The sequence below is a fragment of the Cheilinus undulatus genome, linkage group 3 (genome assembly GCF_018320785.1).
Source record: "Cheilinus undulatus linkage group 3, ASM1832078v1, whole genome shotgun sequence".
Classification (NCBI taxonomy): Eukaryota; Metazoa; Chordata; class Actinopteri; order Labriformes; family Labridae; genus Cheilinus; species Cheilinus undulatus.
Genome location: NC_054867.1, coordinates 1,183,271 through 1,254,104, shown reverse-complemented (window position 1 = coordinate 1,254,104; position 70,834 = coordinate 1,183,271). Strand labels below are relative to the sequence as shown.

General features: G+C 41.4%; 3 protein-coding genes across 7 annotated transcripts in view; 2 read left to right on the top strand and 1 right to left on the bottom strand.

The window, feature by feature from the left end:
* The window catches only part of LOC121505433 (E3 ubiquitin-protein ligase RNF123), a 252,243-nt gene extending 242,156 nt beyond the window's left edge, over positions 1 to 10,087 (bottom strand). For 3 of the 5 annotated variants that reach the window (XR_005991562.1, XM_041780775.1, XM_041780797.1), the window contains exons 1-6: positions 9,931 to 10,087; positions 5,982 to 6,097; positions 5,255 to 5,339; positions 1,861 to 1,940; positions 1,682 to 1,779; positions 1,292 to 1,346 (exon numbers count right to left, since the gene is read on the bottom strand). Coding sequence is in view for 3 of the 5 variants with exons in the window: in XM_041780775.1 (XP_041636709.1) it covers positions 1,292 to 1,346; positions 1,682 to 1,779; positions 1,861 to 1,940; positions 5,255 to 5,339; positions 5,982 to 6,063 (400 nt within the window). In the remaining 2 variants the exon portion in view is untranslated. Of the gene's footprint in view, positions 1 to 1,291; positions 1,347 to 1,681; positions 1,780 to 1,860; positions 1,941 to 3,660; positions 3,786 to 5,254; positions 5,340 to 5,981; positions 6,098 to 9,930 lie in introns of those variants that run through there. The other 2 variants (XM_041780784.1, XM_041780805.1) reach the window with 2 other exon arrangements.
* A 24,427-nt stretch (positions 10,088 to 34,514) lies between these two features.
* On the top strand, positions 34,515 to 41,411 carry LOC121507176 (nuclear factor 7, brain-like). Its single transcript, XM_041783372.1, has 2 exons — positions 34,515 to 34,710; positions 37,408 to 41,411. Exon 2 carries the CDS (start codon positions 37,423 to 37,425, stop codon positions 38,707 to 38,709), a length of 1,287 nt encoding a protein of 428 aa, XP_041639306.1. The 5' UTR covers positions 34,515 to 34,710; positions 37,408 to 37,422; the 3' UTR covers positions 38,710 to 41,411.
* A 1,155-nt stretch (positions 41,412 to 42,566) lies between these two features.
* aldh4a1 (aldehyde dehydrogenase 4 family, member A1) lies at positions 42,567 to 70,497 on the top strand. Its single transcript, XM_041783452.1, has 15 exons — positions 42,567 to 42,758; positions 49,980 to 50,073; positions 50,170 to 50,262; positions 52,748 to 52,795; positions 56,851 to 57,006; positions 57,131 to 57,280; positions 59,333 to 59,407; positions 63,413 to 63,600; positions 63,798 to 63,871; positions 64,030 to 64,226; positions 64,829 to 64,876; positions 64,958 to 65,110; positions 66,493 to 66,614; positions 66,956 to 67,074; positions 69,566 to 70,497. Exons 1-15 carry the CDS (start codon positions 42,718 to 42,720, stop codon positions 69,676 to 69,678), a joined length of 1,671 nt encoding a protein of 556 aa, XP_041639386.1. The 5' UTR covers positions 42,567 to 42,717; the 3' UTR covers positions 69,679 to 70,497.
* Positions 70,498 to 70,834: the final 337 nt, after the last annotated feature.

The following is a 70,834-nucleotide window of genomic DNA, read 5'->3' as shown; positions in this document are numbered from 1 at the left end:
TGAATCTTTTGGTGATTTTCATTTGAAGTTTTAGGGGAAAATTTTTATTATTATTTCTTTGGAATTTAGTTAATTTATCTGTATTTTTGTGACATTGATTACAACTGGGGGTTTAGCTTTAAAGGGGACATATTATGCAAAAATCCCTTTTTCAGGCTTTTCTTTTTTTTTTTTTCTAAGATTTGTTTTTGGGCCTTTTCGTGCCTTTTTTGGACAGAGGAGGACAGTGGATGGACTCAGAAACAGGGGCGAGAGTGGGGGAGAGACACGTGGCAAAGAGCCTCAGGTCGGATCCGAACCCGAGCTGCCCACGTACATGGTTCGCGCCTCAAACACTCCACTACCGGCGCACCCCTTTTCAGGCTTTTCTAACAAAATATGTGCCTCTGGTCTGTCCACAACCCCCCAAGAATTAAAAAAAAGAATCCCCCCTTCCTTCTCCACCTTCAAGAAAATGTGTACTGAAACAAGCGGTCCACAGATTTTCCCCTCATGTTGTCATGTGGGGAATTAGCCCCGCCCCAAGGTTCGATTGGCTAGCACCACTTAGGAGAAAGTTCCGCCCTCCTCTCCTGATCCTCCTCTCAGCTGGGAGGAAGATCAGGAGAGCCACATCCATTTCCTGAGAGGGGCGTGGTCAGGGGTGGAGTCAGGCAGCTCGTTAACATTTAAAGCCACAGACACAGAAACAGCTGGTTCTGAGCAGGGCTGAAACAGAGGGGTTTTAGACATGCAGAAATCAATACTGGAGTGTTTTTACACCAACAAACTCCACAGACATGTTTTGGGGACCTCTGAGACTGATGTAAACTTGTCTTAAAGGGATACTTTAACATTTTGGCAAATCTGCCCATTGCCATAATCCCTATAGTCTTAGTAATAGGTTAGTTACCTTTAGTTGTCCGTGCAAGCTATTTAGATCGGTGCTGCCCAGTTCGGAGCTGCAGTGCCAACTCAATGGAGACAAACGGTATTTCCAGCTTTCCCTCATCAAACTCATCAAATACACAATCCAACAACTCCAAAACACTCTCACGGACAAGTTGTGACCTGCACATTCACCACGCTATGAAATAATAACTTATAATTATGTAACATTACGACACAAGAAGCAAATATTCAGAACTACTTTGCGAGTAAACCACTAGGCGGAGTGACACAATGCGCACCTGGGGAAGTGCCGTAGTTACTTGGTAGTTCTGGCTTTGCATTTAGCTTTAAAACATCACCGTCACAACAGGTTGTGTTGTGTTGGACTGGACTCATGAGATCATGTATGCTTGAGGTTTACCTTTATAAACACACGTGGTGGCTCTGATGGAGCTGAAGTTGCTGTGTCCGATCACCTGAAAGAAGAAAAGATAAACGTCAGCATGACAAAAACACAAAATAAACATAAAAAGGAATGACATGTAAACACATACAGCACTGCATACATATATAAATACATATATAAATTTATATATACATGGAATCTGTAGAAACAAACATACAACCAATCTCCTAGCTATGTGTTTACATGCTTTTCTGTCCATTTTCATTTCTTTAATGAAATATTTACAGCATTTACTTATTTGGTTTTCTTCCTCTTCTTTAGATCCTGATTTTTTTAGAGATACATTGCCATATTCGTTTTTCGTGCCTCTCTTTTGGGCTGAAATCATGACCATAAACCTCTCACCCCCAGCAGGTCGTCATCCACAAACAGAAGTCCTTCGAAGCCGCTGGTGTGATCCAAGACGACGGGCTGAGGGCCGAGACGACCTTCAACGGGCTGATCTGTAGAAACAAAGATGGGTTTAACAGCTTTACGGACGTTTATGAGGGGCTATTTCTCCGTTTAAAGGTTAGATGCGTTACCTCTGCTCTCCTCTGCAGGTTCTCCCTCAGATAGAAGTCTCTCCAGGTGAGCACCGAGATCCTGGAAACCCAGAGGCTTCCTGTGCAAGAGAAGGAGAAGGAAAGGGAATGACAGGAGACAGATTTGCACAAACGTACAATATTATCAACATTTAAGAAAGATGAAGGTTATTTTAAAAAATGTCAGTCATTATAAAGGTTTATAAATGGTGAGATCACAGAGTAGACTGCAGTGGGTCACAAATGTTTGCCTGGATAAAAACTGTGGCACAAAGTCTACTAAGCCAGTGGTTCTCAACCTGTTCAGCCCACAACCCCCAAAATAAAGGTGCCAGAGACCGAGGACAAATGCAGTGCAAATCCCCTTGGTTAAAAAAAAATAATTAAAATGGTTTAAAAAATGTTACAATGGGTCAGTAACAGCAAAAAATGGTGGAAAGGTGGTGAAATTGGATTTTAAAAGTATCAGAAATGGGTTGGAAGTGGCAAAAAATAGATAAAGATGGCAAAAAAATGGCAAAAATGTGTAAAAGTGGCGAAAATGGGCATTAATAGTGGTAAAAGGGAGTTAAAAAGGGGCTGAAATGGCTTTGGATTGGCAAAAATGGGTGGAAATTTGGTGAAATGGGGTGAAAAATTAATATAAACCGGCAAAAAAGGGTTAACTGTGACAGACAAAATAGGCAGATACTGGCAGAAATTGGTTACACTAGCAAAAATGGGCAAATAGTGAAATGTGGTTAAAATGGGAATAACTGGGTATAAAAAGAGGTAAAAAGGGGTTAATAGTAGCATTAATGGGTCAGCAGAGGTAACAATTAGCTTAAGTGGCAAGAATTAGTCCAGAGGTGGCAAAAACAGGCAGAAAAAAGTGGTGGAAAGAGATTAAACTGACAAAAATAGGTGTTAAATGGAAAAAAAATGTTAAAATTGATGGGAAAAAACAGACGAAAAGGGGTTAAAATTTGACATAATTGTAGTAAAGTGGCAACAGTGTAATTTAAAAAACATTCTTAGTGTTTTAGGACATCTGGACCCCCTCTCAGTGTCTCACGACCCCTTAAGTGGTCATGACCCCAAGGTTGAGAACCCGTGTGCTAAGCTAACATGTCCACATATTTAATTTAACTCCAGTTTGCTGTAAAAAGCAGGTAAATTAGGTAGTTTTCTCAGGACAGTGACCTGTTGATCTCATTATCCCTGGATAGCAGAGCTGGTTTTCCAAAGATGATGTATTTTTTTCTTGTGATCATAAATTTGCATTAATCATAAATCCTCCCAGAGCTTGGGTGTTTTTTAAACAGGTTTGTTTTGTCCTGTCTCTTTGACTGGATGAATGTTGGATCATGGATTTCTCATTGAGGAGGAGCTGGCGGGTTTTGAGGACTGACCATCTGAGAGCTTTCACTCTTTTCAGCGCCCATTCTGGTCAAAGTTGGCGATGTCTGGTCAGCAAATCTGTTCAGAATGTTTCAGGGAGTAAATAAGAATCTGGTGACTGGCTCCTGTTTTGTTGTTCTGATGCGCTGAAGTCCTGTTAACTCTAAAGACCGGGTCCCAGCTGGGCAGGCTCTGACTGTGTTTGGAGAGTATGTGTTGTGCCCTGACTTGTGTTACAGTGGCCTCTTTGCTTAAGCCAGACAGATTCATGTTACCTCCACCAGCTCTATACATAGACAAGCAAACACACCCTCAGTTAACCCTTTATACTTGATATGTACTTCAGAATCTACAGCAGAGCCCTGAACTTCTGCAGAACCCTACATACTTAGCCTGATGTGCACCTTCTCAAAAACGTACCTACATGCTGGAAAGTTAGCTCTGTGATTGGCCAGCTCGGTAGCCTCAGGTGACAGCCAGCCTCTGAGAAATGTCTACAGACATTTAGTGTCTACTCTGCTGTGTGATGAATGTCTGCAGACGACGAGACAGCTAGTCAGATCTACTCGCCTACATATGAAAATATCAGACCAACATTTCTTCATCCACGTCTCTTTCCAAACATTCCTCCGCCCTCTCCCTTGGCTGATTTGTACTCTCCATCTCCTCTGATGTCTCTTCTCTTTTCATCCTTCCTATTAGTGCAGTAGTTTCAACTGATGATCAATATTTATCCGCTCCATCTCCAACAGAATATGTTGGCTTTCAGTAGCCTGCTTCCTGTACACAGACAAGCAGAAGATGTGGCAGCAGGACCAGGAACGAAGCAAACAAAAGTACACAGTCAGGTAGCAGTCAGGCAGTGCACTGCAGAGCAGCATGGACGCACTAATGCATGAGTAAGCTGTGCTCATGTTGGAGGTTTCTACAGCCTGGCTGAGTACGATCGAGGAGTAAAAAACAGGCATTAGGCCCGATTCCACCTGCATCAAGGCCAAAATACATGGCCTGATGTTCACCACCACATCAGACGTGCATTTCCTCCTCCACGTCTCTTTCACCAGCCTACAACCTAAAAAATCCTCCGTCCTCCGCCTCAGCTGATTCAGCGACAATAGAGGGTATAAACGGGACGTCCCAGTCAGCAGGAGTCTCTGCTGCTCCTGCCGCTGAGTGTCAGAAAGTTCAGACTGGCAGAAATCAGAAGGGAGCAAACAGCTTCAGCTGAATGTGCTGTTTTTGATCAGCACTGGAGTAATGTGCTGATATTTACTCGCTCTGGTCAGAACACGAGCTGCTGCATCCTTGACCATCCGCAGACCTCAGAGACTCTTTTATGGCAAACCTGACAGAAGGACATTACAACATCTAAACGTGAAACAGAAGCATGAAAAAGGCCCTCAGCATCCTGAACGACAGAACTGGTGTAATCTTAGAGATATTTCTGAGGTAAAAAAAGGCCACTGTGGTCACCTCTTTTACATGAAAATCAAAACAAATAACAAAAACAAGTTTTTACAGTACTGCTTTCAAAATAACTTTAACTTTAAAGACTATATACTTTTTTCCCCTTGAAAATAAAGGGACTTCCACCAAGTGCAATAGTGGCACTGTTTAACCTGAAAGCCTTTCTATGGGCGTTTTTTTAAACCTATACGGTACTACTAAATACTGAAATAATCGCAGCCTGTTGATGATTATGTGATTGGACAGCCTGACAGTGCATTTAGAATAACTGTGAAGCACTACGACGATGTACCTAATACAAGCTGATCAGTCTCAAAATGAGTAAATATGAAAATACAAGCAAAAGAAGATCCCCACATTGACTTTTAAACATTGCTTCTCATTTGCAATTATCATCATGGACTAAAAGACTGAACAGTAAAGTTTAACATGCAGTATAAATAGAGATAAGGAACTCCTGAAGCTCAGTGATCATCATGAATGAGAGATGGTGTGACAGCCCTACGTTAGGGACAGGAGGAGCAGCAGGGAGGACTAATGATGCTACCTGAGGGAGGCCACAGCAGGTCCCTGTTTGTTTGGAGGAAACACCTGGTGCAGGTAGTCGCTCAGGAGCTTCTCATTGACGATACCTAACGGGGAGAGACAGTCAAACACGGAAATATAAAAATAAAAGAGTCTACAGGCTGAAACAGATGGATGTGAACCGGGGCTTTTTAGGGTGACCATCCCACTGGAATTAAAAGTGTTCATATGATCCCGGTTATAAAGCTGATTTACTTTTGTCAGTAGACAATTAAAACAAACCAGCCACGGTGGGATGGAGAGAGGATCATTAGCAGGATCAAAAATGTCAATTTTAAGCAAAAATAACATTTCTTGTGTTTTTATTACCCATCCTTTCCTACCTGCCCGTCTACGAGTCAGGTCACATTACACCCAGTAGTAAAACCACCAATTCTTTCAAAATAAAAGCGTCAATAAATGATTGAATATTCTAAATAATAACAGTATTGTCATCAGAGTTAACCCTTAAATACGTTCCTTTAACAAAATTTAAGAAAAAGATAACAATAACATTAAATGTAAAACATGATATAAAGCAATATTGAAATGTGTTTTAATACCAAAAGAGATTCCTGGACACCCAATATTGGTTAATTTCTTGTTTAACAACCAAACTGCAGGCAAACTCCTGCAGCACAAAGTCTAACTTTGACTAATATGTCGTTCACTCAAGTGTACGTAAATACTCTATAATACTAAAACCAGACCTGTGGCTTTGGGTTTGTCTGTGTCTGATGACAGCCTGTAGTTACGGCGAGTCAACGCCGTTCCGCCTCCTTTAGAGCTCATCCTGTTGGTCTGGAGTCTCCTCGCCCATAAACTGCTGAGAAACAAACGATTGAATAATTAATCATGGATCAATGAAGCTCAGAGGGAGAACAGTCGTAGTCTGTGCCTGACTCAGGCTACCTGATCTGGACCTGATCACCACAGTCTCCAAGGTAAGACTAAGTGAGGATTCTGGTCTACATGAACGCATTATTCCACTGACACTAATATGAGACAGGGTGTTTTTCCCTACACATCAGTGATTCTCAACATCTGGCTCTTTTATTTCTTAATTTTAAATATTATTCCCCGAGAAAACCTTAAAAAAGTAAACTTTTTTGCAGCTGTTTACAATTTTTTTTGCCACTTTTCACCCATTTAAGCTACCTTTTGTCATTAAATACCCTTTTTTTTCCTATTTTTTCCCCATTTTTGAAACTTCTTTTTGCCACTTTTTCCCAACTTTTGCCACATTTCGCCCAACGGAGCTACCTTTTGCCATTAAATACCACTAGTTTCCTATGTTTTTTGCCCATTTTAGCCACTTCTTCTACCCACTTTCATCCCAATTTTTTGCCCATTTAAGCATCCTTTTGCCATTAAATACTGCTTGTTTCCTATTGAATTCCTCTTTTTGTCCACTGTTGACTGCTTTTTGCTCATTTTAGACACTTTTCACTCATTTTTTTGCCTTGTTTTTGCCATTTTTGGACAATTTTTTGCCACCTCTAACATTTTTTCTGGTAACTACTCACCCATTTCTGCAACTTTTTGACTCTTTTTCCACATTTCCTCTCCATTTTTGCCCCTTTCCATCCATTTTTGCTGCTTTTCAACCATTTTTGCCATCTTTCACTTATTTTAATTGCTACTTTAAGCCGTTTTTGCCACTTTTCACCACTTAGATTGTGGCTCTTGCAAAAGATTTTTTTCAATAATTTGGCTTTTTGGTTGAGCAGGGTTGAGTAACACTGTTATAGACACACATCTTATATACGATGTCTTATGTTCAGAGGAAAGGTTATTTAAAATACCACACACAGGCTAACCTCAGGAACTTTCAGTTTCTAATCACTTAATATTGAGATCTGGTAAAGAAATGCTTCTACTATTTATTTCAAATCAAACGTTTACTTTTATATTTGTTTTTTTAATAAATATGTTGCGAATAGTTGTACACTTTGACTGTATTTTGACTCAGATTTCAAAAAAGTTGGGTCACTGTTTAAACTGTGAGTAAAACCAGAAGTCCAAATCTCCTAAACCCATATTTGATTCTCAGTAGAACAGAAACAACAGATCAGATGTTAAACTGACACATTTTATCATTTCAGGAAAATATTATCTTATTTCAAATTTAAAGGTGACAACACATCTCAAAAAAGTAGGGATGGGGAAACAAAAGGCTGGAGGAGTGAGTGTTACTAATGTAAAACAGCCAGAGGAGCATTTGAACACTAATGTGGTTAATCAAAAACAGGTCAGTATCATGACTGGGTATAAAAGGAGCATTTTAGAGAGGCAGAGTCTAGATGTAAAACAGCTCAGACTTTGAATCTCCCTCCATCTACAGTCCATAATATCATCAACAGATTCAGAGAATCTGGAGAAATCTCTGAGAGCAAGGGACAAGGCTGAAGGGGCCCTCGGGGGCCCTCAGGGGCCACTGCATTAAAAACAGCCATGATTCTGTAGTGAAATCACTGCATGGGCTCAGGAACATTCCAGAAATCATCGTCTGTCAACACAGTTGGTCGTGCCATCCACCAATGACAGTTAAAGCTGGATCATGGAGAGAAGAAGCCATATGTGACCAGGATCCAGAAACACAGAGGTCCATCTTCTCTGGACCAAAGCTCATTTAACATGGACTGAGGAAACATGGAAAACTGTTCTGTGGTCAGAGGAAACCACAGACGCCGTGTTCTGTGGACTAAAGAGGAGAGGGAGCATCCAGCTGGTTCTCCTGGCTCAGGTCTAAAGCCTGCATCTCTGATGGTATGGGGTTGCATTAGTGCCTATGGCGTGGGCAGCTCTAACATCTGGAAAGGAACTATCAATGCTGGAAAGTAGAGAGAGCTTTTAGAGACACATATGCTGCCATCCAGACAACGTCTCTGTCAGGGAAGGCTGCCACTATTTCAGCAAGACCATGCTGAACCACAGACCACGTCCATCACAACAGCATAGCTTCACAGGAGGAGAGTCCAGGTCCTGAACTGGTCTGCCTGCAGTCCAGACCTTTCACCAACAGAAAACATTTGGAGCAAAGAAGACCCAGATAAAATCCTACACCAGACAAGAATGGGACAACATTCCTCTCCATCAGCTGGTCTCCTTCTTCAGACTGTTGTTGAAGAAGAGGAGATGCTAATATTTCCCTGAAATGTTAAAATGTCTCAGTTTAACATCTGATCTGTTGTTTCCATCCTATCGTGGATAAATAAAGGTAATGAGATTTAACAATCATGTCCGTCTGTTTTATTAACGTTGTACACGGTGACCCACCGTGTTTGGAGCTGGTCCTGTATTATGTCAGAATATTATCGATGACTGATTTATTGATTCTTTGACAACAGGAGGCTGATCATCCCGGCTTACTTTAGTTTAGCCTGTATTCAATGTTCTCTCCTCTTGTTCCTTCTTCTCTAAATCAGTGGTTCTCAACCTTGGGGTCGGGACCCCATTGAGGGTCGCGAGACACTGACAGGGGGTCTCCAGATGCTTCAAAAAACTAAGAATACTTTTTAAATAACACTGTTGCCACTTTACTACAATTATGTCAAATTTTAACCCCTTTTCGTCTGTTTTTTCCCACCAATTTTAACAGTTTTTGTTCCATTTAACACCTATTTTTGTCAGTTTTAATCTCTTTCCACCACTTTTTCCTGCCTGTTTTTGCCACCTCTGGACTAATTCTTGCCACTTTAGCTAATTGTTGCCTCTGATTTTAACACAAATTTGCCACTTAAAGCCCATTTGTGTCAATTTTAAACCCTTTCCACCACTGTTTTCTGCCTGTTAAACCAATTCTTGCCACTTTTTGCCTCATTATTTCCACTATTAAACACTTTTTACATTCCTTTTTGCCCATTTTAACCACAGCTATCCAATTTTTGCCAGTTTATATCAATTTTTCATCCCAGTCCACTTAATTTCCCTCATTTTTTTTGCATTTAAAAGCCATTTCAGCCACTTTGTAATCCATTTTTACCACTTTTTGTGCCTATTCTTGCCAATTTATTCCATTTTTGGTTGTTTTTTGCTAAGCTAATTTTTGCCCTTTTTAACCCATTTTTGTTCTTTAAAAATCCAATTTCGACATATTTTCCTCCATTTTTTGCCATTATTCACTAACGTAGGCCATTTTTCACCCATTTTTAATGTTTTTTAACAAAAGTTATTTTCATTTATATTAGGCTATTTACTGCACACATGAACAGAAAGAGATATAGATAACCTCCCCTTCATCCCTCCTTAGGCAGCCTCGTCTCCAGGGGGGTCCGCGGTCTCTGGCACCTGTATTTTGGGGGTCCCGGGCTGAAAAGGCTGAGAACCACTGCTCTGTCCTGTTTCTTCTTCCATCTCCGTCCTGATCAAACTTTCCGGGGTCAGTATTGATCAGGACACTTAGAGTATTGGGAATCAGCCAGTTCAGACCTAAATACCAGCATGGTCCCGTTAACTACCAGTCTACCGGTCTCCTGTTTTAAACCCACTGTAACTGACCCGACTTAGCCCTGCAGACCTCCTATCATCACCATCAGCCCTCCTGTGATAGCTGTCAGCTATCGGAGCTAGCTCGCCGGCTAACGGCTCAGTGACAGCAGCAGCAGCTAACAGCAGCTAGCGGCTAACTGCTGACGGAGAGCTGACAGCAGCACCTACCGCTCCGCTCTGATCCTCCGAGCCTCTCTCCCAGCTCTAGTCCGCTCCTGTAGGCGGGAAATCCACGGAAATACAGATAAACGGGGACAGAAAGGCTGCTGTCGTGAGTAAAAGGCAAATTTCCACCACAACACTTCTGTCTGCTTGTCAACGCCTCTCGCGCTACGGACAGCCGAGTGGGACAAACTTAACCAACTGTCATGTCGTTGCTAGGCAAAACGCGAAAGGAAAACCGGAGGGCGAAATCAGAGATACTGGGACAGTCTGGATCAGTGTGACTCAACCAAAGAGGCAAACTGTTGAAAAATACATTTGCAAGAGCCACAATCTAAGAGGTGGAGGGTGGCAGTTAAAAAGTTAAAGATGGCAAAAGTGGTCAAAAAAAGAAAGAAAGCGGCAAACACTGGGAGAAAAGTGGCCAAAATGGGCTTAAAGCGGCAAACGCTGGGAGAAAAGTGGCAAACACTGGGAAAAAAGTGGCGAAAATGGGCTTAAAGTGGCAAACGCTGGGAGAAAAGTGGCCAAAATGGGCTTAAAGCGGCAAACGCTGGGAGAAAAGTGGCCAAAATGGGCTTAAAGCGGCAAACGCTGGGAGAAAAGTTGCGAAAATGGGCTTAAAGCGGCAAACGCTGGGAGAAAAGTGACAAAAATGGGCTTAAAGCAGCAAACGCTGAGAGAAAAGTGGCAAAAATGGGCTTAAAGTGGCAAAAATGGGCTAAAAGCGGCAAACGCTGGGAGAAAAGTGGCAAACACTGGGAGAAAAGTGGCCAAAATGGGCTTAAAGCAGCAAACGCTGAGAGAAAAGTGGCAAAAATGGGCTTAAAGTGGCAAAAATGGGCTAAAAGCGGCAAACGCTGGGAGAAAAGTGGCAAACACTGGGAGAAAAGTGGCCAAAATGGGCTTAAAGCAGCAAACGCTGAGAGAAAAGTGGCAAAAATGGGCTTAAAGCAGCAAACGCTGAGAGAAAAGTGGCAAAAATGGGCTTAAAGCGGCAAACGCTGGGAGAAAGGTGGCCAAAATGGGCTTGAAGCAGCAAACGCTGGGAGAAAAGTGACAAAAATGGGCTTAAAGCAGCAAACGCTGAGAGAAAAGTGGCAAAAATGGGCTTAAAGTGGCAAAAATGGGCTTAAAGCGGCAAACGCTGGGAGAAAAGTGGCAAACACTGGGAGAAAAGTGGCCAAAATGGGCTTAAAGCAGCAAACGCTGAGAGAAAAGTGGCAAAAATGGGCTTAAAGCAGCAAACGCTGAGAGAAAAGTGGCAAAAATGGGCTTAAAGCGGCAAACGCTGGGAGAAAGGTGGCCAGAATGGGCTTGAAGCGGCAAACGCTGGGAGAAAAGTGGCAAACACTGGGAGAAAAGTGGCAAACACTGGGAGAAAAGTGGCCAAAATGGGCTTAAAGCAGCAAACGCTGAGAGAAAAATTGGCAAAAATGGGCTTAAAGCAGCAAACGCTGGGAGAAAGGTGGCCAAAATGGGCTTGAAGCGGCAAACGCTGGGAGAAAGGTGGCCAAAATGGGCTTGAAGCGGCAAACGCTGGGAGAAAAGTGGCAAACACTGGGAGAAAAGTGGCAAACACTGGGAGAAAAGTGGCCAAAATGGGCTTAAAGCAGCAAACGCTGAGAGAAAAGTGGCAAACACTGGGAAAAAAGTGGCGAAAATGGGCTTAAAGTGGCAAACGCTGGGAGAAAAGTGGCCAAAATGGGCTTAAAGCGGCAAACGCTGGGAGAAAAGTGGCCAAAATGGGCTTAAAGCGGCAAACGCTGGGAGAAAAGTTGCGAAAATGGGCTTAAAGCGGCAAACGCTGGGAGAAAAGTGACAAAAATGGGCTTAAAGCAGCAAACGCTGAGAGAAAAGTGGCAAAAATGGGCTTAAAGTGGCAAAAATGGGCTAAAAGCGGCAAACGCTGGGAGAAAAGTGGCAAACACTGGGAGAAAAGTGGCCAAAATGGGCTTAAAGCAGCAAACGCTGAGGGAATAGTGGCAAAAATGGGCTTAAAGCAGCAAACGCTGAGAGAAAAGTGGCAAAAATGGGCTTAAAGCGGCAAACGCTGGGAGAAAGGTGGCCAAAATGGGCTTGAAGCGGCAAACGCTGGGAGAAAAGTGACAAAAATGGGCTTAAAGCAGCAAACGCTGAGAGAAAAGTGGCAAAAATGGGCTTAAAGTGGCAAAAATGGGCTAAAAGCGGCAAACGCTGGGAGAAAAGTGGCCAAAATGGGCTTAAAGCAGCAAACGCTGAGAGAAAAGTGGCAAAAATGGGCTTAAAGCAGCAAACGCTGAGAGAAAAGTGGCAAAAATGGGCTTAAAGCGGCAAACGCTGGGAGAAAGGTGGCCAGAATGGGCTTGAAGCGGCAAACGCTGGGAGAAAAGTGGCAAACACTGGGAGAAAAGTGGCAAACACTGGGAGAAAAGTGGCCAAAATGGGCTTAAAGCAGCAAACGCTGAGAGAAAAGTGGCAAAAATGGGCTTAAAGCAGCAAACGCTGGGAGAAAGGTGGCCAAAATGGGCTTGAAGCGGCAAACGCTGGGAGAAAGGTGGCCAAAATGGGCTTGAAGCGGCAAACGCTGGGAGAAAAGTGGCAAACACTGGGAGAAAAGTGGCAAACACTGGGAGAAAAGTGGCCAAAATGGGCTTAAAGCAGCAAACGCTGAGAGAAAAGTGGCAAAAATGGGCTTAAAGCAGCAAACGCTGAGAGAAAAGTGGCAAAAATGGGCTTAAAGCGGCAAACGCTGGGAGAAAGGTGGCCAAAATGGGCTTGAAGCGGCAAACGCTGAGAGAAAAGTGGCAAAAATGGGCTTAAAGCGGCAAACGCTGAGAGAAAAGTGGCAAAAATGGGCTTAAAGCGGCAAACGCTGGGAGAAAGGTGGCAAAAATGGGCTTAAAGCGGCAAACGCTGGGAGAAAGGTGGCAAAAATGGGCTTAAAGCGGCAAACGCTGGGAGAAAGGTGGCCAAAATGGGCTTGAAGCGGCAAACGCTGAGAGAAAAGTGACAAAAATAGGCTTAAAGCAGCAAACGCTGAGAGAAAAGTGGCAAAAATGGGCTTAAAGCAGCAAACGCTGAGAGAAAAGTGGCAAAAATGGGCTTAAAGCGGCAAACGCTGGGAGAAAGGTGGCCAAAATGGGCTTGAAGCGGCAAACGCTGGGAGAAAAGTGGCAAACACTGGGAGAAAAGTGGCAAAAATGGGCTTAAAGCTGCAAACGCTGAGAGAAAAGTGGCAAAAATGGGCTTAAAGCAGCAAACGCTGAGAGAAAAGTGGCAAAAATGGGCTTAAAGCGGCAAACGCTGGGAGAAAGGTGGCCAAAATGGGCTTGAAGCGGCAAACGCTGGGAGAAAAGTGGCGAAAATGGGCTTAAAGCGGCAAACGCTGGGAGAAAAGTGACAAAAATGGGCTTAAAGCAGCAAACGCTGAGAGAAAAGTGGCAAAAATGGGCTTAAAGTGGCAAAAATGGGCTAAAAGCGGCAAACGCTGGGAGAAAAGCGGCAAACACTGGGAGAAAAGTGGCCAAAATGGGCTTAAGCAGCAAACGCTGGCAGAAAAGTGGCAAAAATGGGCTTAAAGCAGCAAACGCTGGGAGAAAAGCGGCAAACACTGGGAGAAAAGCGGCAAACACTGGGAGAAAAGTGGCCAAAATGGGCTTGAAGCGGCAAACGCTGGGAGAAAAGTGGCAAACACTGGGAGAAAAGTGGCCAAAATGGGCTTAAAGCAGCAAACGCTGAGAGAAAAGTGGCAAAAATGGGCTTAAAGCAGCAAACGCTGAGAGAAAAGTGGCAAAAATGGGCTTAAAGCGGCAAACGCTGGGAGAAAGGTGGCCAAAATGGGCTTAAAGTGGCAAACGCTGGGAGAAAAGTTGCGAAAATGGGCTTAAAGCGGCAAACGCTGGGAGAAAAGTGACAAAAATGGGCTTAAAGCAGCAAACGCTGGGAGAAAAGTGGCAAAAATGGGCTTAAAGTGGCAAAAATGGGCTAAAAGCGGCAAACGCTGGGAGAAAAGTGGCAAACACTGGGAGAAAAGTGGCCAAAATGGGCTTAAAGCAGCAAACGCTGAGAAAAAAGTGGCAAAAATGGGCTTAAAGCGGCAAACGCTGGGAGAAAAGTTGCGAAAATGGGCTTAAAGCAGCAAACGCTGGGAGAAAAGTGACAAAAATGGGCTTAAAGCAGCAAACGCTGAGAGAAAAGTGGCAAAAATGGGCTTAAAGTGGCAAAAATGGGCTTAAAGCGGCAAACGCTGGGAGAAAGGTGGCCAAAATGGGCTTAAAGCGGCAAACGCTGGGAGAAAAGTGGCAAAAATGGGCTTAAAGCGGCAAACGCTGGGAGAAAGGTGGCCAAAATGGGCTTAAAGCGGCAAACGCTGGGAGAAAAGTTGCGAAAATGGGCTTAAAGCGGCAAACGCTTGGAGAAAAGTGACAAAAATGGGCTTAAAGCAGCAACCGCTGAGAGAAAAGTGGCAAAAATGGGCTTAAAGCGGCAAAAATGGGCTAAAAGCGGCAAACGCTGGGAGAAAAGTGGCAAACACTGGGAGAAAAGTGGCCAAAATGGGCTTAAAGCAGCAAACGCTGAGAGAAAAGTGGCAAAAATGGGCTTAAAGTGGCAAAAATGGGCTAAAAGCGGCAAACGCTGGGAGAAAAGTGGCAAACACTGGGAGAAAAGTGGCCAAAATGGGCTTAAAGCAGCAAACGCTGAGAGAAAAGGGGCAAAAATGGGCTTATAGCAGCAAACGCTGAGAGAAAAGTGGCAAAAATGGGCTTAAAGCGGCAAACACTGGGAGAAAGGTGGCCAAAATGGGCTTGAAGCGGCAAACGCTGGGAGAAAAGTTGCGAAAATGGGCTTAAAGCGGCAAACGCTGGGAGAAAAGTGACAAAAATGGGCTTAAAGCAGCAAACGCTGAGAGAAAAGTGGCAAAAATGGGCTTAAAGTGGCAAAAATGGGCTTAAAGCGGCAAACGCTGGGAGAAAAGTGACAACAATGGGAGAAAAGTGGCAAACAGTGGGAGAAAAGTGGCCAAAATGGGCTTAAAGCAGCAAACGCTGAGAAAAAAGTGGCAAAAATGGGCTTAAAGCGGCAAACGCTTGGAGAAAGTGACAAAAATGGGCTTAAAGCAGCAAACGCTGAGAGAAAAGTGGCAAAAATGGGCTTAAAGCAGCAAACGCTGAGAGAAAAGTGGCAAAAATGGGCTTAAAGTGGCAAAAATGGGCTAAAAGCGGCAAACGCTGGGAGAAAAGTGGCAAACAGTGGGAGAAAAGTGGCCAAAATGGGCTTAAAGCAGCAAACGCTGAGAAAAAAGTGGCAAAAATGGGCTTAAAGCGGCAAACGCTTGGAGAAAAGTTGCGAAAATGGGCTTAAAGTGGCAAATGCTGGGAGAAAAGTGACAAAAATGGGCTTAAAGCAGCAAACGCTGAGAGAAAAGTGGCAAAAATGGGCTTAAAGTGGCAAAAATGGGCTTAAAGCGGCAAACGCTGGGAGAAAAGTGGCAAACACTGGGAGAAAAGTGGCCAGAATGGGCTTAAAGCAGCAAACACTGAGAAAAAAGTGGCAAAAATGGGCTTAAAGTGGCAAACGCTGGGAGAAAAGTGGCCAAAATGGGCTTAAAGCGGCAAACGCTGGGAGAAAAGTGACAAAAATGGGCTTAAAGCAGCAAACGCTGAGAGAAAAGTGGCAAAAATGGGCTTAAAGTGGCAAAAATGGGCTTGAAGCGGCAAACACTGGGAGAAAAGTGGCCAAAATGGGCTTAAAGTAGCAAACGCTGAGAGAAAAGTTGCAAAAATGGGCTTAAAATGGCAAACGCTGGGAGAAAGTTGAGAAAATGGGCTTGAAGCGGCAAACGCTGGGAGAAAAGTGACAAAAATAGGCTTAAAGCAGCAAACGCTGAGAGAAAAGTGGCAAAAATGGGCTTAAAGCAGCAAACGCTGAGAGAAAAGTGGCAAAAATGGGCTTAAAGCGGCAAACGCTGGGAGAAAGGTGGCCAAAATGGGCTTGAAGCGGCAAACGCTGGGAGAAAAGTGGCAAACACTGGGAGAAAAGTGGCAAACACTGGGAGAAAAGTGGCCAAAATGGGCTTAAAGCAGCAAACGCTGAGAGAAAAGTGGCAAAAATGGGCTTAAAGCAGCAAACGCTGAGAGAAAAGTGGCAAAAATGGGCTTAAAGCGGCAAACGCTGGGAGAAAGGTGGCCAAAATGGGCTTGAAGCGGCAAACGCTGGGAGAAAAGTGGCGAAAATGGGCTTAAAGCGGCAAACGCTGGGAGAAAAGTGACAAAAATGGGCTTAAAGCAGCAAACGCTGAGAGAAAAGTGGCAAAAATGGGCTTAAAGTGGCAAAAATGGGCTAAAAGCGGCAAACGCTGGGAGAAAAGCGGCAAACACTGGGAGAAAAGTGGCCAAAATGGGCTTAAGCAGCAAACGCTGGCAGAAAAGTGGCAAAAATGGGCTTAAAGCAGCAAACGCTGGGAGAAAAGCGGCAAACACTGGGAGAAAAGCGGCAAACACTGGGAGAAAAGTGGCCAAAATGGGCTTGAAGCGGCAAACGCTGGGAGAAAAGTGGCAAACACTGGGAGAAAAGTGGCCAAAATGGGCTTAAAGCAGCAAACGCTGAGAGAAAAGTGGCAAAAATGGGCTTAAAGCAGCAAACGCTGAGAGAAAAGTGGCAAAAATGGGCTTAAAGCGGCAAACGCTGGGAGAAAGGTGGCCAAAATGGGCTTAAAGTGGCAAACGCTGGGAGAAAAGTGGCGAAAATGGGCTTAAAGCGGCAAACGCTGGGAGAAAAGTGACAAAAATGGGCTTAAAGCAGCAAACGCTGGGAGAAAAGTGGCAAAAATGGGCTTAAAGTGGCAAAAATGGGCTAAAGCGGCAAACGCGGGGAGTAATGTCGCAAACACTGGGAGAAAAGTGGCCAAAATGGGCTTAAAGCAGCAAACGCTGAGAAAAAGTGGCAAAAATGGGCTTAAAGCGGCAAACGCTGGGAGAAAAGTTGCAAAGCAAACGCTGGGAGAAAAGTGACAAAATGGGCTTAAAGCGGCAAACGCTGGGAGAAAAGTGGCAAAAATGGGCTTAAAGCGGCAAACGCTGAGAGAAAAGTGGCAAAAATGGGCTTAAAGCGGCAAACGCTGGGAGAAAAGTGGCCAAAATGGGCTTAAAGCGGCAAACGCTGGGAGAAAAGTGGCAAACACTGGGAGAAAAGTGGCCAAAATGGGCTTAAAGCAGCTGGGAGAAAAGTGGCCAAAATGGGCTTAAAGCGGCAAACGCTGGGAGAAAAGTGGCAAAAATGGGCTTAAAGCGGCAAACGCTGGGAGAAAAGTGGCAAACACTGGGAGAAAAGTGGCCAAAATGGGCTTAAAGCAGCAAACGCTGAGAGAAAAGTGGCAAAAATGGGCTTAAAGTGGCAAAAATGGGCTAAAAGCGGCAAACGCTGGGAGAAAAGTGGCAAACACTGGGAGAAAAGTGGCCAAAATGGGCTTAAAGCAGCAAACGCTGAGAGAAAAGGGGCAAAAATGGGCTTATAGCAGCAAACGCTGAGAGAAAAGTGGCAAAAATGGGCTTAAAGCGGCAAACACTGGGAGAAAGGTGGCCAAAATGGGCTTGAAGCGGCAAACGCTGGGAGAAAAGTTGCGAAAATGGGCTTAAAGCGGCAAACGCTGGGAGAAAAGTGACAAAAATGGGCTTAAAGCAGCAAACGCTGAGAGAAAAGTGGCAAAAATGGGCTTAAAGTGGCAAAAATGGGCTAAAAGCGGCAAACGCTGGGAGAAAAGTGGCAAACAGTGGGAGAAAAGTGGCCAAAATGGGCTTGAAGCGGCAAACGCTGGGAGAAAAGTGGCGAAAATGGGCTTAAAGCGGCAAACGCTGGGAGAAAAGTGACAAAAATGGGCTTAAAGCAGCAAACGCTGAGAGAAAAGTGGCAAAAATGGGCTTAAAGCGGCAAACGCTTGGAGAAAAGTTGCGAAAATGGGCTTAAAGTGGCAAATGCTGGGAGAAAAGTGACAAAAATGGGCTTAAAGCAGCAAACGCTGAGAGAAAAGTGGCAAAAATGGGCTTAAAGTGGCAAAATGGGCTAAAGCGCAAACGCTGGGAGAAAAGTGGCCAAAATGGGCTTAAAGCAGCAAACGCTGAGAAAAAGTGGCAAAATGGGCTTAAAGCGGCAAACGCTTGGAGAAAAGTTGCGAAAATGGGCTTAAAGTGGCAAATGCTGGGAGAAAAGTGACAAAAATGGGCTTAAAGCAGCAAACGCTGAGAGAAAAGTGGCAAAAATGGGCTTAAAGTGGCAAAAATGGGCTTAAAGCGGCAAACGCTGGGAGAAAAGTGGCAAACACTGGGAGAAAAGTGGCCAGAATGGGCTTAAAGCAGCAAACGCTGAGAAAAAAGTGGCAAAAATGGGCTTAAAGTGGCAAACGCTGGGAGAAAAGTGGCCAAAATGGGCTTAAAGCGGCAAACGCTGGGAGAAAAGTGACAAAAATGGGCTTAAAGCAGCAAACGCTGAGAGAAAAGTGGCAAAAATGGGCTTAAAGTGGCAAAAATGGGCTAAAAGCGGCAAACGCTGGGAGAAAAGTGGCAAACACTGGGAGAAAAGTGGCCAAAATGGGCTTAAAGTAGCAAACGCTGAGAGAAAAGTTGCAAAAATGGGCTTAAAATGGCAAACGCTGGGAGAAAGTTGAGAAAATGGGCTTAAAGCGGCAAACGCTGGGAGAAAAGTGACAAAAATAGGCTTAAAGCGGGAAACACTGGGAGAAAAGTGGCAAACAGTGGGAAAAAAGCGGCAAACAGTGGGAGAAAAGTGGCAAACACTAGGAAAAAGTGGCAAACACTGGGAAAAAAGTGGCAAACACTGGGAGGAAAGTGGCCAACATGGGCTTAAAGCGGCAAACGCTGGGAAAAAAGTGGCAAAAATGGGCTTAAAGCGGCAAATACTGGGAGGAAAGTGGCAAAAATGGGCTTAAAGCGGCAAACGCTGGGAGAAAAGTGGCAAACACTGGGAGAAAAGTGGCCATAATGGACTCAAAGCAGGAAACGCTGGGAGAAAAGTGGCGAAACTGAGCTTAAAGCGGCAAACACTGGGAGAAAAGTGGCCAAAATGGGCTTAAAGCGGCAAATGCTGGGAGAAAAGTGACAAAAATGGGCTTAAAGCGGCAAACGCTGGGAGAAAAGTGACAAAAATGGGCTTAAAGCGGCAAACGCTGGGAGAAAAGTGACAAAAATGGGCTTAAAGCGGGAAACACTGGGAGAAAAGTGGCAAACACTGGGAAAAAAGCGGCAAACAGTGGGAGAAAAGTGGCCAAAATGGGCTTAAAGCGGCAAATGCTGGGAGAAAAGTGACAAAAATGGGCTTAAAGCGGCAAACGCTGGGAGAAAAGTGACAAAAATGGGCTTAAAGCGGGAAACACTGGGAGAAAAGTGGCAAACACTGGGAAAAAAGCGGCAAACAGTGGGAGAAAAGTGGCAAAAATGGGCTTAAAGTGGCAAACGCTGGGAGAAAAGTGGCGAAAAAGGGCTTAAAGTGGCAAACGCTGGGAGAAAAGTGGCAAAAATGGGCTTAAAGTGGCAAACGCTGGGAGGAAAGTGGCAAAATGGGCTTGAAGCGGCAAACGCTGGGAGAAAAGTGACAAAAATGGGCTTTAAGCGGCAAACGCTGGGAGAAAAGTGGGGTAAAAAGGGCTTAAAGTGGCAAACACTGGGAGAAAAGTGGCCAAAATGGGCTTAAAGCAGCAAACGCTGAGAGAAAAGTGGCAAACACTGGGAAAAAAGTGGCAAACACTGGGAGGAAAGTGGCAAATATGGGCTTAAAGTGGCAAACGCTGGGAGAAAAGTGACAAAAATGGGCTTAAAGCGGGAAACACTGGGAGAAAAGTGGCAAACACTGGGAAAAAAGTGGCAAACACTGGGAGAAAAGTGGCGAAAATGGGCTTAAAGCGGGAAACACTGGGAGAAAAGTGGCAAACACTGGGAAAAAAGCGGCAAACAGTGGGAGAAAAGTGGCAAACACTGGGAAAAAAGTGGCAAACACTGGGAAAAAAGTGGCAAACACTGGGAGGAAAGTGGCAAAAATGGGCTTAAAGTGGCAAACGCTGGGAGAAAAGTGGCGAAAAAGGGCTTAAAGTGGCAAACAGTGGGAGAAAAGTGGCAAAAATGGGCTTAAAGTGGCAAACGCTGGGAGAAAAGTGGCCAAAATGGGCTTAAAGCGGCAAACGCTGGGAGAAAAGTGACAAAAATGGGCTTAAAGCGGCAAACGCTGGGAGAAAAGTGGCAAACACTGGGAGAAAAGTGGCGAAAATGGGCTTAAAGCGGCAAACGCTGGGAGAAAAGTGACAAAAATGGGCTTAAGGTGGCAAACACTGGGAGAAAAGTGACAAAAATGGGCTTAAAGCGGCAAACGCTGGGAGAAAAATGGCAAACACTGGGAGAAAAGTGGCGAAAAATGGGCTTAAAGCGGCAAACGCTAGGAGAAAAGTTACAAAAATGGGCTTAAAGCAGCAAACGCTGGGAGAAAAGTGACAAAAATGGGCTTAAAGCAGCAAACGCTGAGAGAAAAGTGGCAAAAATGGGCTTAAAGCGGCAAATGCTGGGAGAAAAGTGGCAAACACTGGCAGAAAAGTGGCCATAATGGACTCAAAGCGGGAAACGCTGGGAGAAAAGTGGCAAAAATGGGCTTAAAGCGGCAAACGCTGGGAGAAAAGTGGCCAAAATGGGCTTAAAGCGGCAAATGCTGGGAGAAAAGTGACAAAAATGGGCTTAAAGCGGGAAACACTGGGAGAAAAGTGGCAAACACTGGGATAAAAGCGGCAAACAGTGGGAGAAAAGTGGCAAACACTGGGAGAAAAGTGGCAAACACTGGGAAAAAAGTGGCAAACGCTGGGAGAAAAGTGGCGAAAATGGGCTTAAAGCGGCAAATGCTGGGAGAAAAGTGACAAAAATGGGCTTAAAGCGGGAAACACTGGGAGAAAAGTGGCAAACACTGGGATAAAAGCGGCAAACAGTGGGAGAAAAGTGGCAAACACTGGGAGAAAAGTGGCAAACACTGGGAAAAAAGTGGCAAACGCTGGGAGAAAAGTGGCGAAAATGGGCTTAAAGCGGCAAATGCTGGGAGAAAAGTGGCCAAAATGGGCTTAAAGTGGCAAACACTGGGAGAAAAGTGGCGAAAATGGGCTTAAAGCGGCAAATGCTGGGAGAAAAGTGGCAAACACTGGGAGAAAAGTGGCCATAATGGACTCAAAGCGGCAAACGCTGGGAGAAAAGTGGCCAAAATGGGCTTAAAGTGGCAAATGCTGGGAGAAAAGTGACAAAAATGGGCTTAAAGCGGCAAACGCTGGGAGAAAAGTGACAAAAATGGGCTTAAAGCGGGAAACACTGGGAGAAAATTGGCAAACACTGGGAAAAAAGCGGCAAACACTGAGAGAAAAGTGGCAAAAATGGGCTAAAAGCGGCAAACACTGGGAGGAGAGTGGCAAAAATTGTCAAGAAGTGGCGAAAATGGGCTTAAAGCGGCAAACACTTGGAGAAAAGTGGCCAAAATGGGCTTGAAGTGGCAAACACTGGGAGGAAAGTGGCAACAAAAGAGCAGAATATGGCAAAAAGCGGTGGGAAGTGATCAAAGAAATAAGTTAAAGGTGGAAAAAATTGTCAAGAAGTGGCAAAAATCAGAAAAAGGTAGGATAATAGGCAAAAAGTGGCATTTTATTGCAAAAGGTAGTTTAAATGGGTGATAAGTGGTAAAAATAGGCAAAAAGGGGCAAACACTGAGGGAAAAGTAGCAAAAAATCAGGGGAAAAAAGGGGCAAACATTGGTGAGAATAGGCAAAGAAAATGAGTTACAGATGGCAAAAATGGTCAAAAAGTGGCAAAAACATGGCAAAAATGAGTGAAAAGTGGCTGAAATGGGCAAAAATCAGAAACAAGGTGGAAAAATGGGAATTAAGTGGAGTTTAACTGCAAAAGGCAGCTTAAATGGGTTAGAAGTGGCAGAAACAGGCAATAAAGGGGAATAATTGCAAAAAGCAGGATAAAAGGGTCAAAAAGAAGTTGCAAAAATGGGGTAAAAATGAGTGAAAAGTGACAAAAATGGGCAAAAATCAGAAAAAAAGGTAAAAAAAAAGGGAATTAAGTGCAATTTCACTGCAAAAGGTGACTTAAATGGGTTAGAAGGGGAAGAAAAGGCAACAAGGGGAAAAAAATTGCACAAAGCAGGATAAAAGTGTCAAAAATGGTTGGAAAATTACAAAAAGAAGTGGCAAAAATGGGCGACAAGTGACTAAAATGGGCAAAAATCAGCAAAAAGATGGAAAAATGGGCAAAACACATCAAGGAGTAGCAAAATGGGAAGTAGGGGGCATTTAATTGCAAAAGGCAGTTTAAATGGGCAAAAAGGGCAAAAAAAGGGGCAAAAATGAAGTGTCAAAAAGAAGTTGCAAAAATGGGAACAATGTTTCAATTAAGATATAAAAGAGCCACAAATCATCACAAAAGAGCCGCATGTAGCTCCAGAGCCACAGGTTGAGTATCACTGGTCTGGATATTTCTGCATTAAAAGATTTATGATCTAGTCTTTAGTTAAGCAAAACTCAGGTTCACGTCTGCCCACAGGTTTTTGTTCTGAACCCCTGAAAAAGCTGAAGAATGGAATGAAAAAGAATGGAATGGAATGGTAGAATGGAACTGAATGCAATGGAATGGTAGGATAGAATGGAATGGTAGAATGGAATGGAATGGTTGAATGGAATGTTAGAATGGCATGGAATGGAGTGGTAGAATAAAATGATATGGTAGAATGGAATGGAATGGTAGAATGGAATGGAATGGAATGTAGAATAGAATAGAATGGTAGGATACAATGGAATGGTAGAATGAAATGGAATGGTAGGATAGAATGGAATGGTAGGATAGAATGGAATGGTGGAATGGAATGTAGAATGGAATGGGATGGTAGAATGGAATGGAATAGAATGGGAATGCAGAATGGAATGGAACTGTAGAATAGAATGGAATGGAAGGGACTGTAGAATTGAATGGAATGGTAAAATAAAATGGAATGGTAGAATGGAATGGAATGTAGAATAGAATGGAATGTTAGAAAAGAATGGAATGGTGGAATGGTAGAATAGAATGGAATGGTGGAATAGAATGCAATGTTAGAATGGAATGGAATGGTAGAATGGAATGAAGAATAGAATGGAATGTTAGAAAAGAATGGAATGGTAAAATGGAATGGAATGGTAGAATGGAATGGAATGGAATGGTAGGATAGAATAGAATGGTAGAATGGAATGGAATGAAATAGTAGAATAGAATGGAATGGTAGAATGCATAGAATGGTAGAATGGAATGGAATGGTAGAATAGAATGGATTGGCATGGTAGAATGGAATGGGAGAAGAGAATGGAATGGAAGAATGGAACGGTTGAATGAAATAGAATGGAATAGAATGGAAAGGAATGGTAGAATAGAATGGTATGGTGGAATGGAATGGAATTTAATGGAATGGAATGGTAGAAGAGAATGGAATCGTAGAATGGAATAGAATGAAGAATAGAATAGAATGGTAGAATGAATGGTAGGATAGAATGGAATGGTAGAATGGAATGTAGAATGGAATGGGATGGAATAGAATGGAATGCAGAATGGAATGGAATGGTAGAATAGAATTTAACGTTAAAATGGAATGGTAGAATGGAATTTTGAATGGAATGTAATGGTTGAAAGGAATGGAATGGTATATTGGAATGGAATGGAATAGAATGGAATGGAATGGAATGGAAGGGACTGTAGAATTGAATGGAATGGTAGAATAGAATGGAATGGTTGAATGGAATGTTAGAATGGCATGGAATGGAGTGGTAGAATAAAATGATATGGTAGAATGGAATGGAATTTAATGGAATGTAGAATAGAATGGAATGGTAGAATGGAATGGAATGGAATGTAGAATAGAATAGAATGGTAGGATACAATGGAATGGTAGAATGAAATGGAATGGTAGGATAGAATGGAATGGTAGGATAGAATGGAATGGTGGAATGGAATGTAGAATGGAATGGGATGGTAGAATGGAATGGAATAGAATGGGAATGCAGAATGGAATGGAACTGTAGAATAGAATGGAATGGAAGGGACTGTAGAATTGAATGGAATGGTAAAATAAAATGGAATGGTAAAATGGAATGGAATGTAGAATAGAATGGAATGTTAGAAAAGAATGGAATGGTGGAATGGTAGAATAGAATGGAATGGTGGAATAGAATGCAATGTTAGAATGGAATGGAATGGTAGAATGGAATGAAGAATAGAATGGAATGTTAGAAAAGAATGGAATGGTAAAATGGAATGGAATGGTAGAATGGAATGGAATGGAATGGTAGGATAGAATAGAATGGTAGAATGGAATGGAATGAAATAGTAGAATAGAATGGAATGGTAGAATGCATAGAATGGTAGAATGGAATGGAATGGTAGAATAGAATGGATTGGCATGGTAGAATGGAATGGGAGAAGAGAATGGAATGGAAGAATGGAACGGTTGAATGAAATAGAATGGAATAGAATGGAAAGGAATGGTAGAATAGAATGGTATGGTGGAATGGAATGGAATTTAATGGAATGGAATGGTAGAAGAGAATGGAATCGTAGAATGGAATAGAATGAAGAATAGAATAGAATGGTAGAATGAATGGTAGGATAGAATGGAATGGTAGAATGGAATGTAGAATGGAATGGGATGGAATAGAATGGAATGCAGAATGGAATGGAATGGTAGAATAGAATTTAACGTTAAAATGGAATGGTAGAATGGAATTTTGAATGGAATGTAATGGTTGAAAGGAATGGAATGGTATATTGGAATGGAATGGAATAGAATGGAATGGAATGGAATGGAAGGGACTGTAGAATTGAATGGAATGGTAGAATAGAATTGAATGGTAGAATTGAATGGAATGGTAGAATGGAATGGAATTGAATGGTAGGATAGAATAGAATGGTGGAATGGAATTGGTGAAGAGAATGAATGGTATATTTGAATGGAATGGTAGAATGCATAGAATGGTAGAATGGAATGGAATGTAGAATAGATTAGAATGGTGGAATGGAATGGAATGGAATGGAATGTAGAATACAATGGAATGTAGAATGGAATGGATGGAATAGAATGGAATCCAGAATGGAATGGAATGGTAGAATAGAACTGAAAGTTTAAATGAAAGAATAGAATGGAATGGAATGGTTGAAAGGAATGGAATGGAATGGTTGAAAGGAATGGAATGGAATAGAATGGAATGTACAGTAGACTGGAATGGTAGAAAAGAATGGAATGTACAGTAGACTGGAATGGTAGAAAAGAATGGAATGTAAGAATGGAATGGTAAGATAGAATGGAATAGTAGAATAGAATGGAATGTAGAATGGAATAGGATGGTAGAATGGAATGGAATGGTAAAATGGAATGGAATAGAATGGAATGTAGAATGTAAAAGAATGGTAGAATGTAATAGAAAGGAATGTAGATTGGAATGGAATGGTAGAATGGAATGGAATGGAATGTATTAAATAACGGAATGGTACAACAGAATGGAATGGAATGGTAGAATGGAATGGAATGGCAGGCTGGAATGGATTAGATTTGAATGGTAGAATGGAATGGAATGATAGAATGGATAGTAGAATGGAATGGAATTGAAAGGTAGAATAAAATGGAATGGAATTAAATTGATTGGAATGGTAGTATGGAATGAAATGGTAGACAAGAATGGAATGGTAGAAGACAATGAAATTGTAGAATGGAATGGAATGCAATGTAGAATAAATGTAGATGGGAATGGAATGGTATAACAGAATGGAATGGTTGAATGGAATGGAATGGTAAAATAGAATGGAATGGAAGAATGGAATCAGATGAAATAAAAGAATGGGATTGTAGAATGGAATGGTAGAATAGAATGGAACAGCAGAATGGAATGTAGAATGGAATGGAATGGTAGAATAGAATGGAATGGTAGTATGGAATGGAATGGAATAGAATGGAATGCAGAAGGGAGTGTAATGGAAGAATAGAATGGAATGGCGGAATGGAATAGAATGGAATGGAATGGAAGTGTAGAATGGAATGGAATAGTGGAAAGGAATGGAATGGTAGATTGGAAAGGAATAAAATGGAATGTAGAATTGAATGGAATTGTTGAATAGAATGGAATGGTAGAGTGGATTGGAATGGAATGTAGAATAGAATGGAAAGTTAGAATAGAATGGAATGGTTGAATGGAATGGAACAGAATGGTCTGATGGAATGTCATGTAGAATTGAATGGAATGGTAATATGGAAAGGAATGGAATAGAATGGAATGCAGAATGGAATGGAATGGAATGGAAGAATAGAATGGAATGGAAGGGTAGAATGAAGGGTACATTACTTTTACTTTTATACTCTAAGTCGTTTTGAAACCAGTACTTTTATACTTTTACTTGAGTCAAAAGCTTGAGTTGATACTTCAACTTCTACAGAAGTCTTTTTAAACCCTAGTATCTATACTTCTACCTGAGTAATGAATGTGAATACTTCTGACACCTCTGTCTCTCCTCCACCAAGCTTCAAGGTCAGACAGGTGATTGGTCACTCCACAGAACATGTTTCCACTGCTCCATAGGGTTGGTGTGTTCTTCTCCACTCTATCTGATGCTTGGTACTGGACATAGTGATGTGAGGCTTGCAGCTGTTACCATGGAAACCCATTCATTGCAGACTCTGGCAGGACACGCTTGAAAAAGAGATTTTTAACCTCATAAGGTTTTTTCCTGGTTAAATAAAGGTTAAATATTTTTCATTAATCCTCCACTGTACAGTTTTAGTGTTTACATTAATGCCAGTGGAAGTCCAGAACTCTTCAGCAGAGACTTGGAGACTTTTACCCATGATCCTTAGCAGTCGTTGACCCCGCTCTGTGATTTTACCTGGTCTTCCTCTTCATGGCTGAGCTGCTGTTGTTCCTAAACTCTTCCACTTCCTAATAACATCACTGACAGCTGACTGTGGAATATCCAGCAGGGATGAATTATGTCAAAGGTGTCATCATCACAGAATCACGCTGGAGTCTCTGAGCTCCTCAGAATGACACATTTAGGACCACAGATGTTTGAGACTCATGGATAGGTGAGGATTTATACACCTATGGGTCTGACTGAAACACCTGAGTTCAGTCATTAACAGGTTTGGACAAATACTTTTGCTAATAATAATGTAATTTTGAAGTATTTCTCAACTCAAACATAAAATATTTAGAAGCATTAAAAAATGAAGTTTTTTCAGTCCTTCTTTCAAAATAACTTCATATTTTTCTTTTTTTTTTTTACTTTTTTTTTTTTTTACTTTTTGAAAATAAAGGTACTTCAAAGGTCATTGACACTATTTTTAACTTTAAAGTTTTTTTCTGCAGACATTTTTGTAAATCTTTACAGTATTCCTAAACCTCTAAATTTAAAATCTCCTACCGGACGGTTTTTAAATGTTGGTTGTGTTTTTACATCCTGTGTGAAGCACTCTGACCTGTCTTGTAGCTGAAACATGCTGTAGAAATAAACTTGCCTTTCCTCACTGAATTCTGACATAGTTGCAGCCTTTCATGGAGTTTAGTGATTGCACAGCCTGACATCATGATTGCACTGGTCTCTGCCCAGTCTCTTGGTGTTTTTACCAGTTATATGCACAGTGAAGACTCTGACTGTCCAGCAGCAGCACCAACATTTTAGTCACGTTAGTCTCTTTGATGAAAACTGAACTCTTCATCAGAGTCTTTATCATCTAAATCTTTATCTGTAGTCTAGACCAGGGGTTCTCAACCTTTTCAGCCCAGGACCCCCAAAATAAAGGTGCCAGAGACCGGGGACCCCCTCTGCACCTGAAGGTGGTCAAACAGCCATGAACCTTCTAGAACAGTCATGTGGAGACAAGGCTGTGCATAAGGAGGGATAAAGGAGGAGGTTTCTGGGATCTAGCCAAACTGGGGCCCATGGAGGTCAACAAAATCCTGGTCCATTGGGAAGTTAAGCTCAAAAATAACTTTTGTTAAAAACATATTTAAAATGGGTTAAAAATGCTTAATTAGTGAATAATGGCAAAAAAAATGGTGGAAAAGGTGTTGAAATTGGATTTTTAAAGAACATAAATGGGTTAAAGATAGCAAAAATTAGATAAAAGTGGCCAAAAAATAACCAAAAATGGATTAAATTGGCAAGAATGGGTACAAAAAGTGGTAAAGGTACAAGAACCAGAACCTAGAATTTCCAAGATACCATAGAGGTGTAAAACAGTCCATCTTTTCAGGATATCTCCTCTCATTCATGTGTGCTTTCTGCTTTTGCACACAGCCCTGCAGTCTCATGCCCTTATATGGGCATGGCAGGAGGAAAAACATGCACAAGCTTCCAGCTTAAGGCTCATTTATGCTCTGGGTCTGAACTAAACACGGATACTGACCCACCTTTCTCTCGTCAGATCGTTTCGTTCGTTTTTCCCAGAGCCAATGGAAATGGACCAAATGTAGCAATGCTGCTGCCAATTATAGGGGCAGTGGTAGAGAAGAAGAATCGACTGAAAAAAGGTGGAACTTAATACCGAGGAAGTATCGCTGAATATTGAGTGAGTCTTAAAAATACAGTTAGCTCACTTTGGCACAGAGAGAGACCCCTACAGAGGGATAGCATCCTTTCATTGGTCTATAGCACTGGGATTCAAAGTGTGAGGTGGGCCTCCCCTGGGGGGCGCCAAAGGACCCTAGTGGAGGTGCAGAACCATAAACCTGAAGGTGATTTGCTATGCTAACTTCTGCTGTCTGTGGGGCAAAGTGGACAGATTTATATTTACTACAGAAACTGGACTAAAGAGTCGACCGTTAAAGATTGATTTTCCTGCGTTAGTCCTGATGATGCTCAGCAGCCACAGTGTTTCATTTGCTAAGATGAACAAGCTGATGACTGCATAAGGCTGCAAACTCTAGGGCCATACTGAGATCAAGCACTAAGTCTGGTGACTAAAACCAAGGGAAGTTTTTGACAGGTAGTAAGAGAACTTTGGTCTTGAGGGTAACAGACATTTAGTGATGTAAACCAGAAGACAGCCACTGCATGTGCAGGTTTTTAGCACCTGAAGCATGGACTAGCCAAGGCTGAAGGTGGAGGATGAACTGCAGTTATGCAAACCTGCATCAATGTAAACTCACAGATCCACTAAAACAGAGCATAACAGTCAGGTAGTATTCACACTGAAGTCATCACTGAAACTAAAGAAGGATGTTTAAAGACATACACAGACCAAAATATCAAATAGCTGAACATTTACAAATGTTCAAAGCTGAGGCACAAACGTTTGAAAAAACAGGTACTTATATTTGCATTATCTTGTTTTTCATGGAGGTGGGAGTCCACAGGCAAATTATTTCCTCCTGTGGGGGCTCACTCTCAGACACTTCGAAATCCCCTGGTCTATAGCAGTGGTTCTCAACCTTGGGGTTGGGACCCCTTTGGGGGTCGTGAGACACTGAGAGGGGGTCTCCAGATGCCCTAAAAACTAAGAATGTTTTTTTTATTTACACTGTCGCCACTTTACAACAATTTTGTCAGATTTTACCCACTTTTCTTCAGTTTTTTCCACCAATTTTAACACATTTTTTCCATTTAACACCTATTTTTGTCAGTTTTAAACTCTCTCCACTACTTTTTTCTTCCTGTTTTTGCCACTTCTAAACCAAGTCTTGCCACTTACAACCACATTTCACTATTTGATATGCCCATTTTGCTAGTTTAACTGATTTCTGCCAATATCTGCCTATTTTTTATTTCTTAATTAACCCTTTTTTTGCCAGTTTATGTCAATTTTTCACCTCATTTCACCAAATTTCCACCCATTCCTGTCAATCTAAAGCAATTTCAACCACTTTTCAACTCCCTTTTACCACTATGTATGCCCATTTTTGCCACTTTGACACACTTTTGCCATCTTTATCTAATTTTTTCCACTTCTAACCAATTTCTGATACTTTAAAAATCCAATTTCACCACCTTTACACCATTTTTTGCTGTTACTAACCCACTGTAGCAATTTTCAAACCATTTTAAATTTTTTTTTTTTTAACTAAGGGGATTTGCATTTTTCAGAAGGCTATTTTCTATATTTGATATTTGTTTCTTTGATAAGAGTGGTTATTTTTCAGGTTAAATATGAAATACAGATATCACAGGTTAACTTTACTATGATCATGGTTTTGTTGACCTCCATGCCCCCCCCCATAGACAGCCTATTCTAGGTTGTTCATGGCCATGTTCAACCACCTTCAGGTCCAGTGAGGGTCGCTGGTCTTTTATTTTGGGGGTCAAGGGCTGAAAAGGTTGAAAACCCCTGCTCTAAAGGACAGAGGGAGCAGCATCAGAGTAGCTCTGTGAGAGACAGCGGCCCCTAGTGGATTCGTTTTTCAATGTTCAGCCCAACATAACAGATGAACGTGAGTATGAGGGCAATGACGGTTAGGACATGGCATTAAGAGCCTGTCAAATATCTGATGAAGGTCTCACTGGAACTTTCTGAAGAACAAATCTAAGAAAAAGCAGGAAAAATATCAGTGATTGAAGCAGTGATGATTTACAAGCTCCAGAAGGGTGAGCATGTTTCAGCAAGTAAGATTTAGTAAAACCTGTTAATCATTATGTTTTATGGGTAGTGGTAGAATTGTTTTGAACTGTGGCCTGAAACACACCCCAGCGTAGCTGCAGGATTATCTGCTGATTCACCTGGGTAACAGAGAGAACCTCCTGGATAAAGACATGGTGGATAAAAGGCAGACGACCATCTTTTAACCTCTCTGCTTCTTCTTTAGACTTCAGCTACCAGAGAGAGAAACTACAACGCTGCTCTTTCATCTGCTGATCCTGCAGTATCTGAGGGTGAGTCTGAGGACACTGACACCTGTGAGGACATTTATACAGGTGTTTCAGTGCTCTTCTCAATATTCTGGACCAGTGTTACTCAACCCTTCTAAAACAAAGAGCTAAATTGTTGAAAAATACATTTGCAAGAGCCACAGTCTAAGTGGTGAAAAGTGGCAATTAAAAAAGTTAAAGGTGGCAAAAATGGTCAAAAAGCAAGATGAGAGATGAGTTAGAAAGTTAGAAATGACTGACTATTCTGTCTGCTGTTTTTCAGCGTCACTCAGACTAAATGGCGTCCTTATCAGAGGATGATCTCTGCTGTCCAGCCTGTAAGGACATCTTCAAGGATCCAGTGATCCTGTCCTGTAACCACAGCTTCTGTAAAGATTGTGTGAAGAGCTGGTGGGTGAAGAAACAAACACGTGAATGCCCAGTTTGTCAGAGAATATCTGTAAAGAAAGAACTTCATTGTAACCCTGTGCTGAAGACCCTGTGTGAGTCCTTCTTGTTGAAGAAAGGTCGGAAAGCTTTAGAGGAAGCTCTGAAGTCCTTAAAGGACAAGCTGAAGGATTCTGAGAGAGTTCAAGACAAGTTTGGTCAAACACTGGACCACATTTGGATCCAGGCTCGTCACACAGAGAGGCAGATTAAGGAGCAATTTAAGAAGCTTCATGAGTTTCTAGCAGAGGAAGAGGAGGCCAGGCTGCGTGCACTGAGGGAGGAAGAGGAACAGAAGAGACAGAGGATGAAGGAGCAGATGGAGGCTCTGAGAGTACAGATAGCAGATCTTTCACAGACAGTCAGATCCACAGAGGACCAGCTGACGGCCCAAGATGTCTCCAGCCTGAAAAACTACAAGGTTGCAGTGGAAAGAGTCCAGCAGCGCCCCCTGCTGCAGAATCCACATCTGCATTCCGGAGCTCTGATAGACCAGGCCAAGCACCTGGGCAACCTGGGCTTCAACATCTGGATCAAGATGAAGGACCTGGTCTCCTACACGCCCGTCATTCTAGACCCAAACACGGCCCATCCTGAGTTCGTCCTGTCTGATGATCTGACCAGCATCAGGGATGGAAAGATGCAGCGTCTTCCTGATAATCCAGAGAGGTTTTATGAGTCTTGGTCTGTCCTGGGCTCTGAGGGGTTTAACTCGGGGACTCACAGCTGGGATGTTGAAGTTCAAGACATTTCCCACTGGAGAGTGGGCGTGTCGGTCCGAAGGAAGAGAAAAAAGCAGTCTGGTTTCTGGGGGATTGAGTATACACATTCACTCAAATACAAGGCGTGCTCACCATCATCTCAGTCCAATATTAGACTTCAGAAGGAGCTGCGGAGGATCCAAGTGAATCTGGACTGTGACAGAGGAGAGCTGTCCTTCTCTGATCCTGATACTAACACACTCATACACACCTTCACACACACATTCACTGAGAAGATGTTTCCATACTTTAGCTACTTGGAATGGTCAGTATTATACATCTCTCCTGTGGAAGACTTCACAGTTCCACTGAAGATTTTACCAATGAGGGTCTGTGTAAAACACCAACATGAGCGGTGGAGTCTCAGGTCTGAAGATTAGTTTACAGGGAGACCGCCACGCCTTGCATCGTACATTATTTGTATACATAGCGTTCTGGGCGTAGCTCTGCCTTCACCAGTGATGAAATCAAAGCTGGAAACAAGAGATCCTAACATCTGAGAAGAACCATGAGTTCACGTGGATTACACAATGACTGAGTCCAGCACGAGATTGACATTTAAACTACAGATTACTGCCTTTCTTTGGCTAATTTGATGTTCAGTTTGATGTTGTCCTGGGAGTTTTTATTCTACTATGGGAGAACAGACATTTTTTCATACACATGAAAAAATGATCATCTGTGCCATAGTATTTTTATGAGATATCACATTCAGACTTTCCAGTGATCAAAAAAAAAAAAAAAAAACAATTCCACCTCTGTGTGACTTTAGAATTAACTGTAGGGCTCATTGTCTGGAAAATAAATCTTTTCTAGGCTGTAGTTCTCTGTCAGACTGAATGAGATTGTCCTCCAGGATTTTCCTAGATTTGCAGCATTCATTTTACCCTCTACCTTTACAAGCCTTTTGGGGCCGGCTGCTGAGAAGCATCCCCACAGCATGATGCTGCTGAGAAGCATCCCTACAGCACGATGCTGCTGAGGAGCATCCCTACGGCACGATGCTGCTGAGGAGCATCCCCACAGCATGATGCTGCTGAGAAGCATCCCTACGGCACGATGCTGCTGAGGAGCATCCCTACGGCACGATGCTGCTGAGGAGCATCCCCACAGCATGATGCTGCTGAGAAGCATCCTCCCAGCATGATGCTGCTGAGAAGCATCCCCACAGCATGATGCTGCTGAGAAGCATCCTCCCAGCATGATGCTGCTGAGAAGCATCCCCACAGCATGATGCTGCTGAGAAGCATCCCCACAGCATGATGCTGCTGAGAAGCATCCTCACAGCATGATGCTGCTGAGTAGCATCCCCACAGCATGATGCTGCTGAGTAGCATCCCCACAGCACGATGCTGCTGAGAAGCATCCCCACAGCACGATGCTGCTGAGGAGCATCCCCACAGCATGATGCTGCTGAGAAGCATCCCCATAGCATGATGCTGCCACCAGTGTGCTCCACAGTGGGGATGCAGTGTTTGTGGTGATGCCATGTGGTGATGGCAGTCTCCCATCTCAGCTGCTGAAGCTTGGAGCTCCTTCAGAGTAGTCATAGGTGTCTTGGTGTCCTCTCTCACTAGTCTCCTTCTTGCACGCCCACTCAGTCTTTGAGGACGGTCTGATCTAGGCAGATTTACACATGTGACATATTCCTTCATTTCTTCATGATGGATTTAACTGAACTCTGGGGGATGTTCAGAGACTTGGAGATGTTTCTGTCTCCATCCTCTGACTTAGACTTTCCAATAAGCTTTTCTCTGAGTGTTCTTTTGTCTTCATGGAGCAATGGTAGCCAGGAATACTGAGACACATTCACTGACCTCAGCTGATCCTCATTTCACTAAAAATTATACTGATCATGGCTGATTTATAGAAGGTTAAAGATCTAAAGGGTTCAGTATTACTGTTCCTGAGATTGTCTTTGACAGCTGCTCTTGTCATGTTTGGTCCTGTTCAGAGATTATAAAGTGAAGAATTAAAGCCGTCCCCATGTCTGTGGTCTCCCTCATTTTAAAGCTGGTGCTGATTTTAATGTCATATGGAAGTTTAAAGCCTGAATCTGGTCAATACTGTGCCAGAAAGACCAGCCCAGCTCTTCATATGAATCCATGATTATCCTGTTTTGATGTTAACGAATTAATGATCTAGTAAGAGAGTAGAGGGAATTTCTTGTTATTTGAATGTTAAAGGAGTGGATCTCTAATCTTTTTGTCTGTTATTTGTTCCTAAAAAGAGTAAAAAGAAAAAAGGAAGAGGATGTTGCTGAAAAGAGGAAAAATCTCTTTCACAAGGCTGACCTGGCCAAGTGTCAGCAGCACACGTGATAACAACAGTTACAAAGAAGTGACGGTAAATGTTCCAGTCAACGTTAATGCTGAAGGGTTGTGACATGCACGGTGAGAAACAGGAGTGGGTCTGGATGGAGGAAGCGCATTTGTGCACTGAGAGAGAGAGTTTAGGGGCGATCAAAGCCAATAAAGATATAAGAAATGAGGAAATGCAGCCGTTTATTTCCCCTCTCACCATCAGATCTAACCTCTTACAGGCAGTTACAGGTTATTCTGGGGCTCAGACTTTGGCCTCACAACAGGAACTGATGACAGAGCCTCCTCCACTCAATCTGCCCTAAGGACTCAGGACTTTCTGGAACTATCCGAAGACTTTGGACTAAGACTGGATTGGTTTCTTGAGCGAGAAGCACAAAGGCTCAGGTAGTTCTTCTAGTTATTTCAGATTGATTATGATAATGTACGATGGTTATAATAAACCTTGCTTTGGCTCGATTTGATGTTCAGATTATATTTAACCTCCTAAGACCTGGCATGCACATATGAGGACATTACATGTTGGCTCTCCTAACACAAAATAATCATTTTTTCCATTAGAGTTTTTGAGATTTTTTTCAATTTTTATGTAATTAATTTGCTTGAAATGGTGAGATACATCACTTTTTGTTTATTAGGAAATTTGCTTGGAAATTAGCAAGTATTTTTATAAAAATATAGAGGGAATATGTTGGTAAAGTCTGGGGAGTTTTACTGGAAGAATTTGGGTAAATTTCCTTGATTTTCTTTTTACCATTTTCTTGAGAGATTGGGAGATTTATTCATAAATTTTGGGGATTTGAAATGGTAATTTTGAGGTAGACGTTTTTTGAACTTTTCAATTTTCATGGAAATTTTAGGGAATTTATTTGGATGTCTGGAGGTTTCCATCATTTTCATGAAATTTTGGAGAATGCATTGATATTTTTCCAGAATTTGCCATTAAATTTTAGGGTAAAGTTCCTAGGTATTTGGGGGATTCACTTGAAAATCGTCATGAATTTGCATTGTATTATTAGGAGATTTTTTTTATTGGACCGTTGAGGCTTTATTATAAAGCTTCAATAAAAGATTTGATGATTATCTAAAGGGGTACGTTTTAAAGTTTATTTTTTCTTTTGGTTTTTGGAGAGGAAATTTTTCCAAGAAATTCCTGATCCAAAAACCAGCCTGATGTTTTAACTTATCAGACCTTCCTTATCCCAAAAAATCAGCAACATTTCAAAACGCTTTCCAAACAAAACCTCAGGTCTTAGGAGGTTCAGTTGGAACTCTAAGTTTGCATACACCGTATAAAAACACACATAACCTTTTATCCTCACTGTCGGACATTAAACCAGACCGAACTGTTCCAGTTTTAGCTCAGATAGGATTTCCAAAACTATTTCTATTTTCTAAATGCCAGAATAATGACAGAGAGAATTTTCCATGACTTCCCTCAAAGTCAGAGGTTTTCATACATTTCCTTAGTATTTGGTGGCGTCGCCTTTAACTGTATGACTCAAACATTTCAGGCATCTTTCCACAAGCTTTGCTGGAATTTCGGTCCATTCCTCCTGACAGAACTGGTTTAACAGAGTCAGGTTTTTAGGCTGCCTGATTCGCACACGCAGCTTCAGCTGAAAACTGACTGGAACTTTTAGTTCTTTTAGTACAAGGAGAAAAAACACCCACACCTATGAGTCAGTGAGTCTTTCTCCTCACTGTGGAGGAATGTTGTCCCATTCTTCTCTGCAGAATAGTTTTAACTCAGCCACATTGGAGGGTTTTCCAGCATGAACGGCCTGTTTGAGGTCATCACAGCATCTCAGTCAGATCTAAGTCCAGACTTGACTAGACCTTTCCAGAACCTTCATCTAGTCTTTAGTCCATCCAGAAGTGGACTTGCTGGTGTGTTTGGGATCATGGTCCTGCTCCATAACCCAAGTGGTCTTGATTTTGAGGTCATGAACTGATGGTTGGACATTCTCCTTCAGGATTTTCTGCTAGAGAGCAGAATTCATGGTTCTAGTGGTCCAGGTCCTGGTCCAGACCATCACACTACCACCACCATGTCTGACTGCTGGTCTTATGTTCTTCTGTGTTAGTTTGACTCCAGATGAAACGGGACGCACACCTTCCAGAAAGTTCCTCTCCTGTCTGGTCAGTCCTCAGAATATTTCCCAGAAGTCTTTGGGATCATCAGGATGTTTTTAGTCAAATGTGAGACGAGCCTTTGTGTTCTTGTTGGTCAGCAGTGGTTTTGGTCTTGGAACTCTCCCATGATGCCATTGTTGCCCAGTCTCTTTCTGATAGTTGAATCATGACCTCTGACCTTAACTGAGTCAGTGAGGCCTGCAGATCTTTAGATGTGGTTCTGGGTTCTTCTAGGACCTCCTGGATGAGTCGTCCATGTTCTCTTGGAGTCATGTTGGTAGGCCGGCCTCTCCTGGGAAGGTTCACCACTGTTCACAGTTTTCTCCATTTGTGGGTAATGGCTCTCAGCGTGGTTGGCTGGAGTCTCAAAGCCTCAGAAATGTCTGTAACCCTTTCAGACTGATAGATGTCAGAGACTTTGTTTCTCATCTGTTTTCTTTAGATGGTTCCATGATGAGTTGGAGATCGTTTAGCCTCCTTCTCTGTCAGACAGGTTCTGTTTATGGGGTTCATTCATTCAACAGGTCTGGCAATAATCAGGTCTGGGTGTGGATACTGAAACTAAACATATTTAATAAGGGGGACAATGCCTTTTTCACATGGGGCCAGGTAGGTTTGGATGGCTTTTTAAGTTAAAAAATAAAATCATTATTTATAAACTGACTTAGGTTGTCTTTGTCCACATTTATCCAGAGATTTTGGTGCTTTTGAGGGGTTTATTGCTTGATGTTGTAGTCAGAGATCCTCCACAGGGACTTTAAGGAGAATCAAACTGTATTATGATGCTGCTTCATCTATTATTGCCCCCTATTTACATTCTAAATACAGGTCTTAATCACTGAAGGTCATTCTATACATGCAGCTGGTATCTGATGCACACCTATACTGACTTCATCATTACAGTAACTATTTGGGGAAGCATTACTGACAGGACTCTCTTATTTTCAGCTCTACTCAGAATAAATGGCTTCCATACCAAAGGATCTCTGCTGCCCGGCCTGTCAGGGGGTCTTCAGGGATCCAGTTATCCTGTCCTGTAACCACAGATTCTGTAACAACTGTCTGCAGAGGAGCTGGAGAGGGAAACAAACACCTGAATGTCCAGTTTGTAAGAGAATATCACCAAACAAAAATCCACCAGTTAGTCAGGCGTTAAAGAGTATGTGTGAGGCCTTCTTGTTAAAGAGAGGTCAGAAAGCATCAGGGGAACAGAAGAAGAAACTTCAGGAAGCTCTGAAGTCCTTAAAGGACAAGCTGAAGGATTCTGAGAGAGTTCAAGACAAGTTTGGTCGAACACTGGACCACATTTGGATCCAGGCTCGTCACACAGAGAGGCAGATTAAGGAGCAGTTTAAGAAGCTTCATGAGTTTCTAGCAGAGGAAGAGGAGGCCAGGCTGCGTGCACTGAGGGAGGAAGAGGAGCAGAAGAGACAGAGGATGAAGGAGCAGATGGAGGCTCTGAGAGTACAGATAGCAGATCTTTCACAGACAGTCAGATCCACAGAGGACCAGCTGACGGCCCAAGATGTCTCCTTCATGAAAAACTACAAGGCTGCAGTGGAAAGAGTCCAGCAGCGCCCCCTGCTGGAGGATCCACATCTCCCCACAGGAGCTCTGATAGACCAGGCCAAGCACCTGGGCAACCTGGGCTTCAACATCTGGATCAAGATGAAGGACCTGGTCTCCTACACGCCCGTCATTCTAGACCCAAACACGGCCCATCCTGAGTTCGTCCTGTCTGATGATCTGACCAGCATGAGCGGAGGAGAGAAGCAGCAGCTCCCTGATAATCCAGAGAGGTTTGATGAGTCTTGGTCTGTCCTGGGCTCTGAGGGGTTTAACTCGGGGAGTCACAGCTGGGACGTTGAGGTCGGAGAGGTTTCATACTTTAGAGTGGGCGTGTCGGTCCAGAGGAAGAGGAACATGGAGTCTGGATTCTGGGGGATTGAGTTACATGAAGGATATTCAGCGTGCTCGCCATCATCTCAAACCCCTCTAAAACTTCAGAGGAGACCCCAGAGGATCCGAGTGGATCTGGACTGTGACAGAGGAGAGCTTTCCTTCTCTGATCCTGATACTAACACACTCATACGCACCTTTAGTCACACTTTTACTGACAGGATGTTCCCCTACATCAGCTTTTTGGATGCTTTTGTATTATACGTCTTCCCTTTAGAAGACATCAAAGTACCGCTGAAGATTTTACCCATGAGAGTGTGTGTGAACCAACAACACACTGATGGAGTCTGAGTATTTCCTCTCCTCTCTGTCAGATGGTTATACCTCCCTCTTGTGGTCAATTGGTATCATTACAGTGAATTGTGCATGCAGTTTAATGAATGTAGTGTGTGCATATAAAATGACATGCATCATAATAGAATGAACATGCAGTTATTGTGGACTAACCTTCAAGCACATATCTGCTCTCTTCTCTTTACAGTTTCATGTGGAATGTCAGCTCCACACACAAAAAAATTAACCAGAGGAATTGTTCATAAAATTATTATGTTCTCTTAACTTAACATATATGCATTTGTTGGGTTTAAATATATTTTTCTGATAAAATCAATGTAAATGTGTCACTTGTCCCCTGTAAAATATATTTGAGTTAAATGTGTTATGTTGTCCTAAAGTAACACAGTCTTTTTGGCTGAATGTAATCAAATATATTAACTTTTTCCACCTGTTTTAAAGGCTTTATTTCAACATAAATTAGTTGTTCAGGTCCATTATAAAACAGTGGAGTTTGGCCAACAGTATGCTGGCCCAGTGTGACCGTTTTAAGTTGAGCCAACATTTTCCTGTCATGTTGGCCTAATGTGAAACAGTCGTGCTGGGTTATAACTGTTTCACGCTGGCTCTAAACTATTAATTCTTGTTGAAAGAAATCGAATAAAATAGGTGGAAAAAGTTGACATAATTCCATTAACTAAAGCCAAAAAGTTATTTTTCTTTGTGCAGGAATAGCTGTGTTTTGTGTTTTCTAACACTGTCAGAGTTACTGACACTTACAGTCTGTGGGTCTGCAGCAGTGTGTCATTATTCACTCTTTAGAGCAGTGGGGATCTGTGGCTCTTTTGTGTTCAAATATTATTCCCTCCAGAACTTTTAAAAAGGGAAACTTTGACCTCAGAATTATCCATTACAATTTGTTTCCCACACTTACCCAGTTGGCTTTAATTGTCAAACTTAATTGTCAACCTTTATTCATAGTCTGCATATTTTCATCACCCTTATTTGCATTTCTGCCACTTTTCCCCTTTTTTTTGCCACTGTTAATGATTTTGTTCTGCTTTTAGCCCATTTTTGCCACTTCTCTTTGGAATTTTTTGCTCCTATTTGGCCATTTTTGCCACTTTTTGCAAGCTTTTTATTAGGGATGCACCAATCCACTTTTTTTCAGTTCCGATCCGTTTCCAATAGAGAAGTGCCGATACTGATTCAGATATATATATATATATTTAACAATTATTATTGTTGTTGGTATAATATGTGAGGTTATATGAGGCTGTAGTAAACCACCCAGCTCATCTTATTCAAAAGCAAAAACAAAAATATATATATATATACACAAATGAACTGAATTTAAATGTATGGGCTCTATGCACGAACTGCTTCTGCATGTGGCGTTAGACCGCTCCCACACTTCCAGCCGGGAGAAGAGAATGGCGTATGATGGCAAAATCGTTGCGGTTTACTGGCTGTTTGCATGAGTTACCTGAGCTGACTGCCAAAGACGAGTTCAATTTAGCTGAAGACGTACATTGCAGCACGCAGCAACGATGTCCAGAAGTGCTTTTAACCTGTTTTTGAAACATCATTTTAGCATGTTTGGATGCCAAGCGACGATGGTAGCGTGAGCACAAACAACAATCGAAACAAAAAAAGACACCGAAACGGACAAATTAAGGCAGTATAGGAGGGTTTAGATTCCATTTTGGTTTAGCACGTATCGTTAGGCGGAAGTTGAGAACCGGTCTTATTTTCCACCCCCTGCCGTGCATAGAGCCCATTCACAACAAATTTATTTGAACTACTACTAAAAAATAAAAATCAGCAACATCCACAAAACAACAACTGAGTATGAGTTATAAATCTCTGTCTATACTGTCTTTAATGAACCTCCCACCACTAGAGGCCGCTGTAGCTTCAGTTAATGGCCGCAGCTTCCTCTCTGACGCTTCACCTGATGTAAACAATGAGAAGCTCGGCGGTGGCTAAGCTGTTAGCGTGTAGCAGGAAGACCGCGGTACGACAGTTTTCCAAAGTAGTAAATGGAAATAAAGTGGTACGTGGGCTGTCGAGGGTTAAGCTCACGTTTGACTACTCACCCGAAGTGAAAAGAGGCCAAATATCAAAGCAGGATATTAATCTGCAAAGAGGAACGAAGGCGGGCAGCGCTAGCTTTCAATGCTAGCCACGCTGTAGAGAGTATATCAGGCTAACGTCACGCCCTCTCTCCTTTGTGTCCTCTCGTCTTTAGACTAGCTTTGACTACTCTAAATACAGATTTAGGTTAAATCTACTGGGTAATTATACCGCTAAGAACATGCTAACTAACACTAGCTCAGTCACACACAGACTGTCTCTGTTAGGCTGCGGTGCGTTCATGGTCTACCGCAAACTGTAGGATGGGTTTGGATTGGATCGGTCCCATCCCCACTTTTTATTGACATTTTGCCATTCGTTGCCTCTTTTTGCCAATTTTCCCACATAAAACTCATTTTTTGTCACTTCTCACTCATGCTTGCCACTTTTTTCCCTTTTAATGACTTTTTCTCCCCATTTTACAGTTTTTGCCATTTTAGGCCTATTTGCAGTTTTTGCCCACTTTCGGCTGCCGTTTGCCACTGAATGCTATTTTTTGACAGTTTGCCACTCTTTGCTCATTTTATGCCCTTTTGAGTCACTTTTCAATCATTTTGTGCAACATTTTTGCCATTTTTTCACCATTTTTGCCACCTGTAACTCATTTTATCACTTCTCACCCATCTTTTGCCACTTTTCACTCTTTCTCCTCATTTTTGCCCGTTTTCACCCAGTTTTTGGCCATTTTATGCCTATTTTGGCCCCTTTCACCAATTTTTGCCCCTATTTGCCACTTTGAGATTGTGGCTCTTGCAAAAGCATGTTTCAACAACTCCATCCCCTGACTTAGATTTTTCAATAACTTTTTCTCAGAGTTGCTTGGAGTGTTCTTTTGTCTTCATGGCGTAACGGTAGCAGGAATACTGATGAATTAGTGACTGGATCGTCCAGACGCAGGTGTCTTTATCCTCCAATCACTGAGACACGTTCACTGACCTCAGCTGATCCTGGACCTCTGCTGGATTAGCTCAGTCACGTTAAAAGGGGGGAATATTTATGCAGTCACTTATTTGACATCAGATATTTTTATGTAATTGACATTACTTTGTAGAAATCTGTTTTCACTTTGACATGAACAATTTTTATCGTTTTTTAATGTTTTTGCTATTACAGCCAAATTCTACAATGACTGATTTATAGAATCATACAAAGGTAAAACATTCGAGGGGATGAATTTATTGGTGCTGATAAGATTAAAGGTGATTTAGATGTTTATTACTTTCGCCTTATTTCACTTTCCTCTTTATCCTTACCTGGCCTATTCTACAGATACTAATTATCTTTAATTTTTAATAAAAGAGCATGTGTCTTTTGTTTTATTTATTCTTTCGAGGGAAAGTAGTGAGAAACCAAGATGGTGAAATGATGAATGAACGCTGAGTGATAGAAAGGTCAGGAAGCTGCTCAAAAATAGAACTGCCTTCTTGAACTGTTCTTTGAGGCCCGTGATTGGCTGAGGATATTTTTCTGCTTCCCGATTGGCTTGCTGCGAACCCGCCTGCGGAGGGTTCCATTTCATGACTAGCTTAGGTTGGCTTAAGTCGACATACGTTACGATTTTAACCACACAAGAGCAAGATTCCTTCGAGATAGTCAGAAATCCAAAAAGATTTTTTTATTTCATCATTCTGTGTCACGTGGAATGATAGTTTAAAGTTAATGAGCGGGAATCCAACGTTAAAAGAAGCCGTCTCCCCCCCGTTAGCAGTTGGTACGGTCCAGTTGTAGTCAAACAGCAGTCTCGCCGTGAGAAGTAGCCGGATCGATACCCAATAGCTGTTTCCTCTGTCGTTATCGATCCGCGCTGCAGGTGTCATCTCTCCCCGAGTCTCGGAGGCTGTTCCCGCTCGGTTCCCGCTTGACTTTCTCTCATTCACCTGTCGTGGAAACATGCTGCGCGTGAGGACGGCTGTGTGCCAGTCCTGGAGGGGGTAGGTACTTCACATGAGAGGGCACGAGACTGCTTCACCTCCGCGGTGACTTTTACCAACATGTCAGTCAGCTAACGATGGCGGAGACAGCTCTACCGGCAGGGCTGTGTCGGTGTTAGCTGTTGGTTTAATAAGGAGTCATGAGAACACAATGTTAGCTGGGTAACTGCCTCGTTAGTTATGTAATGACACCTAATCTGTCAGTGAAACTACAGTGAGGGACCCGGGTCAGTCTTTCATATCTAAAACGCGTGTTTACTCCTTTTGTTTCTATTAGTGCATGTGTTACCGGAAGTTTGTCTGTTTCAGTGATCTAAGCCTATTTAAAGGTACATCAGGCTGTGCAGTAGGAATGAATAATGTACAACGACGAACCCTGTTTTATATATATATATAAGTATTTATAGTTGAGTGCTTAATGACCCTAAATAAACCTAAGAGCCTTCAAACCCGGAGAAATCCTTTATATCAGTGTTACTCTACCAGGGAGCCAAATAGTTGAAAAATACCTTCACAAGAGCCACAATCTAAGTGGTGAAAGTGGCAAAAACGGGTTAAAATGGCCATAAATATAAGTTAAAGGTGGCAAAAATGGTGACAAAAGGCAAAAAAGTGGCACAGACTGGTTGGACAGTGACAAAATTCAGGAAAGAAGTGGCAAAAATGAGTGAGAATTAATAATAAACACTCAAAATAATGAGTTACAGGTGGCAAAAACAGTCAAAAAGCAGCAAAACACGGCAGGAATGAGTGAAAAGTGACTAAAATTAGCTAGAAGCTGCAAAACAATGGGAAAAGTGGCAAAAATGGTCCATAAAAGCTGCAAAAAACTGGTAAAATGGGTCAACAGGGGCAAAGTAGGCATACAGTGGCAAAAACTGGGTGAAAAGTTAGAAAAATAGGCAGAAAAAGTGGCAGAATAAGGGCAGAAAGTGGCAAAAATGGGTGAGAAGTGACAAAAATGAGTTACAGGTGGCAAAAATGGTCCGAGAAATCGTATAGACATGGCAACAATGAGTGCAAAGCGAACAAAACAGGCAAAAAGGTGGGAAAATGGGGGGGGGGGAGAAAATGGCATTATAAGGCAAAAGTGGACCTAAAGCAGAAAAAAATTATTAAAAGTGGCAAAAAAACTACAAGTAAAAAAGTTTGCAACACACACTGATTACTGTGACTTGCAATGGATAATGTCTGAGGTCAAAGTTTCCCTTTTTCAAGGTTTTCTGGGGAATAATATTTAAAATCAAGACAAAAAAACACACGATGTGGCTCCAGAGCCACACGCTGAGTATCACTGCTTTATATCCTTCTCATGGTAGTAGTTGTAAAAACGCATTTATTAAGTAATCATCCACACCAGCTGGTGGCAGTAATGCACCAGGTCATTTGCTGTTTGCCATAAAACACCACAGAAGAAGAAGCAGGGATGAATGTTTACATATTTATTTATTATTATTTATATATACAAAACCTACAATATAATAGGGCCCAATCGTGTTGCTCCTAAAGTGAAAATCACATTAATTTTCTCTATAGCAGGTTTGATTATTAGCCATATTATCAGGAGTATTAATCTAGACCAGTGTTACTCAACCCTGCTCAACCAAAGAGCCAAATTGTTGAAAAATACCTTTTAAAAGAGCCAAAACCAAGTGGTAAAAAGTGGCAAAAATGAGTTGAAGTAGCGATAAAAACAAGTTAAAGATGGATGAAATGGTCAAAAAGCAGCAAAAAAACAAGTGGCAAAAACTGGTCCAAAAGTGGCAAAAACAAGGCAAAAAAATGAGTGAAAAGTGACTAAAATGGGCAAAAAATAGGAAAATAGTGGTATTTAATCGCAAAAGGGCTCTTAAAGGGGCAAAAAGTGGTAGACAAATTGTGAAAAAGAGCAAAAATGGGATTAAAGTGGCAAAAAGAGGAGGAAAATTTTGGAAAAAAGGAAACAAGTGGTATTAAATGGAAAAATGAACCTAAAATGGGTAAAAAGTGGCAAAAAAATGGAAAAAAGTGGCAAAATTGGGGAAAAAATGGCAAAAAGTAGAAAAAAGTAGTATTTAATGACAAAGGGTAGCTTAAATGGGTGAAAAGTGGTAAAAAAAAAGGGCAAAAATGTTTCCCTTTTTCAAGGTTTTCTGGGAGAATGATTTAAAATTAAGATATAAAAGAGCCACAAATAACACAAAGAGCCACATGTTGAGTATCACTGCTCCAGACTCACAACAAGCTACCTGAGAGTGAAACTATGTATACGCTCCTGTAGAGGACCACACTACACTAGATATCAACCTCATTTGAAGTAAACATAAACAGTTTATTCACAGTCTCAGCCAAAATACCACGATACCCACAATCCTCGGGTGCCACAGTAACATCTCTGCTTGGTGGGGTCTCTGACTACCATGGAAATGTCTACTAGCCTGCAGACAACTTGGCTCTGTCTGCATCAGAAGCAGCTAAGAGCAGCAGAGAGTTACTCATACAATCACTGTGTCAGTGGCACCCAGGCTCATGTGCTGATTGGCTGGTACTCATGTGACACCTCGCCATTCAGACTGTTTTATATTCAGGACATTTTGTGAGACCGTCTCATGAGTATAAAAGAACAATCTGGAATTGTTTACTTCTAATCTAAAGATGCTATGTGAGTAAAGTTTAACGGTTCATCAGCCTGGAGGAAGTATAAAGGAGAAACGATCTTTAAATATTTGAGTGCAATACATGGACAACATAAGTTACCCTACGGCGTAGTAGGATTTTGATGAGAGTGTTTTATCTCAGCTTTTCTTCGTTTTGACTCCTTCAACAGCACGGGCTCCATAAAGAGTTAAACACTAACAACAGATCAGTATTCAGAGTTAAATGGGGTGAGTGTGAGGACTTTACACTGTCATAGACTGTGGATTTACCACTTTATAGATCATAAACAGGAAAGTGATTCTGTTAGACAGCAGGTTATCCAGGTCCATGATGGGCAGCGTTATTACAATGTTTGATCCATTTTAGTAAGCTTAGAGAGAATGGAGGAAAAACGGACAAAACAAACGCAGAGTATGGACGGAACGGTTCGTCCGTATGTGGTTCAAAGGTAGAGCATAGATGAACCTTTACACGCCGCTGACGCAGCGGTGGGAGACTAGGGTTAAGTGTCTAGACCGAGGACACATCGACATGTGACTGCAGGATAATATGGCTTAGAACCAAACTGAGTTGAAAGTCAAAATAATCATTATTTAAAATATATTTATGATTGGATAGTTCATCCCTACTGTTTACTGCACGCCTCCTCAGATGTTTTTGTGTTTTTTATTAAGGAGACAGAAAAAAGCGAGTTGGTGCACAGATGATCCAAATATTTCTCGTTCTGACCAGGTGTTCCCTTCCAGTTTACCTGTATTCAACCAGTCTGACCCTGAGGGGAATGGGGGAGGAAGTTAAACCAAAAAGCTAGATTTTTTTTTGTCCTTAAAATCTAGAATTTTTACAAGTAGAATCAATCAGTGAAAACAATGCATCACCCAGGTCTACAGTTAATATATAAAACACTTTGTGTAGAAATTTCAGATGTTTGATAAATTCGTCTCGTTACCAGGAGGGTCAGCCACAACCATTTAACAAATTCTACACATATTTAGCATTTTTTTCAGGTCTAGCGCTAAACCAGAGCAGTTCCTAATGACTGAGGATGTTTTTGTGAACCAGCTGCTGCTTCTCTGTCATTCTCTGTAGCTCGCTCTCTTTGAACTCGCTGGAGTCCACGCCGTGGCTCCTTCTGCTCCTCATCAGACCTAGCCCACACTTTGTGAAAACAGAGATTTTCCTCTGCTTTTCCTTAGTTAAAAATGTTCCTGTTCAAACATGACATTTCCTCTCTTGTGATGTTCCTAGACGTATGATTGATAGGGATGCAGAATATTATCGCTATGATATCTGTGTTTGCAGATATAAGCTTAGAAAGAGTGTCCTGCAGTATTCCTTATAGGGATATACTATAGTAGATTTTTGCTGATATGCCAATATTTACAGATTCATTTTAGCCAATACCAATATTTAAATATGCTTTTTGGACAGGAAATTTATGTCCTTTCGGACACACTTTAATGTTTGAGGATGACCAAGGAAACAAATTTAAGTCCTTGAAAAACACCTTAAAGTTTAAAGAATGAGGATAAACAAAGAAAAAGAGCTCAACTCAAGCTTTAGTCTATAAAGGAGGAGGCTGGGGTGGAGGAGGTGGAGCTTTAGTCTATAAATGAGGAGGCTGGGGTGGAGGAGGTGGAGCTTTAGTCTATAAAGGAGGAGGCTGGGGTGGAGGAGGTGGAGCTTTAGTCTATAAATGAGGAGGCTGGGGTGGAGGAGGTGAAGCTTTAGTCTATATAGGAGGAGGCTGGGGTGGAGGAGGTGGAGCTTTAGTCTATAAAGGAGGAGGCTGGAGTGGAGGAGGTGAAGCTTTAGTCTATATAGGAGGAGGCTGGGGTGGAGGAGGTGGAGCTTTAGTCTATAAATGAGGAGGCTGGGGTGGAGGAGCAGGTGGAGCTTTAGTCTATAAATGAGGAGGCTGGGGTGGAGGAGGTGAACTTTAGTCTATAAAGGAGGAGGCTGGGGTGGAGGAGGGGAAGCTTTAGTCTATATAGGAGGAGGCTGGGGTGGAGGAGGTGGAGCTTTAGTCTATATAGGAGGAGGCTGGGGTGGAGGAGGTGAAGATTTAGTCTATATAGGAGGAGGCTGGGGTGGAGGAGGTGAACTTAAGTCTATAAAGGAGGAGGCTGGGGTGGAGGAGGTGAACTTAAGTCTATATAGGAGGAGGCTGGGGTGGAGGAGGTGAAGCTTTATTCTATAAATGAGGAGGCTGGGGTGGAGGAGGGGAAGCTTTAGTCTATATAGGAGGAGGCTGGGGTGGAGGAGGTGAAGCTTTAGTCTATATAGGAGGAGGCTGGGGTGGAGGAGGTGGAGCTTTAGTCTATAAATGAGGAGGCTGGGGTGGAGGAGGGGAAGCTTTAGTCTATAAATGAGGAGGCTGGGGTGGAGGAGGTGAAGCTTTAGTCTATATAGGAGGAGGCTGGGGTGGAGGAGGGGAAGCTTTAGTCTATATAGGAGGAGGCTGGGGTGGAGGAGGTGAACTTTAGTCTATATAGGAGGGGGCTGGGGTGGAGGAGGTGAACTTAAGTCTATAAAGGAGGAGGCTGGGGTGGAGGAGGTGTAGCTGGCTACCAGCTGAGGTATGACTTTAGTGGAGTCAGGCTTTATCAGTTTTATTTAGAAAGAGTGAACTGTTTTGCTCATATTACAAATGTCATGGCATTTGCTTTGTTTAAGGACATTATCAGTTTTATGTCACTCATTTTGATTAAGAAAAACATACATAAAACACAAAAAGGAGGATTTTTCTAAACAATTATAAAAAACTGACACTTGAACATTTGCATAATGTGCATAAAATCTTTGGTGCAAAAAAAAAAAAAGATTTATTAAACTGGTATTTTGACGCATTTCAAGTTAAAGAGATATTGCAACTTCTGCGATTTGTAAATTGCAGCAGGACACATTGTGATTTAATCTCATTTGGGATTAACTGTCCACCCCTAGTAGATATCCATATAAACTATAAAATATAAACCTGAGTTTGCCAAAGATTTGATCAAATATAAATATGTAGGATATTATGTAGTGGGGTAGATTAGAAATGATGTGTGAAAGTTTTCAGAAGTATTTTTGGAAGCGTCGGAGGATTCTGAGAAAGAGCGTGATTATTTCTCTGGTGCAGCTGTAAAAGCTGGAGTACCTTATATTCCTATATCGTCCACATGCTCACAAGCACGTTTATTATCGTTCACATCAGGAGGATGGACTATGAAAGCATGAGGACGGCCGTGTCCCGCTGAGTCAGAGCTGCATGCTTTCATAGAGCTCTGGGAGGGTTTTAGCATGTATGAGAACACCCGTCAGACCGCCAGCTGCCTCCCCGCCCCCTCTGTTTGGCTACCATCAGCCCAGTGACCTTCAGTTTGGAGAGTTTAGTCTGGAGAAGTTAATCATATACAAAAAAGCTGACAGACATGCTGCTGTCAGGGAACTGGATAAAACAAGAATAAAACCAGAGTAGAAACACTCCAACATCATTCACTGAAGTTCACGGTGACATTTTAATCACGTCTTTTGTCTGATTCACACTAAAAACCCAAATATGTTGGAGTCACTTTGTTGATACCACATGCTAAGACAATAAATCTGTTATTTTAATGATCAATAGTGTCATAAAGCAGGGGTTTTCAACCTTTTCAGCCCACGACCCCCAAATAAAGGTGCCAGTGACCGGGAACCCCCAGTGTATCTGAAGGTGGCTGAACACAGCCATGCACATTAAAAACAGAATTAAAACATTTTAAAAATAGCTACAATTGGTTAATAATGGCAAAAATGGTGTGAAAAGCAGTGAAATTAGATTTTAAGAGTAGCAGAAATGGGTTAGAAATGCCAAAAATTAGATCAAAGTGGCAAAAAATAACAACAAATGGCAAAACATGGTTGAAGTGGCAAAATTGTGCATATCAAATTGTGAAATGTGGCTTAAAAAGTAGTAAAGAGGGGTTAATAGTGTCAACAATGTGTCATTAGAGCCAACAATAGGCGGAGAGTGGCAAGATTTGTTTCAGAAGTGGCAAAACTGGGCAGAACAAAGTGGTGGAAAGGGCTTGAAACTGACAAAGAAATAGGTTTTAAGATGCAAAAATGTGTTAAAATTGGAAAAATTTGTAGAAAAATGTGACAAAATTTGGTTACAAGTAGGCAAATTTGTTGTCAAGTGGCAACAGTGTAATTTAAAAAATGTTCTTAGTTTTTTTAAGGCATCTGGAGACCCCCTCTCAGTGTCCCGACCCCAACATTGAAAACCCCTGATCTAAATAACAGAAGTTATTTCTGCTTATTCTAGTTCTGATGTATCTGAACTTGTGTTAGTGACATGAATCAGTTAAATGAAGTTTGTCTGCAGTTTTCAGGAGTAGGGAGGGGGTGTTCTGTTATCTAAAATTTGGGGCAGCGTTGGGTGAATCAAGCTCAAACCAGTCAGCAGAGCTACTCATTAAAGGAGTTCAACATCCTCCAAACACTGACGGACATTTTAGAGCCAGCTGAGGTCAAAGGCTCCCGCTCATGGCGGCTGATTCTCCTCCACTCTGAATAAACTCCTCACAGTCACTACATGTGGTTTGCTTGTGTTTGAAGGTTCAGGACGTTCCCATGTGCCGCTGTGGAGGTGAAAAATGAGCCGATCCTGGGCTTTAAAGAGGGCAGTGCAGAGAGGAAGGAGCTGCTGAAGGTTTGGGCCCAAACAATCACAGTCACGTTCCTAAAAACACCCTGGATACAAAGTGTGACTTAACCAGAGCTCTTTTTATCTGTTTAATGATTTCAGGCGCTGGAGAGTCTAAAGGGGAAGACAGAGGAGATCCCATGTGTGGTCGGAGACGAGCATGTTTGGACCAAAGATGTCAGATATCAGCTTTCTGTGAGTTTAACATGTTATCGGCTTTAATCAGACTCAGACTGACCATGAGGGCCACGTTAAAGAAACCAGAGCTACAGCTGTATGAGGGATGGAGTGAGGGTTGAAGAAGAGAGGCTGTGGTGGCCTTTGGCCTTTTTCCTCTTTGATATAGTCATGTTTAAACAGAGTGGAGGTTTTTAACCCTTAGAGCTCAGCTGTTGTTTTCGCCATCGTGTCTCGTCTGGACTTTTTGTCTTAAAAAGCTTCTAAAACATCAACCCTGTAGAGCACAGTCAAGCTCTGAACATCCTCTTTTTCAGGACAACCTGGGCTTTAGGAATCTATTTACTACAGTAATGTCACTTGATTTTAAAAAAGTTGTAGGTCTCTGAAGAAAAAAGAAAAAAACAAATCACAATTTGAAACTCAAAGATTTTTATTGATAACACAGTAAGCAAGAGTGACTAAAGCTTTTCTTTGCACAGACTTGTTCTCCATCTTTTGGGGACAAAACAGTAAAGAAATAAATATTCTGTGACTAACGGTTTTCAAAATATCTGCTTAAAACAAAAAAGTCCATGTGCTTCTTTGCAGTTACATTCATTTGTGCCATTCCTCATAGCAGTAGGGATGCAACAGCATTGGTCGACAGCCCCTCCCACAATGCATTGTGGGTAAAAACAATATGGCAATGCATGTGTCAGAAAGCTGAAGTAAATGATTGAAAATGGATCAAAAAGACACATATTATCTGATCTAACAATGTGGATTTATTCTTTAAATACCTGAAAAGTCAGCTAAGTTCCAGGCTCACTAAAACACCGTCCTTTAAGGCAGGGGTGTCAAACTCAAGGCCCGGGGGCCAAATCTAGCCCGTGGTACAGTTACACCCAGCCCACAAGATCTAAATCTGCGGACCTAGTATATGAGGTCTGCAGATTTCCTCCACTATAAAAATGTAAGGTTAACCTTGATGATATCAAATATTCTTAAGTCATAAAAATGTGGAAAAATAAGGAACAAAAATAATTAGAGAAAAAAGAAATGTGAGAAAAGAAATTGATTTGTGTTTTCTTTTCATACTTTGAATTTTGCATTGCACAATTATGACTTCAATCTATTATTTGATCTTTAATTTCATATTTTCATCTTTTACATTTATTATTTGGACTTTTTTTCTCTTATTTTGACCATTTTTGATGTTTTATTTTGACTATTGTCTCATATTTTGACTTGGTTTATTTATTATTTTCACTTTTTATCTCATATTTTGACCTTTTCAATTAATTATTTTGACCTTTATCCCATATTTTGGCCTTTTAGGTGCACCATTTTAAATTTTAAGTCATATTTTTGCCTTGAAAACATGATTGCGACTTTTTGTGACTGATTTGTGACTTTCTTTTTCGTATATTTGCCTTTTAAAAGTATTATTTTAACGTCTAATTTTGTGTTTTGACCTTTTGATTTTGACTTTTTATCTCAGACTAAGCCTTTTTGACTTTTTAAATCTCAATTTCATTCATCATCAGTGCTAGTTTTTTTCCCCATCATTTATTACTGGCTAAAATGGGGTTAACAGTTAAATATTGACCCTGTTAGGTCCTCAGGTTAGACCTAAATCCGGCCTCTGCTGTGATTGAGTTTGACACCCCTGCTTTAAGGCTATAGAGACATGGAGGGTAGTAAACAAACGACAAAAGTCAGCTTTCAGAGGAAATAAAGAGAGTCTATGACTTATGGTTCAGTTGCTATTAACATTTTTATAAACTTGTCACTTCTTGTTGTGTACAACAACACTGTCTGTAGAGGCCTCGGAAAGTCCGCCAAGTTCAGGTCTCATTAGAAAATGTTCTGTAAGAGCCACGAATGAATGGAGGACATGATTAGAAAGGCACAACAGAGAGCTTTTAGAGGAAAAAACAAGTTAGTGCCCACGACTTACGGTTCAACAGTTAATAAGCAGTTTACAAAGAGGAGTGCCTGCAGCACGGATCCATGCCACGTGAGCTCTGAGGGTTAAACAGAGTGTAGATTTGTGCATTGTTAAAGAAAATTCCTCAAAGTCTGGTTTCGACCTTCCTGGGGTCTTCAACGGGCCGTGGCGTTAAGACCCCGACACAGGTGAGTCTTTTGAATGAACCTGATGAAGACCCTGTGAAGGTTGAACTGGTCAGAATTTTCTTGGATTTTTATGGGATGTGTTCTGAGCACATAAAGGCTTTTTAACATCATCCTGGACTCAAACCTGAATTCAGACCTGTGGGCTGCCTGTCTCTGCTGTAGAATAACATCCGTGCTCACTAAAGCCTAGAACTAACGCTTTATCCTCACTGTTGTCTGACTTTTCTGGAAATATTATGACCTTGTTACTTGAATTGTTTGTAGCATTAATCCATCATAATTCACAAATGTTTGATGACAAATGTGTGTTTTAAGTCTCTATTTTATCTCAGCAGAAAAGAACAAACCCGTGTTTAACGACCTTCTCTCTCTCGTCTTGCAGCCGTTCAATCACTCCCACAAGGTGGCCAAGTTCTGTTATGCAGACAAGGTGAGCTGTTGTTCAAAAACGCTCCTTTTCTTACAGTAGTATTTCAGCTGAATTTAGTATTGTTTCCATTTTAAGGTAATGTCGACGTTTGGAAAAGTCTCAGTTTGTGTTTTCTTATTAGTCCTTTTCAGACTGCTGTATTAGAGGACATATTTACATCTTTAATGTTTCAGTATTAATGCCAGAGAGCTTTGTGAAGAGAAAGTTTAATACATAAATGAGAGCTGAGTATTTCCCACAGCCTCATGATATGATAGGTGTGATCAGTGTTAATTAGGACAGCTATTTTTAATCTTAGTCTTAGTTTTAGTCTTTAAATGAAATGCATTTTAGTTTTAGTCACCTTTTAGTCAAGAAAAACTCAAGACATTTAAGTCTAGTTTTAGTCCATAAAAGTCCTCCCATTTTAGTCCAAGCATTCATTCTCTTGTCTAAATCTGGTACCAAATCATGGTAGTGTGTTCTCTGCCAAACCTGGGGTCCCTGCTTTCTACAGCTGAGAGGAAGAATAGATACAGATGTGTTGTTTTAGACAGATTTACCTACAGTGGAGAAATATCACAGATTTAGGATGGCTGGCAGGAACTACATAACATTTTAGTCTTGTTTTAGTCATCATGTTGAAAACTAAACTAGTTTTTGTCAGTTTTAGTCATCACAGATCTATTTTTGTTAGTCTCAGTCTAGTTTTAGTCATCACAGATCTATTTTTGTTAGTCTCAGTCTAGTTTTAGTCATCACAGATCTATTTTTGTTAGTCTCAGTCTAGTTTTAGTCATCACAGATCTATTTTGTTAGTCTCAGTCTAGTTTTAGTCATGGAAAAAAAGGCTGTCCATGAACCTTTTTAATCATAGTTTTAGTTGACGAAATCAACACTGGTTGTGATGCTTTTTGATTGGGGATCATAAATATGTTCTCATAGACACGTTCTAAATAGAATCCACCATGGATCGGGTTTTTTATCGCAGAGATTAACAGCTAAAAACTAGAGTCATAGTTTTAAGGATCCTGCTCTTTAAAACTTGTAAGTTTAGATTCTCAGAGATTCAGGAGTTGAATTAAAAACAGTCTAATAGATTCAATAAGCTATTAATGAATACAAATACATGAATATTTAACCTTCTATGCTTGAAATGGCTCCCTCTCCTCTTGCTGTTTTTATATAGCAAAAATATTCTGGCTTTCAGAGGCACATGTTTTTGTTAGAAAAGCCTGAAAAAGTGATGCATAATATGTCCCCTTTAAAGGGATACTTCAACAGTTTGGCAAATTCACCCATTGCCATAATTCCTATAGTCTTAGTAATCACCACCAGTGAAATAATAACCTATAATTATGTAACATTACGACACATGAAGCAAATACTCAGAACTATTTCTTGAGTAAACCACTGGGCAGAGTGACACAGTGCAGCAGCTGTGTCTGGAGTGTAGTTCCAGTTTTGCGTTTAGCTTTAAAACATCTCCGTCTCGTAATGTTCCATGATTATTTCATAGCGTGGTGAATGTGCAGGTCACAACTTGTCCATGAGAGCGTTTTGGAGTTGTTGGATTGTGTATTTGATGAGTTTGATGAGGGAAAGCAAAAATTCCGTCTGCTAAAATAGCGTTCATGGTGCAGCTGGTTTAACGGTCCCCCCAGATCTAGAAACAGCTTGCACGGACAACTAAAGGAAACAGACTTATTACTAAGACTATAGGAATTTCCCAGTTTAATCCAAAATATTGAAAATGATCTTAAGAGGTGGTCAGAATTAGCCTTAACTTTATTTGGCAAAATAAGTTGTATTAAAATGAATGTTTTGCCCAGAATAATGCATTTATTTCAATCCCTCCCTGTGTTCGTCCCTAATAATATTTCCAAAACCTGAATAAAATTGTTAACAACTTTATCTGGAGTGGTAAAGTGCCACGTTTGAGTCTGGAAAAATTATCATGGAACTTTAAAATGGGTGGTCTTCATTTTGCTAATTTCAAATACTACTATTGGGCAGCACAATTAAGATTTCTGTCATCTCTGTTTGATAACAGCCTCACCCCCCCATGGACACAAATTGAAATGTATGATCTAGATGAAAAGATGGGAAGTGACTTTATTTACAAATGGAACAAGAAAAACATTATCAGCAAAACTGAGAACCCCTTTACTATCCATCTTGTACGAACATGGCATGAGATCCATAAAATACTAGGAGTGAAAAACAGCATTTCTCCTAAAATGCCCTTATGGGGAAATAAACTTATACCAGTGATTTCTGATAATAAAATTTTCAAGTTCTGGCGTGACAAAGGTGTAAAATATCTTGAACATTGTTCTAGTAACGGTAATTTTATGTCCTTTGAACAGCTAAAAGAGAAATATGAATTATCGAATAAACATTTCTTTTGTTATTTACAACTAGGAGCCTTTCTGAAACAAACCCTGGGGGACAGAATGTTACTACCTGAGATGACAAAAATTGAAGAGATCATCCACAGCAAATGTGGCTGAAAAAAGTTTATTGGCAGGGTGTACTCTGTAATGATCGATCGATATCCAAACCAAAATGTACATCGATCAAGAGAGAGGTGGGAATCTGATTTATGTATTTCCAGAGATGAAAATCTATGGTCTGAGCTTTGCCAAAACAGTATTGTCACTATTACAAATGCTAGATTCAGACTCATCAATTATTATTTTCTTCACCAGCTTTACCTTACCCCTCACAAACTACACCGATATAATTCTAAAATATCAGATCTTTGCTTTAGATGTGGTGTTAAGCAAGGAACAATGCTTCACTGTACATGGCAATGTACTAAAATTACAGCCTTCTGGCTTGATTTATGTGAAGCTCTGTCTAAAATAACGGACACACCATTTCCACTTGACCCACAGATCTATCTTCTTGGGAATACAAAATGTCTGAATCTAAATAAAAATACCAAAAAACTAATTGACATAGCCCTAGCTGTCGCTAGGAAATGTATTGCATTGACCTGGAAATCAGAGTCACCCCTCTCCCTATCAAAATGGATTTTTGAAATGTCAAACTGTATGCCATTAGAAAAAATTACATATGCTATTAATAACAAACATGATTCATTTGTAAAGATCTGGCAGCCATTTATGGATTACATCGAAACATCACCTCTAACCCGAGCAGACTTGTGACTTTTTAAATGGTTCCAATGCCACCTTTAATTTACAGGGATTTAAGATGTAATTTCTCTCTCAGAAACTCCACCCTGAAATCCTATGTTGGCATGTATTTATGTTATATTTTACACTTATTGTTGTAAGGACACATATGAACTAATGTGTATATATAGGCATGTATGCTTGTATGTGCTGTATACAGATGTAATTGTTTATTATTATTATTATTATTATTATTATTATTATTATTACTATTATTATTATTATTTATCTATTTTTGTATTTAACAGCGTATGTGTCTGTTAGATATATTAAATTCATTTTTGAAGGGATTAATTTTTTTTTGTTTGTTTTTTTCGTTCTTATTTTTATGTTTTATTTTTTATTTATTTGTTTTTTTTTGTGCTTCAGTATAACGGAAAAAATCTTAAAAATAAAGTATTGGAAAAAAAAAAAGACTATAGGAATTATGGCAATGGGCAAATTTGCCAAAATGTTGAAGTATCCCTTTAACAAACATGGTCAAAACAAAAAACCTGGTCCTCTCAAAGTATAAAAACAAAAACATACAGAACAAACTTTTTTCTTCAAACACACTTTGAAGTTTAAACAGATAGGTATGGATTTTTATTCCCTTGATAAATAAAGTCATCATTTAGAAACAGCTTTTTGTATTTACTTGGGTTGTCTTTGTGAAATATAAAAATGTATTTGATGATACGAAGCATTTAAGTGTGATAAATATGCAAAAACATCAGGCATCAGAAAGGGGGCAAATACTTTTTCACTGCACTGTATTTGCATGTTAGGATGTGTATTTTCATCGCGCCTGGTTAAACTTTTAAGCACAAATGTTTAAATGAAGTCCTCATTATGTCTGATTTTCTAACCCTGTTTTTCTTCTGACTCAACCAGGAGCTCATCAACAAAGCCATCCTGGCGTCTGTGGCGGCGAGGAAAGAGTGGGACCTGAAGCCTGTCCAGGACAGAGCCCAGATCCTTTTCAAGGCAGCCGACGTCATCGGTGGACCCAAGAGAGCAGAAATCCTCGCCAAGACTATGATCGGGCAGGTAGAGGAGACACAGCGAACTTTAATCACCGTTTTAATCAGTGTCTGGGTGTTTGACTCTCGGTTCGTCCTCAAATACCCATCATGGTTTATATTCCACCTGAGGGGAATTATTCCTGTTTCAGGGTAAGACAGTAGTCCAGGCAGAGATCGATGCCGCTGCAGAGCTGATCGACTTCTTCAGATTTAACGCCAAACACGCCATCGAGCTGGAGACACAGCAACCGCTAGACGCTGAGGGAAGCACCAACACCATGTTATACCGAGGCCTGGAGGTAAGAACAACAATAGAAACCTGAATATGATGTTTACCGCTCTGTTGTTTGGCTTAGTTATAACAGATGTGACTGCATCTTTAGGTTCAATATCTATTTGATTATGAGGACTAAAGAGTAGAAGTGTCTCTCTCGTGTCTCTTTAGGATTTGCTCCACTCAGGTCATCCCGTCTAGGGTTGGTTTTATGAGTAAAAGAAGGAGGTAGATCAGTGTTACTCAACCCTGCTCAACCAAAGAGCCAAATTGTTGAAAAATTCCATTGCAAGAGCCACAATCTAAGAGGTGACAAGAGGCAAAAAAGGCTGGAAGTAGCAACAAAAATAGGTTAAAGATGGCAAAAATGGTTGAAAAGCAGTGACAATGGATGAAAGGGGCGAAAATTGAGATAAAATGCGGAAAAAGAGTCAGGAAGTAGCAAAAATGGGTGAGAAGTTACAAAATAATGAGTTACAAGTGGCAAAAGATGGTCCAAAAGTGGCAAAAACATGGCAAAAAATGAGTCAAAAGTGACTAAAATAGGCAAAAGCAGTCAAGAGTGACAAAAATGGGCAAAGAATAGGAAACAAGTAGTAAAAGGTAGCTTAAATGGGCAAAAATGCGATAAAAGTGGCTAAAAGAATTGGCAAAAAATAAGAAACTAGTAGTATTTAATGGCAAAAGGTAGCTTAAATGGGCGAAATGTGGCAAAAAAATGGTGAAAAAGGGCAAAAATGGGGGAAACAATGGATAATATAATAGGAAAAAATGGGGAAGTAAGGAAACAAGTGGTATTTAATGACAAAGGTGGCTTAAATGGGCTGAAAGTGGAAAAAATGGGGAGAAAGTGGCAAAAATGGGCAAAAGTAGGAAAAAAAGTGGTATTTAAAGTGTAAGTGAACCCCCAGCTCAGAGCTAAACACCGCCCATCTCCGTAATTTGAAAAAATGCACAGAAAGTGGGCCGTTTGGTTCTGAAAGGAGGGAGGGGAAAAGGACGGGGCTTTCCAGATGAGGCGGGCGTGACAGTGATGTCCCCTTGTCAGAGAAAGAACACAGAGTCCCACAGCACTGCTGCCTCGTAGCGATCTTTGAAAGTGGAGTTTTCCCCTCTAGAGTCCCCCTGATGCAGGCTATAGTGTCGTGGTGGACCGTGGTGGTTCTGTTCGGTCCGTTGGCTCCAGCAGCGGCGTTACTATAGCCGGAGCTCTCAGAGCCGAGACAGTGCAGGTGCAGGCAGGAGAGGATGGGAGTGGTCTCTGAACGGTGAAGTCAGTTAGAGGCGGTAACGCTCTACCGTTTGTATAGAGTTTGTGACGTAGAAACTGACCATCGGTTTCTATGTCACATAAGCTCCACCTTTTCAGAAAAGATTTTTCAAGGCAGATGTCTGTTTGAGCTCATTAAAAGCCATAAAATCCAGATTTTTATCAGTTTGGTGCAGATTTCAGCTGTAACACCAACACTGATGTGCTTTATCATTGTTCAGTCAGATACCTCAGTGTACAGTTGAAAAAAATGTTAAAGTGTTCACTACCTCTTTAATGACTAAAGGTAGCTTAAATGGGTGAAAAGTGGCAACAAAAATGGTAAAAAAGGCCCAAAAAAGTTTCCCCTTTTTTGAGGTTTTCTGGGTAAATAATATTCAAAATTAAGACATAAAGGAGGCACACGTTGAATATCACTGAGTTAGATCCAAAAAAGTATGGTCAGAAAAAAATCAAACTGTAACTGTCCTTCAAAAAAGCAATCCAAGGTAGACTTCAGGTTTTGTATAAATTAAGACGCCTTTATTTTACCAAGCACAGTAAGAATAGCTGGTGTGTAGCTGATGCTGATGTCTCAGGCCTTCAGAGCCTGATTGTCTTTAGAATTTCTGCCAGAGCAGCGGTTCATGTTTGATTACAGGCGAGCTTCAGACGCTCTAACACCAGCTAATGGGGACGTAAAAAATGTTTTGCCGTGCACGTTCAATGTGGAGCGTTCTCAGTATTTCTAGGGCTGTATGCCTGCAGTCTTCTGTTTGCTTCTGGTTCTTTTGATAATTATTTGCATCCTCCTATCTTTGCTCTCAGGGCTTTGTGGCAGCCGTGGCCCCCTTTAACTTCACTGCTATCGGTGGAAACCTGGCAGGAACCCCGGCTCTCATGGTGAGTGTGTTTGAGGGATATTCTGGTTTCTTTAGCAAAGATTTATTCTCTATTTAGGACACCTCGACTCAATCCAGCTTCACTTTTAGCAGAGGGCGGTTATGCTTTTTTTTTTTTCTTAAAGCCACCCCAGAAATGACTGAGATTAAAGCAGTTTTATCAGCAGAGATCCAGCCAGAATCAGCCATCATGAGCAAATGTTTGACCAGGAGGACGAGCTAATCCACATGCTATTCTTATCTGAAGTTGGTTTTACACATGCACATGTTGTTAAACATGAGATTTGTCTTGTAGTATAAATAAAAACCTCCATCCTCACAAACGTAGCAGCCAGAAAAGAGGCACAGGTAAAGGCTGGCATGATAAACAGACTTATCATTCTATTAATGATTACAGCTGCAGTTTTTCTGCCTCAACTTCAGACTCTTTGAGAGTGCAGTGTCTCTGCATGAGAGTCAAACCTGTTTGTCATCATGACACAGCACACTAGCCTCAAACCCAGGGAGGGACGGCGTGACAGGCCAGAAAATATGAGGCTGAAATATCTCAGTCCTCCCTGAGGCTTACTCCAGTATAGGTGGTAGGAGTTGACCTGTTTTAGACTAGGATCCTGTGTAGAAGTCCTCCATTGTGAATTAAACTGGAATATTTATCTAACTACTTTAGAAATCTGGCCCTAAAAGCACTGGTCAAGAAAAAAGCCTGCCTCTGTACCAGTGTTGGTGATGACTGCTGAAATAAAACATTGAGGCCTGTGATTAAACCAGTTATGGAAAAATGCACAAATGATGGATCTTAATCACATCAACCTTAATGGACTATTTCTGAGACTCCAAACAACGCCCTATTCCTTCTTCCACATCTCAGAGGATGAAATGGGCTCATGCTGCACTGAATAGGACTGTTTTTGAAGAGACAGGCAGCGTTAAGAATTGATTTAACAGCTCTACTAGCTGATGAGTACTCAGGCACCGACTTCAGAGTCAGATGTGCTCAGATCCAGACCCTGATCCGTAATGTAAACCCCTCCACCCATGACTGTAGTCTTTGGTTGTTGTTGTTATTCTAACCCAACTGGTTTATTTAAAGACCTTGTAAAGTGATAATAAATCTGTATTTAGGTTTGTTGTATGTATAACTGCATTATGAACCCCTTAATCAAATTTCAGTCAGATAAAACATCTCTAAATGTATAAAATTCAGCTTCAAAATGATGAAAAATGAGGCAGTAAAATCTGCTCCAGGATGGTGTGGGCGTGTGGGCGAATGAGCTGAAGCCACGCCCACTCAGGAGAAATACCATCCTAAAAAATGTTACAGTCTGAACTTTGACCTTACAGTCAGAGCAGCTGCCTGGCTCTGGTCCAGAGAAGTTTTCTGTTAGTGGCTCTTTTATCTCTGAATTTGAAATATTATTCCCCAGAAAACCTTAAAAAAGGGAAATGTTTAACTTACTTGTTAACTTTTTTTGTTTCTATTACCCTTCTTTGTAATGTTTTGCCCTTTTTTTCTCCTTTTTTACCGATTTTAATCCATTTTTGCTGCTTTCAGCACATTTTTACCACTTCTTTTTCTCACTTTCACCCATTTTAATCACTTTAATCCTAATTTTTGCAATTTGCCCCCCCCCCCAGTTTTTTACCATTTTTGCTATGTTTTGCCATTAAATGCCACTCTTTTTTCCCATTTTTGCTACTCTTTGCTGCTTTTTTCAAAATTTTCCCCCAAATTTTGCTGCTTTTTGCCCATTTTAGTCACTTACCTTTTTTTTGCTACGTTTTTGCCCCTTATTGACTGTTTTTGCCATTTAAAGCCTATTTTGCCCTTTTCACCCATTTTCGCCACTTTTTGTCCCTTTTTGATTATTTTTGCAACCTTTAACTTTTTTTATTGCCACTTTAACCCTTTTTTTTTTTTACCACTTTCCACCACTTAGATTGTGGCTTTTGCAAATGTATTTTTTTTTTTTACATTTTGGCTCCTTGGTTGAGCTTTGTTGAGGAACCCTGCTGTCAGTGACCCATAGACCACTGTGGCTGATAGATTTGGTAAATTTACCTCACAATGAAGAAAAAAAACAGCATTTAACTGACTGTTAACTCTCAATAAAGGCAGAGACATCAGCTAACAACAGACTGGACTGAGATGAACTGCTCTGGGATTTTAGATCGGAGTGTTAGGGGGCGGGGTCATTCCCTATTGTGGGCTCATGACATCACCAGTCCACATTATTGGCCCCGCCCACATTAAACCCAGCCTGGAAAGAGATGAAAAACTTTGTAACAGTCTAAATCGGTGTTACTCAACCCTGCTTAACCGATGAGCCAAATTGTTGAAAAATACCTTTGCAAGAGCCATTAAGTGGTTTAAGGTGGCAAAAACGGCAAAAATGGTCCAACAGTGGCAAAAACATGAGGGAAAAGTGACTAAAATGGGCAAAAAGCAGTCAAAAGTGGCAAAATAGGGCAAAAAGTAGGAAACAAGTGGCATTTAATTACAAAAGGTAGCCTAAATGGAGAAAAAAGGTGAAAGGGGGCTAAATGGGATAAAAGTGGCTAAAAGAAGTTGCAAAAATGGGCAAGAAAGATGAAACAAGAGGTATTTAATGGGAAAAGGTAGTTTAAATATGCAAAAAGTGATGAACAATTGGTGAAAAAGGGCAAAAATGGTCCAAAAGTGGCAAAAACAAGGCAACAAGTGAGAGAAAGTGATTTAGATGGGCAATAAGCAGTCAAGAGTAGCAAAACAGGGCAAAAAAGTAGAAAAAAAGTAGTAGTTAATGGCAAAGATAGCTTAATTGAGTGAAGAGTGGCAAAAAAGTGAAATAGGGCAAAAATGGGATAAATCAGACAATTAAGTTTGACAATACAAACCTTTTGTATCAGACTGGGAAACAAACTAATGAATGTGATTAATTTATGAGATCAAAGTTTCCCTTCTCTGAGGTTAGGGGAAAAATTTTTCAAATTAAGACATAAAAGAGCCGCATGTTGAGTATCAGTGGTCTAAATCCAGAATTCAGTCACATGTAGATCTCAGTGTTTTCACATGTTTACAGCAACCAGATTCCAACATGGTGGGTTGAGACACAAACTCTGGATTTGACTTTACAGGATCTTTAAATGTAAAATTAGTGAGTCAGCTGAAACCACAAAAATGTTCCTTTTGACCATAAATATTCACCTCATGTAAATGTTAGAACATGATAATCATGGATTTTTCATTTGTGTGGTCATGACACAGATGTTCACCAGTTGTCATGCTCTTACCACGTCCCCTGACTGACTGTTGGGGGCGCTGTGGAGCTATTATATAATGCAACTGCATGATACGAAATTCAGACAAGTTTCCTCTGCTGCTGAACTTAATGCTATTTTTTAAAAACATTTTGAGCATGTAAAAGCTCTAAATAAGTGTTATGATTGCTGAAAAATGATAATAAAAATATTTTCTTCAGTCTCAGTGGGGTCTGAGTTTCTGAGGTAGGAGCCTGGACCCTGCAGAATTTTCTCTTTAAATTAAAGTAGGCTTTTATCTGAACAGGAAGTGGAGTCCCCTTATCTTAAGAAAGTAAAAGCATATCAATGAACAGGTAGTTTAGAAAATCTCTACTCTTTAAAGTTAACGTTATCGGGGTTACTGACTCAGAGGAAGCAGCTAAAGGTGAACTCCTGAGACGTCTAAATGCTGTCAGGGATCATTGGAGGTCAGTGAGTCATTTTGTACATGCACTCCTGCATAGCTCTTCATGTATAACTGTTAGAGAGTGTGTACTGCATGAATGTTTAACATGCCATTAAAGAAAATGTGCAGTGTTTAAAAATGAAAATCATTTAATGGTTATTGTAGTTCCCTTTGAAGGACCTGAAGCATCCTCCATAGAGGTTTATCCACGCTGTCCTCTTAGTTTAATCCGTACTCGTAGGACAAGGATGCATGCTTCCTCCTCCTGAATGTGTTTGTGGTTAATGGTAGTTCCTGGCTTTCTCCTGCTGGTGTTTCCAGGGTAATGTGGTGCTGTGGAAGCCCAGCGACACCGCCATGTCAGCCAGCTATGCCGTCTACAAAGTCCTGAGGGAGTGCGGCATTCCTCCTAACATCATCCAGTTCCTACCTGCTGATGGTCCCGTGTTTGGAGACACCGTCACCTCCTCTGAGCACCTGGCCGGCATCAACTTCACCGGCAGCGTCCCGTAAGGAGATTTCTTTAGTCTGGTCATGCTTCAGATGTGGATTCAAGATTCAGAAAAGGGACTCTCACTGGACATTTTCACTCTGGCTGCACTATTAAATTCTACACAGCTGACTCAGTCCTTTACCTGACTTGTTTTTGTTATGAAGGATCATCACAGCATCTTTGATTTGTTTTAAACATATTTTTGTGTCACAGGACGTTCAAGCGTCTTTGGAAGCAGGTGGCACAAAACCTGGACACCTACAGGACCTTCCCTCGACTGGCCGGAGGTGAGCAGAACTGAGAGAACGTAATAATCATGCAGTTTTCTTGGGGTAAAATGTTTCAAATAAGGACATAAAAGAGCCACATTTGGCTCAAGAGCCACGCGTTGAGCATCGCTGTGTTAGAGTAACGTGCCATGTGTTTTCTTTGTGAATGTTTGCAGAGTGCGGTGGGAAGAATTTCCACTTTGTCCACACGTCTGCAGACGTCGAGAGCGTGGTGAAGGGGACGATCCGCTCAGCGTTTGAGTACGGTGGTCAGAAGTGTTCGGCCTGCTCCAGGATGTATGTACCTGACAGCATGTGGCCGAAAATCAAGCAGGAGCTGCTGGACATCCACAGAAACATCACTGTGGGAGACGTGAGTCCAACAAACATGAATCAAAGACTCCGCCTTTTAAAATCCTCTCATGGCTGACACAGTACCTGCAGTTTAAGCTTCCATAGATGTATGAAATATTGGCTCCTATTTTTATAGCAAGGCAGCAAAAACAGAGCCAACACGCCCAGTTATCAGTTTATTACTTGTTTTTAATCCACAAATAATGTAGGCGAACTCCTGCAGGCTGTTAGAGCAGTACAGTAGCATGGGCCATGCTTTTATCTTCTCTTTGTGGCAGCCTTCAGTTAAAACAGGACTACGGATCTGGAGTTTGTCAGATATTTAGTAGCAGTCATTAAAATAACAGAGTCTGTTGTATTCTGATTAATTCTGTGAATGCTGTCAAGATAGGAGGCAAGGATATTTGGCCTGCAGATGAAAACCTGTGAGATGGATGGCAACTAAGATGTACCAAAAAGCTTTAAACTCTGCAGAGCAGTATACATGAGGTTCAAAAAGTGCTGATTCCTCATGGTGCATAAACCACACTAACTTTTCTTCATTTGGGTCTTAAAGAGTCTTGAATGTATTTTTTAAAGTATGCAGCAGCCCCTGATACTGATGGTTTCCTTTTTCTTCAGCCTGTGGAGGACTTCAGCACCTTTTTCTCAGCTGTGATCGACGATAAGGTGAGACCTTCTTCAGCTCTTCAGTTATCTGTTGATAATCTTTGTTATTGATCCTCTTTTATCTCCCGTTTCCTCCTTCAGTCGTTCGCTCGGATTAAGAAGTGGCTCAACCACGCCAAGTCTTCTCCTAACTTAAAAATCATCGCCGGTGGGAACTGTGACGACAGTAAGGGTTACTTCGTGGAGCCGACCATCGTTGAGACCACAGACCCGAAGGACGCCATCATGAACGAGGTGTGTTGATACACGTCTGTAGTTCTTCATACCTACATCAGCTTGATGCAGCGCTTTGTTCACCTTAAAGCACGGGTGTCAAACTCAAGGCCCAGGGGCCAAATCCAGCCCGTGGAACGATTATATCCGGCCCATGAGATCAGATCATATTTGTATTTTAACTGGCCCACCAGTATGAAGTCTGCGGATTTCCTCCAGTATAAAAATGTGAACTTCAACTTGTTAATTTAAAATATCCTTGTTAAGACATAAAAATCTGAAAAAGTAAAGAGTAAGAAAGATTTCAAAAAAAGTAAAGAAAGAAATTAATTTGTGTTTTATTTCATATTTTCAATTTTGAATCTCAAGATTACGACTTAAACTTATGATTTTGACTTTTCATCTCATACTTTGACCTTTTCAACCCACTGTTTGGACTTTATGTCACATTTTTATCTTTTAGATTCACAATTTTAAATTTTAAGTAATATTTTGACCTTTTCAACTCCTTAATTTGGCTTTTTGATCCCATATTTTGACATTTTAAAATAGTTATTTTTACTTTTTATATCATATTTTGACCTTTTACACTCCTAATTTTGAATTTAAGTCATAATTTTAACTTTTTAAGTCATCATTTTGAACTCTAGCACATATTTTGACATTTTCATCTCCTAATTTTTGGCTTTTTAAATCCCATATTTTGAACTATCAGGCTCACAATTTAAAATTTTTAGTCATATTTAAACTTTAAAACTCATTTTTTAAAATTTGATCTCATATTTTCACCTTTCAAACTTATGATTTCAACTTCCTCCTTGTATATTTGCTTTTAAAAACATAATTTTTCTATTTTTAATATCGTGTTCTGATCTTTTGAACTAATTTGAATTTGTATCTCAGATTTGAGCCTTTAAACTGATCATTTTAACTTTTTTAAATTTCCAGATGATTTATCATAAGTGCTGTTTTTTTTTTCATATTTATCACTGGTGAAAATGAGGTTGACAGTTTATGGTTAAATCTTGATTCTGTTAGGCCCTCAGGTTAGTCCTGAGTCCTGAATCTGGCCCCTGCTGTGGTTGAGTTTGACACCCCTGCCTTAAAGGGACCCTAAACCAAGTCCATGTTTGTGTGTGTTGTTGGGATAACGTTTCATCCTTGCCTCTTCCATGTAGGCCAGTCTAGACCCCCCAATCTAATCACCCCCCCAGGATATCTTAGCTAAACAGTTCATCAGTGTGTCCTTTAAGAGCATGTGTATGACAACACGAGGGAGAAAAGCTGTTAAAGAGGCGCTGCTATCCTCATAGCTGGCGGCTGATCATTCCCATCAGCGTGTAGAGACACCACGCCGCGGTGAGAGAGCCACAGATCTCATTACTGTTGTTTTGTGTTGTTAGGAGATCTTCGGGCCCGTCCTGTCCGTTTACGTTTATCCTGAGAAACAGTACAAGGAGGTGCTGCAGCTGATCGACACCACGTCACCGTACGCCCTGACGGGAGCCGTGTTCGCTCAGGACCAGTAAGACCGTTTTCTCTTTGTTTTAACATAGCAGTAGTCAGAACCGATTCCACAGTAGTCCAGTAGTCCGGTGCTGAGTAGACACACATGCCCGGTAGATCAGGTCTCTGTCCGTCCTCATCTTCTCTGTCTTTAATGACAAAGTTAAAAACGAGGCCATATAACAGGATTGGTGTTATTTTTCTAAAATCATCAACAAGACTAAATTCTAAAATGTAGTGAAGCAGTGGATTAGTAGCTGACTGAAGCTCTGTTTCCTTTATAAACCACGTTATCTCTCCTCACATCCCCGTCTCCTGTAGCAGTTGTCAGCGCTCTTCCTGAGTGTGTTTGTGTTGCAGGAGCGTGATCAGCGAGGCGGCCAGAGCTCTGAGAAACGCCGCTGGGAACTACTACGTCAACGATAAATCCACAGGCTCCATCGTGGCTCAGCAGCCATTCGGGGGCGCCAGAGCTTCAGGTAGGACTTTTCCTCCTCTGTGTGAAATAAGAAGGCTACCAGCAAAGATTTATATTAATAAGAGGAGACAGAAACAAACATCGACTCAGAAAAGCAAAGAGGGACTGAAGCAGGTTTGTTTTTAATCACCGCTGCTGTAAAACTAGAAGAACGACATTTTCCCTCTGCTGCAGAGTTACATTCACTTCTCCATGCGTTGTCCTCTTTGTCTAACTTCAGACTGACTTTACCTTCATATCTGCGTGTTGGTCAAAGTTAATCCTGGTACTTAACCCTTAGAGCTCACAGCGATGTTTTTCACCATCTTGTCTCGTCTGGACTTCTTAAAAAGCTTCTAAAACATCAACCCTGTGGTTCACAGTCAAGCTCTAAACATCCTTTTGTTTTAGGACAACCTGGGCTTTAAGAATCTATCTACTACAGTAATGTCACTTCAATTTTTAAAAAGTTACAGGACTCTAAAGACAAGAAAAAAAAATCACAATATCAAACTCAAGGATTTTTATTGATAACAAACAATGAACATAGTGACTAAGCATTTTCTTTTGCACAGACTTCTTCTCCATCTCTTGGGGACACAACAGTGAAAAAATCAAAATTCTGTGACTAAAGGTTTTCAGAATATCTACATATATACAGAAAAAGTCCAGGCGCTTTTTTGCAGCATCCTTTAAAGCATTCCTTTAAGCAGTAGAGACACAACATCTTGCTATGGGAGGACAGCCCCTCCCACAATGCATTGCATGTAAACATTTCCCTCAACAAACATGGCGCTACTCACCGAAGAAAGCCAAAGAACATGATTGAAAATGGATTAAACATGGACAAAAAGACGCCCCTTTTATCGAATGTAACGCTGTGGATTTAATCTTCAAAGACCCTGAAAAGTCACAGAAATTCCATGCTCGCTAGAACGGCGTCCTCAAGGGCTACAGACACATCTGTAGCAAACAAACGACAAAGGTCAGCTGTCAGAGGAAAAAAAGAGTAAGTGTCTGAGACTTATGGTTCAAAAGTAATTAACGTTTTTCTAAACTGTGTCACCTCTTCTTGTATACGACAACACCGTCCCCGACCGGTGTTTAATATCGTATCAGTGGGCTCAGATGTATTGATTATGTCACCAAATCAGAGCATGTGAGCGGAGTGCAGCGATGAGATTTCCCGCTCCTCGCTCACAGAGCTGTTCCTTGCACCCGCTCGTCCGCTCAGAGGGGATTCACGCCGCTCCGCTCATTATCGCTCCACCTTCCACTCAAATTTCTACCCGCTCCACTCCAATCACTCACCGCTCACTCACCGAAAACACGGAAGCGCATTACCATTACCATCTTCTCGGTTTCAGACACTGGGAAATACTGACGTTTTAAAAAAATGACGATGGTGTTAATATTAGTATATCAACACTGTGCAGGCATCTCAAGTCTCTCGGATTATTCCAGTGGAAAGCCCAGTCTGACGTGCAGGATGTCGCTGTCTCTTTGCAGGAGCAGTGAAACCAACACGGGATGCTTCACGGATACAAATTCTTGCAGATGCATTCTGGGTGAGACATGCTTCGGACGCATGGTGTGAGCGGTACCGGAGTGAAATTGGAGCGGGATGGAGCGCAAGATAAGGTGCCGGTCCAGCTTTTTTGAAAGAAACGCTCTGCGCTCTGGCCAAAATCCTTCCACTCGCGCTCCCCGCTCGCTCTGCTCACATGCTCTGGACCAAATCAATCACTCCTAACAACACGTTACAGTTGTAAACCCTGTGAATAAAGGGGCTGTTTCTACGGTGATAACTGAAGAGTTTTAACTCAGAACAGTGTTTATGTTCAGGTCTGTTTGTGCTACGTTTAGCGTTAGCGTCTTAGCTAAACTTTAGCTACGCCGTCTCAACAGGTGAGATTTATGAGCTGCCGTAGTTCGTAGTTCTTAATCGCTCCAAAGCGAACAGACGGGCAGACATTTCTAAAGTTATCCTTCCACATGACTTTTTCCTGAGGTGCAGAACTGAAAGACGTTTAGGTGACGACCGGTCAAACACATCCAGCTACCTAGCGAGCACCTATGGATATGACTCTTATTAAAGGTAAAAGGTCACAGTGAGTCGCCAGGATTACAGACACTGAGCCCGAGCATGGTTATCTGACTATTCAAAGCACCACAGGCCACACCCACCCTTTCACAGTCCTTCACCCCTCATTCACACACTGATGGCAGAAGTTGCTGTGGAGAACTGGCGGTATTAGCTAATCTTATCCGTACTCATTCACACATCACCGAAGAAGGAGGAGGAGCAAACTGGGGTCACAAGGTCACACCGACATGCGAGCCGTCACGTAGGACAGTTGATGGAGCGATGCTGAGATCCTGTGGTTTTAGAGGCGTGTCTCTCAGTGGCCTCAGGTCTGCGTGGGTTTAACTGTGTGAAGATGAAAGATTGTTTTCTACAGTGTTTCCTGTTGTGTCGCTACAGCCAATCAGACGTCTCCTCTGTCTTACAGGAACCAACGATAAACCCGGCGGTCCGCACTACGTCCTCAGGTGGACGTCTCCTCAGGTAGTGAAGCAGACCCACGTCCCCCTCACAGACTGGAGGTACCCCTACATGGGCTGAGAGAGTCCGCTCCTGCAGCCTGCTGGTCCAATCAGAACCCCCCCGTCCATTAGCCCCGCCCCCCTGCGTTTGCACTGAACCTGGAGGAATGTATTTGAGTGAGTGGGAGCAGGAGCAGAGCGATGAGAGCGTCTTCCATCCCCAAACATGAGCTGCCTCCATCCATCCTCTCACCGTCTGCGCTCTTATTCTGAAAATCTGACTGCCTCGTTTCTTAATTACGTAAGAAAACCAGGAGGATCATGAGAGGAAGTCTGGAGATTTGAAGGTTTAAACTGTTTTAATTTTAGATTTTATCAGAGTGAATTTAAAATCGAGCATCAGGATGAATCCTTTTAGATGTCAGATCAATAACTAGATCATTTTTCAAAGCTTGAATAACAGTTTCTCTGAGTTCTGATCGTTTTCTGCTTTGATAAATACGGCAGCCCTGCATCAAAACCAACGTTTTAGGTCAATTATCAGTGTTACACCCCTCTAAACGTGCTGTTAGTTAACTATGGAGAGAATTTCTAACATAGTAAATGTAAATAAGTGTAGAGTTGTTTACTGATTTATCAGGAGTGTGTCCCTGTTAGTCAATCTTTTTTACTGTTCTATAATGAGACACTTTAAAGCCGACTCTAACCTGCTGATGACGTCCACAAACACTTTAATTTTATCTCTGAGTTTTTCTGAAGACTTTTATATTCTAATCTTTCTGTCCTCTAATAAATGCAGATGATTTATTCTATTTTCAGAACCAGCCTGCCTTAGGATCTCAAAATCAATCAAGGTGGATCATTTTTGACAATAAATATTGAAATATTTCATTCAAAATCATGTTTTTGTCCTTATTATAACACTTGGCTGCATAGAAGCTGAAAAATCCAAAATTATAGGTAAACAGAGAAACTAGTGAGCTGCCAGAGGGCTAGCCTTCATTCTGGTTCTTTTGATAATGGCAAAAACATGGTGGAAAAGGTGGTTAAATTGGATTTTAAAGGTAGCAGAAATTGGTTTGAAATGGTGAAAATGTGATAAAATAAGCAAAACTTGGTTAAAGTGGCAAAAACAGGCATAGATAGTGTTAAGGGGAATTAAAAAGTGGCTGAAATGACTTTAAATTGGCAAAAATGGGTAGAAAATTTGGTGAAATGGAATAAAAAGTTGATAG

What these genes read in the sequence shown, in the direction of transcription:
- LOC121507176 (XM_041783372.1), top strand. Translation starts at nt 37,423, where the DNA reads ATGGCTTCCATACCAAAGGATCTCTGCTGCCCGGCCTGTCAGGGGGTC.
- aldh4a1 (XM_041783452.1), top strand. Translation starts at nt 42,718, where the DNA reads ATGCTGCGCGTGAGGACGGCTGTGTGCCAGTCCTGGAGGGG. An exon ending in TGTTATACCGAGGCCTGGAG is followed by an intron (nt 57,281 to 59,332) that starts GTAAGAACAACA and finishes CTTTGCTCTCAG; the next exon opens with GGCTTTGTGGCAGCCGTGGC. An exon ending in CAGCTGTGATCGACGATAAG is followed by an intron (nt 64,877 to 64,957) that starts GTGAGACCTTCT and finishes TTCCTCCTTCAG; the next exon opens with TCGTTCGCTCGGATTAAGAA.